The sequence below is a fragment of the Sorex fumeus genome, unplaced genomic scaffold (assembly GCF_029834395.1).
Source record: "Sorex fumeus unplaced genomic scaffold, SorFum_2.1 ptg000101l, whole genome shotgun sequence".
Lineage (NCBI taxonomy): Eukaryota > Metazoa > Chordata > Mammalia > Eulipotyphla > Soricidae > Sorex > Sorex fumeus.
In genome coordinates, this window is record NW_026606158.1 from 186,302 (window position 1) to 258,390 (window position 72,089).

General features: G+C 40.0%; 1 protein-coding gene across 2 annotated transcripts; it reads right to left on the minus strand.

Annotated features, from left to right (window-relative positions):
- Positions 1-3,812: 3,812 nt before the first annotated feature.
- On the minus strand, positions 3,813-48,187 carry CD163 (CD163 molecule). Of its 2 annotated transcripts, XM_056134725.1 has the most exons (18): positions 48,080-48,187; positions 46,918-47,004; positions 43,005-43,325; positions 40,232-40,552; positions 37,060-37,380; positions 35,675-35,995; positions 18,729-19,043; positions 18,312-18,626; positions 18,117-18,206; positions 17,721-18,035; positions 14,985-15,305; positions 12,071-12,133; positions 11,825-11,881; positions 11,477-11,512; positions 11,166-11,273; positions 10,208-10,303; positions 7,610-7,663; positions 3,813-4,325 (listed from the first exon to the last, which is right to left on the minus strand). In XM_056134725.1, the coding sequence occupies exons 1-17, from the start codon at positions 48,108-48,110 to the stop codon at positions 7,641-7,643; spliced, it is 3,141 nt and encodes a 1,046-aa protein (XP_055990700.1). In that variant the 5' UTR covers positions 48,111-48,187; the 3' UTR covers positions 3,813-4,325; positions 7,610-7,640. The 2 variants fall into 2 exon arrangements, with proteins under 2 accessions (XP_055990700.1, XP_055990699.1); XM_056134724.1 differs by having other exon boundaries at positions 11,825-12,133.
- Between the last annotated feature and the right edge of the window lie 23,902 nt (positions 48,188-72,089).

Genomic DNA, 72,089 nt, shown 5'->3' on the forward strand with positions numbered 1-72,089 from the left:
TTTTTCCTTTTCGGCTGGAGCGATAGCACAGTGGTAGGGCGCTGACTTGCCCACATCCAGCCCGGCCAAGCCGAGTTTGGTTCCTCCGCCCCTCTCGGAGAGCCCGGTAAGCTACCGAGAGTATCTTGCCTGCACGGCAGAGCCTGGCAAGCTACCCGTGACGTATTGAATATGCCAAACACAGTAACAACAAGTCTCAAAATGGAGACGGTACTGGGCCCGCTTGAGCAAATCGATGAACGACAGGAGGACAGTGTTTTTATTTTTGGGTCACACCTGGCAATGCACAAGGGTTACTCCTGGCTCATGCACTCAGGAATTACTCCTGGCGGTGCTCAGGGAACCATATGTGATGCTGGGAATTGAACCCAGATTGGTCACGTGCAAGGAAAACACCCTACCGCTGTGGCTTGTTTTACTCCTCCCATTTGCCTCCGTTTCCTTCCCTATTTATTTATTTATATGCATTTGTGTGTCATATATACTTATATAAAACCCTTTATATTAAAATTTATTTATTTTATGAAGTAGTTCACAATATTTGGTTACATTTAATATTTGAACACCAATCCCACCATCATTACACCTTTTCACTCCCATATTTCGGATGTTTCCATCCTGAAAATCCCAACCCTTGCCCCAAAGCAGAAACTAAATAATTTATTTTGTATTGTTTGTTATGAAAAAAACCACTGAAAACCACTGAAAATTCTCCAAAAAAGTTTCCTTAGAGGAAAGAGTGTGAAGATTTTTGTATTTCACTCAGGGGCCATTAAACCCTTCTATAAGAGATCACTAACATGTTGTTAAAGGTTGAGCCTTGTGTGCATATATATATATATTTATATTTATTTATTTATACTGTAAAAAATTTCCCTCTAAGATTGGTTGCCTCCTACTTTAAACCCCATTAAATGTGGTATGGTACTCTTGTAGTATGAGTTGTTGTGCTGCCGCATTTGCGGCCTCATGGTCCAGAAATTCATTCTGGATGAGGCTTGATCTGAGCATGTGGGTCTCACCTGGCCCCCTCGGGGGCTCCCCAAATGAGACAGCCTGGCGTGGGGTCCCACGCATGATACCCCCCCCCCTCTCTCTCTCTTTTGTTGGTGTTGTTAGTAAGTGTTCTTTTTTTTAAAAAAAAATTGAATCACCATGAGATACACAGTTACAAAGTTGTTCAAAATTTCAACAGCCATCTCTTCACCAGTGTACATTTCCCACCACCAATGTCCCCAGTTTCCTTCCCACCCCCACCATGCCCCCTACCTGCCTCTGTGTCAAGCACTTTTCTTCTCTCTCTGTCTCTGTCTCTCTCTTTCCTTTTGGAAATTATGGCTTGCAATACAGATACTGAAAGGTTATCATGGATATCCCTTTATCTACTTTCAGCACTCAGTTCCTGTCCAGAGTGATTATTTCCAACTATTATTGTCATACTGGTCCCTTCTCTATCCTAACTGCCCTTTGCCTCCCCATCTCCCCTGACACACACACACACACACACACACACACACACACACACACTCTTGTGGCAAGCTTCCAACCATTTACCAATCCTCCTGGCCCTATATTTCTTGGCCTTGGATATTAGTCTTGTACTATTTTTTCAATACTCCACAAATGAATGCAGTCGTTCTCTATCTGATTCATTTCATTCAGCATGATACTCTTCATGTCCATCCATTTAGAAGCAAATTTCATGACTTCATTTTTCCTAACAGTTGCATAGTATTTCATTGTGTAGATGTACCATAATCTCTTTATCCATTTGTCTGTGCCTGGTCACTTGGGTTGAGAGAACTTAGTTTTAAAAAAATGTTTCTGTATCAGGTTTTGTTTTACATGAATATATGTGTGTTGTGGTGCCAGGGATCAAACCCAGGACCTCATATATATGAAGTATGTGCTATACCACAGAGCCACATCCCTGGCTCTTGGCAGCTTTTCATTTCATGATAGGTGAGTCATTCTCACACATTCCACCCTTCTCCAAAGAGAGTGGAGTTGGTATCCAGTTTCTCATATCTGGAGAAAGACAAAGTTTATATGTGTTCTTTGGTTTTTGAAAATTTAAATTTGTTTTGAAGTTAGCTTGTCACTAAAAATATCAAAGGAAGGGGAGCTGGAGCGATAGTACAGCATGTAGGGTATTTGCCTTGCATGTGGCCGGCCCGGGTTCAATCCCCAGCATCCCATATGGTTCCCCGAGCACTACCAGGAGTAATTCCTGAGTGCAGAGCCAGGAGCAACCCCTGACCATCACGGGGTGTGATCCAAAAAGAAAAAAAAAATCAAAGGAAGGGCCTGAGAGATACTACCATGGACAGATGCTTGCCTTGCATGTGGTTGATCTGGGTATGATCCCAGGCATCACTTATGGTCTCCCCAGAGTAAGGCCATGAGTTTCCCTGAGCACAGAGCCAGAAGCAAACCCCAAGCACCACTGGGTGTGGCCCCCAAGACATAACAGAAAAAGCAAGAACAAAAAGTAAAGCCCTTGGAAAATTAGACTTTGTTACTTAATTTTTGTTTTTAGACCACTGTTTGAAACATTTCTACAACATAACTAAAGTGAAACCCTTGGAAAATTTAATTTTATTATTTATTATTCATGTTTTAGGCTACACCCGCTCTGCTCAGGGCTTACACCACACGTGGTGCAGGGGATCAGATGGGATCGGCCTTGTAGTGCAACACAAGCTCCTTAACCTCTGTACTCTCTCCTGGCCTGAAAATCAGTTTTGAATGTTAATCATAATGTGGCCCCCTAGCGCCGTGTAATCCCATCAGCGGCCAAGACTCAGAGACTATAAAAACCAGATCCCGGAAGAGAAGAGTGCAGTCTTCTGCCCCCGCGCCTGACTGTCCTCGCTCGCGGGGGCAGAAGACTGCACTCTTCTCTTTCAGCAGGGGAGGGGAGCGGGTTGAGCTTTCCTCCCCGCCCCGACCAGGGCTCCGGCAGCCAAAGACCTCCAGGACCAGCCACCACCATGCTGAGACCACTCTCCGCACACATGAAGGTACTGGCAGAGGGACAGAGTCACGTGGGTTCCGGGGCCGAGATCTCCAAGCCTATTCGGATTTGGGCCGAGCATCCTCCACCCAGATCCTCCAAATTCCAGTAGGCGGGGGTCACATCCACCAACTGACCCCCTGGCACCGTGTAATCCCATCAGCGGCCAAGACTCAGAGACTATAAAATCCAGATCCCGGAAGAGAAGAGTGCAGTCTTCTGCCCCTGCACCTGACTGTCCTCGCTCGCCGGGACCCCTTGGAGCGGCATTCGCGGCCGCGCGACATCTTATTATGACATCTTATTATCTTATTCCTACTTTGGACAAACTGGCAGGCTACCAATGTAGCCTGCCCACACGCAGAGTCTGGCAAACTCCCCGTGGCGTACCCAATATGCCAAATACCAGTAACAATGATGGGTCTCATTCTCCTAAAGAGCCTTGAATATAATCTCAGGGCTAGGATGAAGGAGACGTTACTGGGGCCTGCTCGAGGCAATCGACGAATAACAGGATGATTTGTGATTGTGATTGTGAATCATAATGTGAACAAAAGCAAAGTTGGTCACCAAATGAGTCTGGAATATATCACTTTAAATGAAAACTTGGGAGAAAACCAGAAAGATCTTTCCTGCTTATAATGATTGTTCTGTGTTCTAACTAGCTTTGTTGCAGCCCAGGGGACAATCCCCCCTAAAATCTGTGGGTTCTTTTGAGACTGGACAAACAAACAAATTAACATTAGATATAATAGTAGGAGAAAAACTCAACCTTTAATTATATATATATGTATATAGTGAATATACAAGGTGGCAAATTCTAAAGTAAAATGGGATTTTATAAGCTACCGATCTAAAGAATTTTCTTGCACTCATTTTGAATTTCTGTAGGTTAGCTTCATTTTATTAATCAGTCTAATCTGTTTGGTATAAAAAAGTCCTGACAAACATGTTTATGGGCCAGTTGGAAATAAGAAGAAAACTATTATTTAGATCAAAGTAGAAAATAATATTCCGTACAAACGAAAAGGCATTATATATTTAAGACCTCCCCTCCCCCCAAAAAAGTCATAACGCCAACAAAAAGTTAAGAATAATTCAAACAAGCTATATACTTTTTTTTTACTTAATATCCCTGGAGAATCTTATACAACTTTTAGTGGTCATGTTCCCTACTTAAATTTTTATAAATTCAGCAGCAGTCTTTGGTATCCGAGGAGACTCAGAGTGTAACCCTTTGATCATCTTCAGAGAATGAGGTGGATTCTTCCTCCATTCTTGCCTGGTCTTTATCAAGGCATTGCCGAGGCTGAATTAAAATAATAGAAATTATTTTTCATTTTCATAGACACAAGCACAGAAGTATTAGATTACGATACATAATATATACATTGCAACATATTAAAAAGCATTCAATTGTCCTGGAGCGATAGCACAGCGGTAGGGCGTTTGCCTTGCCCGCAGCCAGCCTGGTGGAGCCGGGTTCGATTCCTCCGCCCCTCTTGGAGAGTCTGGCAAGCTACGAGAGTATCTCGCCCTCACGGAAAAGCCTGGCAAGCTACCCGTGATATATTCAATATGCCAAACACAGTAACAACAAGTCTCAAAAAAAATGGAGACGTAACTGGGCCCGCTCGAGCAAATCGATGAACGACAGGAGGACAGTGTTTGTTTTTGACAGTGTCAATTGTCCTAAAGAGAAAGCTTAAATGCAATGATCTTGAAACTTCAGTGTAGAAGAATTATTTCTCTATATAAGCTACAGTAGTAGCACTGTAGGACTATTGTCCTGTCCCATTGTTCATCGATTTGCTCAAGTGGGCACCAGTTACGTCTCCATTGTGAGACTTGTTGCTACTATTTTTGGCATATCGAACACATCACGGAGAGCCTGCCAGGCTCTGCTGTGCTGGCAGAATACTCTCAATAGCTTGCCGGGCTCTCTGAGTGGGATGGAGGAATCGAACCAGGGTCGGCCGCATGCAAGGCAAACGCCCTACTAGCTGTGCTATCGCTCCAGCCCAAGCTACAGTGATAAATTCAGAAATGCCATTTTTTGAAAACACTCTCATATCATCTGAAACAGGTTTTGGCTGTAATTACTCTTTAAGGAAAAAGTAGTTTAATCATTAATTATCAGAACAATATTCATGTGTGAGATTATATCATCATCAATAGACTGAGCTTTTAGTGCAGTTGGAATTTTTTATGCTTTTTATTACACATACTTGTAAAATTTTAGATATACGCATTATATTTATTGAGATACAATAGGTAAGCACATAAATGAAAGGCTATTACTGCATTTTCAGAGAGAATTTTTTTTTTTTTAGTTAATCACATATTTTCCTCAGACATTAGCCTACTGATTTATTGTCACTTTGTTTCCTACTTTTTGTCATTTCTGACAATGTTGGAAAAGAAATCCATGTATCATCTTTATTTTTTTTTAATTTTTATTTATTTTTTGCTTTTTGGGTCACACCCCACGATGCTCAGGGGTTACTCCTGGCTCATGCACTCAGGAATTACTCCTGGTGGTGCTTGGGAGACCACATGGGGTGTTGGGAATCGAACCTGTGTCGGCCATGTTGGCTGCGTGCAAGGCAAACACCCTACCCACTGTGCTATCGCTCTAGCCCCCCATGTATCATCTTTAAATCCACATATACACATGCTTATCATTTTTAAATCCACTTATACACATGCACGTACTAATGACTTCTGTGGTTAAAAAAGGAGTTAATAGTTGGATCAAAGGATCTGTAACTCCTTCCACACCTTTCATTTCCAACATCAATGTATGAAATTACATATTTCTCTGTATTCCCACCATTCCTAAATATTGATGCCGCTTTTAATTTATGTTGGCCCTGGTTTTCACATGTTATTAGATTTTAGCATTTTTTCAATAATTGTCATTTTCAATTACTTTTGGGTAAAATATCTTTTCATAACTTTGGCTAATTATCTATTACATCATCTCTTGATCTTAAAAATCAATTTATATATTCTGCATACAAATTATCTATGGATTGGAGTGATAGCACATCGGGTAGAGCATTTGCCTTGCACGTGGCTGACCTGGGTTCGTTCCCTCCATCCCTCTAGGAGAGCCTAGCAAGCTACCAAGAGTATCCCGCCAACATGGCAGAGCCTGGCAAGCTCCCTGTGGAGTATTGGATATGCAAAAAACATTACCAACAAGTCTCACAACGGAGACGTTACTGGTGCTGACTCAAGCAAATCATTGAACAATGGGAGGACAGTGCTACAGTGCTACAAATTATCTATATAATTTATAGGCACATAATATCTTCTCTCCTGTTGCATAGAGCTTATAAATGCTCCATATTTATGGATATATACCCTTTTTCTGGTAAGAATCGTGATCACGATCATCCTGTTGTTCGTCGATTTTCTCGAGCAGGCACCAGTAATGTCTCCTTCTTCCTAGCCCTGAGATTTTAAAAGAGCCATTTCAATGCTCTTTCAGGATTAGAGAATGAGACCCATCATTGTTACTGGTATTTGGCATATTGAGTACGGCACAGGAAGTCTGCCAGACTCTGCCGTGCGGGCAGGATACTTTTGGTAGCCTGCCAGGTTCTCCAAAGGAAAAATAAGATAATAAGATGTCGCGCGGCCCCTAATGTGGCTGCGCGCTTCCGGGAGCAGGGTTTTATAGTCTCCGTGTCTTGGCGTTGATGGGACTAAGCAAGAATAGATATTATAATAAAACATTGAAGTTATTCTTATACATATTAACATTAGAAAAAGATTGCCCTATAGGTGAATGCTGATGGACAAGTACCAGTTACGCAGATGAAAAAGGGCTCTGAGGGAACCCCAGATGCTTTAGCAAATAAACATGTGCAGGGGCATCATAATACAGTTACATACTATTAATGGTTATAACGTTTGGGAGCTACACCCAACAGTGTTCAGGGCTTACTCCTGGCTCTGTGCTCAGGGACCACTCTGGGAACTAGATGGAGTGCAGGGGTATCGAACCCCTGGTGAAGAGCCAGCAAATCAGACTCCCTGCCCACTATCCTATCACTTTGACCCAAGTTATTGAGTTATATAACAAAATGTTATAAACTTTTGGCCTCAACGGTGCTACAAATTATCTATAGATATATAGGTATATATCTATAGGTATTTCAAATGTCTTATATAAATATTTCTGCAAAACATATGTTTGCTATAGATTGTTTCAAATTTTCTACTATCACCTTTTGAAAAGCACGTATTATGCCTATATGTCTTTTCTTTTTTTCTGGTATGATTCTTATACTATACCTAAAAGATTTATTTATCTACCCAGACTTTCCTTAACCCCCTGATTGGTGTTGTCATCCAAGAAATGAACAAGTCATAGTTATAAAAAATATTTAAATATTTTCAATTGAAATATATATATACACACATATACACAAACATACATATGCATATGAAAATGCATATATATGCATATATAAGTGCATATATCTTACATATATTATTCTTTATTTCTAATACATGTGAAGTTCTAAATTTTCTAAAAATGTACTTATTTTGAACAATGAAAAATTCAACTTCCTCACTCACCTCACTGGATCATAAATTTTCATTTTTGTATTCAGTGCACCTCAGCATAGTCCCCTTTTTTATCCAGAAACAGGAAGAGATTAAGAAACAAAAATTAGTTCAGCAGCATTAAAACCATGGGGGTTTGTAAAAAGAAGGAAATAATTGTTCGGAAATAAGTCAGAGTTCCCCCTCCAGGGTCTGAGATACTCTTTGAACAATGAAATATACTTTCTTCAATTAGGAAGACAAATTGCAAGTGTGATATTAATGACGTGGAAGATCTTTCCTATGTCTTAACTATGCTTTCCTGGCAGTTCTTGATAATGCCAAGTCTTTGGGATTAAAGAAATGAAAGAGGCTTGGAAGGAATGGAACATCAAGAAGGTACATAATCTTCATAGTACTTATCCTTGGGAAATTTCTAACAGTGAATTATGCTGCCTACAGGCAGAATTAGTACACTGGAGACAAATAGTGTGTGAGAAGAAAGAGCATTATTATTTATAATTGAAAACAAGGCCAGTACTGTAAAATGCTTAGGATGCCGTGAAGCTACAAAAAACTTTAAATTTGAGACTCCTTTTGGGAAATCTGGCCAACATTATGAAACAAAAGGGCAAACGCAGGAAGTAAGAAAGAAACAATGAAATAACCTGGGGATAGAGAGACAGTACAGGGGATTTGCACATGCCTCCTTGTGATCCATCCCAGTTCAATACCAGGCACCATATGGTCCCCTGAGCCCTGCCAGAGGACCTCTAAAGAGTCACTAAGCACTCACTAAGAATCACTAGGAGGGTTCCTGGGTCTCTTGAGCACCAATAGGGAAACTTCCCCCAAAATAAATAAGGTAAAGGTAAAGGTAAAGGTAAAGGCCCTCCCGTTGATCGTCGATTTGCTCGAGCGGGCCCAGTAACGTCTCCATTGGAAACTTTGTTGTTACTGTGTCTGGCATATCGAATACTCTCGGTAGCTTGCCGGGTTCTCCGAAAGTTTAATCTTAATGTATGTCTTAGAAGATTAATTTTTGTTTAATATGTTTTAGTATTTTTACTAAAACTAGATCAAAATCATAATGTTCTGCTACAGAATTATTTGTGTCTCTCACAAAGAGCAAACACAGGTCTCTTAACCAAAGGTGTCATCATTATTGCAATTTTGGTGTTCTCTATGGATAATTAGTTGCTGTCTTTCTTCCTTATGTGGATCAGAACTGTCACATTGTATATTTTATATTTCCCCAGCCTGATTCTAGCTAACAAATTCTTTAAAAAAAAATCCTATCAAATATTGTCTGGTTCAACCCCTTTGGAAAACAGTTTGGAGGATTCTCTTAAGCTGAAAATTAAGCTGCCAGATTGACCCACTTTGAAATTCCACTTTGGAGCATCTACTCATGGGACAGAAAGACATTAATTCAAAAGCACACCATTATTCATTGCAGCACTCAGCTAAAATTTGGAATCAACCCAGATGTGCAACACCAGATCAGTGAATCGTGAAGATGTGGTACGAATACACAACGGAGTACTATCAAGCAGTAAGGAACGATGACATCTGGCCACCATCCAGATTGCATGGTTTTTTCTCCCAGAAGGGAGCAACATGACACCCGCCATAGCCATGCTACTGGACTCTGTGCCAGGCTGTTTCACTCAGGGAGCCCGAGAGGGGGACGGGTGAGAGCTCTTCCCGCCCCAAGGGACCCAGCCCCGGCAGCCAAAAACCTTCAGAACCCAACCACCACCACACTCAAGGCCACTCCCCACACACTCAGGCCAGTCTCACCCATGAGTAAATGTATTCCTGGACCGAGAGGCAGCATTTGAGGCTGTGTGACACATCATAAGACAGTTTTCCATAACAAACAGTACAAAATATAATTTCCAGTTGTGCTTTGGGACAGGGCTTGGGGTTTGGGATGGAACATCCCAAATTTGGTGTAATGGTGGTGGGATTGGTGTTTGAAAATTAACGGTAATCAAATATCATGAACCACCAAATAAAAATTTATTTTAAATTTTTAAAATAAAAAATTAAAAGAAAAAGGAATGATGATACGCAATTTGCTACTACATGGATGAAACGGAAAGATATCATGTTAAATGAAGTGAGTCAGAAAAAGAAGCATAAACACAGGCTATCACTTATGAGTGGTATTTAGAGTAATTGAACGAGGAAATGAATGGTTTAAAGGGAGGGGGCATGCCTAGATTACCCTTGGCCCCAGAGTATAGGGAGGTGAAGAAAAGTCAATGATGGGGACACTGGGGAGGAGACATCTAAGAAGCACAGGGGTCAAGGGTCAATGTACACCAGTGGTGTTAAGGAATGATAGAGCTAACTGTCTAAACCACAATCAACAATATTGAAAGCATGAGCCCAGAACTTAAGTAAACAAACTTAAAAAGGTGCCTGTCGAGATGGCAGGCTGGGGTTGGGAGTGGGGGTGGGAGAGGGAACCAGGGAGCACTGGTGGGGGGAAGATGAACCTGGTGGTGGGATCGGTGATGGAACATTGTATGTCTAAAACCCAACTATGAGCAACTTTGTAAACCATGGTGCTTTTTACAAAATGAAATGAGGAAAAATTTGAAAAAATAAAATACCACTGACCTGAAGGAGTCAGCAGGTTCAGATCATCTTCCTTCAGACAAGAGTTCATTTCTCGGTATTGGATTTGGTGGACAGAATTCTCTCCTCTCGTGAAAACTGACAACAGAGATATTGGGTTAGGATGAAACCGGCACTTATGAACATTTCCCTACCTGCCTATTGGAGCAGAGATTTAATCTTTATCCATTCTATTGTCTAGATTGCATCCCATTCTAGGACCAAACTTTCTTCTAAAATGCTAAACACACACACACACACACACACACACAATGCACCCAACACAAGTTGAGTCTTCTCTAATACCATCATCACAATTAATACCAACCACACAATTCCTTTTCCTTCAGCAGTCTTTAATTCATTCGTGCTTTTCCTAAAAAAAAAAATCTCTGAAATCTATCTTTTTCTATTCTCACCACAAACCTTTTCTTTCACCTCAAATACTTCAAAAATGTTATTCTTGTCAATTATGTGGTACTCCCTCAACCACTCATAAGTTCAGTTGCCAAGGAAAAAACCTTTATAAAAGACAGCATGGTTATTTCACTCCCCTATAGAAAGCTCCTAAATGAGTATTAATCTCCTTGTCAGGGAACATGGAACTTCATAGTTCATTTCTTCCTGCTTCAGCAGACATTTCAGTAACTTCTCTCCTTGAAATAAACTTTCAGTTCCCCTCAAAACACAAATGCACCATCCTTTAGGCTTGTCTACATTTGTGCCTGTTTTAATTTCCCTGCAAAAATTTTTGGAGCCACACCCAACATTGCTCAAATGTGTTCAGGAGTCATCCTTACAACCAAAGACCCCTTTATCCTCTAAAATCAGTTCCCCTGAGAAACTGCTTCCATTTCTTCTAGGAGCAGTTTTTCTGATATTTATCTCTAAGATATTTTTACAATTCCACAGAAACTTCTCATCTCATAGAAAAATCAGAAAACTATTGTTTGATTCATACCAGTGAGTCTCTGTCTTTGTCTTCGCTTTAGAGCCCACAGGAGGAGTACTGTGAGGGACACCAAGAGAATAAATCCAAGGAATCCAACTGCAACAAGGGACCCGTGACCTAGGCACAAAGAATATCACAAAAGATGCTATTATCTTAGTTAAAAGATCTGGGTCCCTGTTAACTTTCTTTTTAGAAGCTCACATACAAAATCACCAAAATAAATTCAGATCCTCAGAACTTCTTTGACTTAATCTCTAAACTTGAGAAATTCAAAACATTGCTGACCATTGGACATAATGCTCAAAAACCCCATGACATACCTTTGGCACTTGGTGGTCCTTTATTCCCTGTTTTTTCTATAGGAAAAAAAAGAGAGACACCCTTTATTCTTAGAAAATTATATAGAACATATATCTCTATTTCCCATGAAAGTTTTTAGTACTAGCTTGCACTTTCTGCTTAAAATAAGAATCCCCTGGTTCTTATACATGGAGATAATATAAAAGTTATCAACTTTTTCTTGATGAAAACAACGTATAACCACGAAGCCTTGTTCAGACTGAAACATCATCAGGTCCCTGTGAGATTCATCTAGTCCTTAAACTCTTCTCTCTGTCCTCACATTGCTTCCAGAGATTCCAAACTTAATCCAGATTCTTAACACTCACCCAAGCACCGCACTGCAGCGTCTTCCTTGTGTCCACAGTCACTGTGTCCCCAGGTTCCTGGAGGACAATCCCACAAGGAAGACTCATTCCCTCTGCACTCCACTCCGCTGCGCCATATGGGGCCAGTTCCCTGACCAAAGGCCGCCTCTTTCAGGGCTTCCACAGCTGGGCCGCATCCCAGCTGTCTACACACCACATGAGCATCATTAATGTCCCAGGAGTCATCACAGACTGTCCCCCAGGAACCTCGATGCCAGAGCTCTACACGTCCAGAACATGTGCTGTTTCCTCCTTGAAGTCTGATCTTGCCTGAGAAAAGCAGATGCCTAAGTCATTTCTGAGAAGGAAAATACATCTAAGTAAGTCAACACAGGGGAGAACGGATATGTTGGTGGGATGCCAGACAATCCCTATATATATTTGTGGTGACCTAAAAAGAAGAGAAGGGAGTAAGGGGTAGGGCACAACTGAACAGTAAAGGATAAAATTGAACTTTCGGCGATGAACTTAATGTGGGTTCTATGCACATGTTGATTTTCAGTGATGTACAACTGAAACTTATGTAATGTTATAATGCAATATTACTGCACCAAGAAGAATTTTATTGAAGCAATGCATATGTATATACATATATTTACATGTACAATGGGCTTGAGCGATAGCACAGCGGGTAGGGCGTTTGCCTTGTGTGCAGCCAGCCCGGCTGAGCCGGGTTCAATTCCTCCGCCCCTCTTGGACAGCCCGGCAAGCTGCCGAGAGTATCTCGCCCGCACGGCAGTCTGGCAAGCTACCCGTAACGTATTCAATATGCCAAACACAGTAACAACAAGTCTCAAAATGGAGATGTTACTGGGCCTGCTAGAGCAAATTGATGAACAACAGGAGGACAGTGACAGTGACAGTGACATGTATAATATGTATATGGCATACCAATATATATTCATTTGGAAAACTACATCTATTTTTGTGGGGTGTTTAAGGCTTTGGGGATGCCACTCAGTGCTCTATTACTGGCTCTGTGCTTGGAAGTGACTTCTGGAGATGCTCAGGGGATCATATGTAGCACCAGGGATTTGAACCAGGGTTGGTGGGATGACAGGTAATCCCTATGCTGTCTTCTTGGCTCCAAAAACCAAAATCCATCTTTTTAAAAAGCTCATGTCCTTTTAGCCAACTTGGTCTATTTAATCTTAGACATAAGAACATTAGTGTGACTCATGAAACGTCAAGTGAATAAAGTTAATGTTTTATAATGCTATATTTTTTTCAATAGAAAAGAACTTGAGAGACTGCCAGGTAATTAGAAATCTTCTTCCAGTTTAAGAAGAAAGGGGAAAATCTTTAAGAGGAATCTTTCTGATTGCTTCTCTTTGTAAGCTACATACCAGGGTTTAATAATTGAAAGAAAATGAGGACCTAGGTAAGGCAGAGCATTCAATAGATTTGACCCACACAGTATATACTTCTCATTAGTTCAATGAGAAAGCAATTAAGTGAAACTTTCAAGACATGGGACATGTAATTTTTTTTTATGTAGGAGTACTGCTATTTATTCAGCCACGGATTAGCTGATCGAATTGTGCATGAACTCCACCTTACTTTTTTTTTTTCATTTGTTATAATTTTATTCATTGAATCACCGTGAGAGCAGTTACAAAGCTTTCGGGTCTAAGTCTTGGTCAGACAATGAAACACCCATACCTTCACCAGTGCCCATTCTCCACCCCAACAACCCCAGTATATCCCCATCCCACACCCTCCACCTACCTGTGGGGCAGATGATTTCCACATTACTCTCTCTCTACTTTGATCACATTCAATATTTTGACACCAGACCCACCATTATTATTTGAGATTTTACCCCAACACTCAGATCTGCTGAAAAGGCAACAGATCTGCTGAAAAGGCAATCTGTTTTCTATTGCTGGTTTTAAATAAAATATGATGTCACGTGGCTGCAGTAGTGGCCACACAATTTTGAAATTCTGAAATTTTAACACTTAAATCTGGAGGGATTTCTGCCAAAAATTGCTGGGTTCCAAGATTTGCTCCTGAGTCTCTGGGATCCTGGTCATTAAGCAGATTGATCAGGAGCCAGAAAGGTCATTTGTGGGCGATGACTTGGGATCTTGTTAGGGTGGGGAGGATAGGACCGTCTCCAACCCCATCCCGTGAGGCCCAAAATGTCTCGTCACTGTGGACCCAAACCTGACTGTCCAGTGGCCTCTGGAGGATGGCGGCCACCAAGCCACCAAGGGGGAGCAGGCAGAGGGACAGCACTCTTTCCCCCCCCCCCCCCCCGGGGTAACCCGGTGACAGTAACCTACTGCTGGGACCGGACCCGTTTCTGCCAAAAGCCGCTAGGTTTTGAGATTTGTTTCTGAATCTCTGGGATCATGGCCGCTAAGCAGATTGATCAGGAGCCAGAGAGGTCATTCGTGGGCGATGGCTTGGGGTCTCGTTGGGACAGGGAGGACAGGACCGGCTCCACCCCCATCCCGTGAGGCCCAAAATGTCTTGTCACTGCAGGCCCAAACCTGACTGTCCAGTGGCCTCTGGAGGATGGTGGTTATGGGGTCGCCAGGGGAACAGGCCAAGGCACAAAACCTATTCCCACCTGGGTTGGCCCAGCACCGGTAACCTACTGCAGGGACTGGACGCATTTCTGCCAAAAGCCGCTGGGTTTTGAAATTTGTTTCTGAGTCTCTGGGACCATGGCCATTAAGCAGTTCGATCAGGAACCAGAGAGGCCATGCCTCCAATTATATAGCTGAGCCTGAGGTGGTTTGTGGGTGTGTTTCCCACATACCTAACTTTGGGCTGTTTACTTTCTTGATAAACTTTGCCCCAAGTTTTTGGGGTCTGGCCAAAGGCACAGCAGCAATTTTGGGGTATCTGGAAGTCTGAAGGTGCCATCAGGCTGCTGATGCACTCGCCTCACAGGTACAGATTGACCTGCTGGTGGCACCATACCCCCGGGACATGTGATATTTTGGAGAAAAAGTATGATCTTTGAATACCAAAAGGATAAATGAATTAAAGCCCATGGTACCATCCAGGTATAATAGGTACCGGAAGTTACTGATTCTTACTTAATTTGATAGGAAGATGCAAGTGGAAGTGTGGATTGAAAGTTTCACGTAGATCCAAGGGTACTCACTTTTACATGTGATCCAGGTCTCCTCTGCGGGCGTAGCTGGTCTCTGCTTCCATGGAGATGAGGGACACTGCCATAATGTGTTGGGTCCTTTTGGACACTGAACATTATCCACCCACATCTGTCTGGGCATTATATTGTCTGAAGACGCAGGACTGATGGTCCCACTGTCCCCACAGCCCAGCTGTTGGCAGGCCACCTCCACAGTGGTTGCAGATATGCCACTTTTGCCAATGCTGCCCCAAACTCCATTGTAAAAAACTTCCAGACGGCCGGAACAGGTGTCTCTGCTGGATTCACTGACCACTCTTAGGGACAGGAACTCTAGGGTAGAATTGCAGAAGTTAATAGTTTCATGTTTTCGAAGATTCGAAGGATGTATTTCCTCTACTCTGACATGAGAATGGTTTTGAAGATAGGTACAACATGTCAATTTGACTAAATTTTAAAAAATATCTTCTGGATCTTTAGTAGATCATAGTAAAATATGGAACACATCCTGTAAATATATTCTGAGTTTTGTATTCTAGGACCTCTTTCAAATGCCATAATTGATTCTTAATGGAAACATTCTTGAATTTTTCTCCCTTAATTACTGTAAATGGATCCTTATTAATTTTATTTACAGTTGCCCCATTAGTTAAAATTTAGTGAGACGTCTGTAGCACTGTCCTCCCGTTGTTCATCGATTTGCTCTAGCAGGCACCAGTAACGTCTCACAACAAATTGTGAGACTTGTTGTTACTGTTTTTGGCGTATTGAATACGTCATGGTTAGCTTGCGAGGCTTTGCCGTGTGGACAAGATACTCTTGGTAGCTTGCAGGACTCTCTGAGAGGGGTGGAGGTATCGAACCTGGGTCTGCTGCGTGCAAGGTTCTACCCACTGTGCTATCGCTCCAGCCTCTGTGCTATCACTCCAGCCTCTGTACTATTGCTCCAGCCCAGTGAGATGTCTATGTACTAAAATCAGAGTTTTGTGGAGTACCTCACCTCCTTAAGTTGGAATATTACCATTCCTAGCACTGAACAACTCTATTGTTCATAACCTCAACTAGATGTATGTCTTTAAAAGTCAGTGGTTAATGGTATCATGCAAGCTGGAACTAGAGTACATGGTTGCTTGTGGGATATCTGGGTTTGGTCCCTAGCCTGGCATGATCACCTGGGAACCACCAGGTGTGCCCCTCCCTCACAATTCAATGGGATCAAAATTACTTTTATAATGTAGATATTTTTTTACTTCCAAGGTAACTGAGTAATGTACTCTTTTCTCCCAATATATTATAGCCAACTACAGTTTTCTACTTCACAAAAAATTTAAAGCTTTCCATATAGACAAATAGTGGACTCATGAAAATTTTTGTTCTTATATCAACAAATCTCATTCATATGTCATGAAAAGTTATTTGGACATGATAATTATCTATGCTCTGCAGAATCTTATTCTTACTAAGTGTGTCACACTTAGTAAGAATAAGATAATCACTGGTCTGATAAAAGGGACACAAAGAAATTGTGTCCTTTTAATTTATTCATCAATATATTATTTTAAAAAAAATTTTTGGGTCACACTTGGCGATCCTCAGGAGTTCAGGGATTACTCCTGGCTCTGCACTCAGTAATCACACCTGGCGGTGCTCGGGGGACCACATGGGATGCTGAGAATCAAACCCGAGTCGGTCACGTGCAAGGCAAATGCCCTACCTGCTGTGCTATCACTCCAGCCCCTCGTCAATATATTAATCAATATACTGATTAATCCCCTAACATCCAGAATTACACATTTGTAAAAGAATTTTTTATTATTAGGCTTGTTGTCATTTCCATGATATGTAAGCTTATTTCTAAATCTTTTTGTTTTTTTCTGACATTATACTAACTTGCAAATGAGGTAGCACTGATTTGTCAAATCTACACTTCTGGAATCTTTTCTTATTTTTAATTTTTAAAATTTTTTTTGGGGTGTTGGGCCATATCCGGCAATGCTCAGGGGTTACTCTTGGCTCTGCACTCAAAAATTACTCCTGGTGGTGCTTAGGTGACCTACGGGATGCTGGGGACTGAGTTCGGGTTGGCCACATGCAAGCCAGATGGAATGCCCTACCTGCTTGCTGTAGTACCGCTCCAACCCCCTAAAGCCTTTTTTTATACTTTTTTTTTTTTGCATAATGGTTAGGGCATATGCCAGAGCAAGGCAGACATGGTTTGACTCCTTGTTCTCTGCTGACCAACCTGAGACTTCATATTTTTTCTATTTATTTTTTGTGGTTTTCCCAGCAGTGCCCAGGGGCCAGGTGACCACTCCTGGTAGTACTTGGTCACTTGGACCTATGGTAGCACTGTAGCACTGTTGTCCTATTGTTTAGCAATTTGCTCGAGCAGGCACCAGTAACGTCTCCATTGTGAGACTTGTAGCTACTGTTTTTGGCATATCGAATACACCATAGGTAGCTTGCCAGGCTCTGCCATGCGGGTGGGATACTCTTGGTAGCTTGCTAGGCTCCCTGAGAAGGATGGAGGAATCGAACCCGGGTAAGCTATGTGCAAAGAAAACGCCCTACCCACTGTGCTATTGCTTCAGTCCTAGACCCATGGTACACTTCTGAATGGTGCATGGTACACTTCTGAACTGCAATCAGTTCCCTCTTGCTTTTCAGTGGATTCTCCCAGGTAAACATCCCTCATTACATCAGTTCTTTCTCATGTGACCGTGGCCATAAGTTCTATGCAGGACATACCTGAACAAATAACTCCTGCATCCTCCTTATGCCTGCAGTTGTGCCTTCCCCAGCCGTGTGAATGGCACTGCCAAATGTGAGACTCTTTTCCATTACAGTTGATCTCATCCAGCCAAATGGGGCCTGTTCCTTCCCCAAAATGAGCAGAACCTGTGGCATTGATGGCCACGCCACAGCCTAGCTGTCTGCACACCACATGAGCATCACTCAGGTCCCAGCTGTCATCGCAGATGGTTCCCCAGAGACCCTCATGGTAGACCTCTATTCTCCCGGCACAGCGACTGCTTTCATTCACCAGGCGGAGTTGGCCACTCCCTTGAAGAGGAAACAGACGTTTACTAAAACACATTCCAAACGGTTTGACATCCTTCCCCTAGCTCCGTCCCGGATTCTCACCTACGCAGGCAACGGATCTCTCTTCTGTCACGGGAGAGCTTGTTGGGAGTGAAGTTGAATTGCAGGGGGGCAATGTGTCACTCTTATTTCCTGCAAAGAGACCCCACACCACACCTCTCAGTCCTCCAAGGCACAGAAGATGAGAAGGAGGAAGGGAGAAGATGGAGAGTGAAGGAGCCCAGCGGAGCTGATTACCTGAGCAAATCACCGAGGACACTTGCCCGGATGAGCAGAGCGGTGCGCCCAGAGCTACGACCGGACAGTCCCCCAGGGACTGCTCAATGCCAGTGCAGTGGAACATGTGACTCCAGAACGGACCTTGGCTTTTCCCAAAATGCAACCCTCCTGGGATGGAAAGGGCAACCCCACACTTAAGCTGCTGGCACAGAACGTGGGCGTCTTCCATGTCCCAGTGAGAACTGCAGATGGGTCTCCATGTCCCCAGCGTCTTGAGTTCCACTTGTCCCTCGCATGGGGATTTGCCACTCACCAAGCGGACTTCAGTATATCCTGGAGAGAGACAAGGCTTTTTAAAAAAAAAAGGTATGTGATGACCAAGCCCTCGCCTGTTGACAGTACAGGAATATATGATTCACGTTCCCTGGATCTCACTTGAGCAGACCACTCCAACGTCCCTGCTGTGGCTACAGGTTCCATCTGGGCGAGGTGCTACGGGGCAGAGCGAAAGATGGGACTCGTCACCCACACACTGGAATTCTTCAGACCAGATCCGTCCGTTTCCTTCTCCGAAGTGAGCTCCCCCAAGAATAGAGATGGCCGTGCCACACTGCAGTTCCCTGCACAGCACGTTGGCAGCTTCCAGAGAGAAGTCGGAATCACACACTGTGCCCCATTCATCTCCGTGTTTCACTTCAACACGACCAGAGCAGGGAATGTCACCTTCAACCAGTCTGGCTTCCCTGTGGGCTAAGAAAAAGAAAAACATTTCAGTGGGGGAAAGAATAGCATTGCAGTGAAGGGGGGATAACAAGATTCCCCAGGTTTTCCTGGAAGGTGAGAAAGAGGAAGGAAGTCAACTCTCATGGATGGTCATGTGACCTCTTATGCTATTCATAACTGTAGCACTGTAGCACTGTCCTCCGGTTGTTCATTGATTTGCTAAAGCAGGCCCAGTAAAGTCTCCATTGTGAGACTTGTTACTGTGTTTGGCATATTGAATACATCACGGGTAGCTTGCCAGGCTTTGTTGTGCGGGCGAGATACTCTCGGTAGCTTGCCGGACTCTCCGAGAGGGGCAGAGGAATCGAACCTGGCTTGGCTGGCCGGCCGTGCGCAAGGCAAACGCCCTACCACTGTGCTATCGCTCCAGCCCACTATTCATAACAAGCGATGCAAAAGAGAGTATGGGGGAGATTGTCTGCCATAGAGGCAGGGGGAGGCGTAGGATGTTGGGAGGGATACTGGGGTTCTTGGTGGTGGAAGATGTGCACTGGTGGAAGGTTGGGTGATCGATCATTGTATTTCTGAAACTCAAACGAGAAAGCTTTGTAACTATCTCATGGTCATTAAAAAATAATAAAAAATAATAGCATTGTAACACTGTCCTCCCGTTGTTCATTGATTTGCTTGAGCAGGCACCAGTAACGTCTCCATTGTAAGACCTGTTGTTACTGTTTTTGGCATATCGAATACACCTCAGGGATCTTGCCAGGCTCTGCTGGGCAGGCGGGATACTCTTGGTAGCTTGCCGGGCTCTCTGAGAGGGATGGAGGACTCGAACCTGGGTCAGCCACGTGCAAGGCAAATGCTCTACCCACTGTGCTATCGTTCCAGCCCCTAATAAAAGAAATAATAAGATAAAATTAACATTCTGAATAAAAAAAAGGAATGTGGAGATCATGCCCAATTCAATCAGCTTAATCAATGGCTGAATAAATTGCAGTACTCCTACATTAAAAGAAAAAAAAGAAAAAGTCTAGGAGGTGAGTGATTTTCAGCACACATTGCAGCATGTGTTTTGAGCCAGAGTTGGGCATAATAAATGCTGGATCTCCTCATTCCTATTGGGACTCATTGATCTGAGAGAATTCTGCAACTCAGTCTCATGGGACCCACTATTTGGGAGACGTGATAACTTTACTTTCAGTCTTCTGGCATTATTGACAATGTTAGAGACCTGGGTGATGTTCGTCTGCTTTCTGTTGTTGTAGACCTGCACTTTATTGATCACTACAATCTGGAATCTGCTCCACCCTTTCTAAGAGTTTGTCGTTTTCCAATATGCTTTGTTTTCAAAATGCTCAGATGCCTTTCTCCGGTTTTTTTTTTTTTTGGGTTTTGGGTCACACCCAGCGATGCTCAGGGCTAACTCCTGGCTCTGCACTCAGGAATCACTCCTGGCGGTGCTCGGGGGACCATATGGGATGCTGGGAATCGAACTGGGTCAGCCGCAAGCAAGGCAAACACCCTACCTGCTGTACCATCGCTCCAGCCCAAGCCTTCCTTCTTTTGCAAGCTATTAAACTGAACATAGGTTGGGGCTGGAGAGATAGCACAGAGGATAGGGGATTTGCCTTGCACGCGGCCGACCCGGGTTCGATTCCCAGCATCTCATATGGTCCCCTGAGCACCACCAGGAGTTACTCCTGAGTGCAGAGCCAGGAGTAACCCCTGTGTATCGCCAGGTATGACCCAAAAAGGAAAAAAAAACTGGACAAAGGGAATGTCTCCTTGTCCTTCCCCTGCCTCCTTTCTTTTCTGCTGGTAGGTGTGTGGTTGTTCTCTCAGAATATTTGTTGTATTCCCTGACCTATGGTTTTAGACTCAACATCTTTATCTTTTCAATGAACACCTTCCCTAACCACAAAAGAATATTTTGGTTTCTTTTTCCCTCCTCTTTTCTATTCATAAGCAAATCTCCTTGGACATCTGGAATCTAGGGTGTTAAAAACAGAATGAGTTATTGTACAGACTAATCCTCTGTATTCTTTGTTCAGTGAACGTTCAGTGAATATCGAGAACAAGTTAGACTCACTTGAAATCAAATCACTTCTTTATCTCACTATAAATACTGGTGATGAGAATGACAAGAGTGAATGAACAGAAAGTAGACTATAGACTAAACATGATTGTCACCCATTGCCTCTTTTGCAAACCAAAATACCCAATAAGAGAGAGAGAACAAAAGGGAATGCCCTGCCACAGAGGCAGGGTGGGATAGGGGGGATGGGGGGGTGGGAGGGATACATGGTGGTGGGAAATGGGCACTGGTGGAGGGATGGATATTTGATCATTGTATAATTGAAACCCAAGCACAAAAATGTGTAAGTCTGCAACTGTACCTCATGATGTCTCACTATTAAATTATTTTTAATTAAAAAAATAAAGAAGCCTATTAAAAAATAAACGTATATATAGAGCATTTTACTGAGTAGCAAACATGATTTCACCTTAACAATCATATTTAGAAATTATTATTAATAACATTCCAATGGGCTGGAGCGATAGCACAGCGGGTAGGGCGTTCGCCTTACAAGCGGCCAACATGGCCGACCCGAGTTCGATTCCTCTGCCCCTCTCGGAGAGCCTGGCAAGCTACCGAGAGTATTCGATATGCCAGACACAGTAACAACAAAGTCTCCAATGGAGACGTTACTGGGCCCGCTCGAGCAAACATTCCAATTTTACAGACAAGGAAATGGAAACTTTAGAAAGTGTAATAAGTTTCTAAGAGCATACACGAAGTTAGTGAAGGACTAGGATTTGAAGTCAGATATTATATTCCAGTAGGACCCTGATCCTTCCAATACTCTTCACAAGTAAAAAACTAGCCATAACTATCAACCTTCTGGCACATTTCTTCTCCATATTTATTTCTACTGCTGTAATGTATCATATATATTGCAGAGATCTTCATAATAGCTTTCTAAGTGATATCCTTAGTTCTAGTTCCTCTTACCAATGAAGATGTACCATGTTAAATTGTTATATTGCTAAATTTCAAACACTTTCATTTAATTTCATTGTCAAGATTGAGCACCTACAATGTTTTAGGGATTAGAATGGATTAAAACAGGGTTGGAGTGATAGTACAGCAGGTAGGGCATTTGCCTTCATGAGGCCGACCCAGGTTCGATCCTCAGCATCCCATATGGTCCCCTGAGCATCGCCAAGAGTAATAATTTCTGAGTGCAAAACCAGGAGTAACCCCTGTGCATTGCCGGGTGTGTTGCCCCCCCCCCCAAAAGAATGAATTGAAACGTCTTCCAGTCTATCAAAGAATATAGATGTTAACAGTACAACCAACAATATTCACAATCATAATAGATAGGTATTAATTACTCCATGTGTAATTCATGAGTCAGTATTATTATCAATATTTTAATTTTAAGGACATTGCTCTCCATAGAGCTTTGGGAAATACCCCAGTACCACCCATCTATTAAAATTAAGAGGGAATGTTAGACACTAATTTCTTAGCATGTTCTGAAACACTTTAGGAGTTACTTTAAGAGCCTTAATGTCTTAAAGTAACACTTTAGGTGTTACTTTATTTATTTATTTATTTATTTATTTTTTGCTTTTTTGGTCACACCCTGCGATGCCCAGGGGTTTCTCCTGGCTCTGCACTAAGGAATTACCCCTGGCAGTGCTCGGGGACCAGATGGGATGCTGGATATCGAACCCGGGTCAGCCGTGTCCAAGGCAAATGCCCTACCTGCTGTACTATAGCTCCAGCTTCTTAGGCATTGCTTTAAAAATCTTAATATCTATTGTTTTATCAGTCCTGGGCATACTGTGCTACTTTTTCATGATCTTGTACCATTTCAGAAAATTTTCTCTATTTATAATATATTCCCCAAAGTTACGTACCTGGGGAAAAGCTACTTTCTTTCATTTCTCTGTGGGGATTCTGAGTATTTTTTTAATTTTTAAAAATTTTTTATTAGTGAATCACCATGGGATACAGTTACAGACTTACAAACTTCCATGCTTGTGTTTTAGTCATACAATGGTCGAGTACCCATCTCTCCAACAGTGCCCATTTTCCACCACCAATGGTCCCAGCATCCCTCCCAACACCCCCGCCATGTCCCCTTCACCCACCCCACCTCATGGTAGGGTATTCCCTTTTGCTCCCTCTCTCCTTTTGGGTGTTGTGGTTTGCAATAGAGGTATTAGGTGGCCAACATGTTTGGTCTATAGTCTACTTTCAGCTTGCATCTCCCATCCGGAGTGGGCTCTCCTAGCATCCTTTACATGGTGGTCCCTTCTCTATCTGAGCTGCCAGGAAAAACTACTTTTATGACTCTTAAAGTTCTCACTAATTTCTCTCTCCCCTAAGAGGACACAGTTTAGTACACGATATGCATAGTTAAATAGTTATGAGCCCCAAAATAGAAATGTATATTAGACACAAAACTAACAAATGAAGAGGTCATTAACTATGTTTGGCGATATTTAGAAAAATATAGAAAGCAACATAAATCTGAACCAATGTTTGAAAAAGAGATGGTTGCCAAATACACAATGTGTGAAGCATCAGTTGAATAACACAATCATGTAATATCATGGTGTAATTATAAATAATTTAAGAAAGCTGGAAGTTAAGATGTAAAGAAAAGATACAGTAGAAGTAAAAGTGACGCCAGGGAGATAAGTTTTGGAGGAAGAGTGTTGGACCACACCAACAGTGCTCAGGGCTTACTCCTGATTTGGTGCTCAGGAAATAACAGTGTTGAAAGTGGGTATCCTTGTCTTTTAAAGAAGGGCTGTCACCCTCATCTCCCTGTTCTTCCAGGAGCCTGGCAGTCATGCCTAAGAACAGCCTCTGGCGCCATATCAGCTCATTAAAGGCCATGATCCAGAGATTCACAGATAAATCGTGGAAGACATCAACAAGCTGCAGAGATGCCTCTGGATCCCAAAGTCACCATCCAGTTAAAAACTAAACTCCAGCTGTATCGCCCTATTTAAAATTTTAGAATTCTTGGAGTGATATCTCATACTCTATGCCCCTGATATACTAAGAGTAGTGTACTACATTTCCACATTTGGTGGGTTGTAAACTAGAAGGCAACCGATTTTGATTAAAAAATGCATATATGCATATATAATATGTATACATTTTCATAGAAGGCTCACCTGTAACAGCATGTTAGTAATCTCTTATACAAGAGCTTTGAAATTTTCTTTTTTTCTTTTTGGGTCACACCTGGCAGTGACAGGGGTTACTCCCAGCTCTGCACTCAGGAGTTACTCCTGGTGGTGCTCAGGGTACCCTATGAGATGCTGGGAATTGAACCCGGGTCGGCCGCGTGCAAGGCAAATGCCCTACCCGCTGTGCTATCTCTTCAGTCCCAGCTTTTAAAAATTAAAAAAAAAATTTTTATTTTATAAGATAGTTCACAATATTCGATCATATCCAATATTCAAACACTAATCCCACCTCCATTACACCTTCCCACCATATTTGGGATGTTTCCATCCCAAGCCTCAATCCCTGTCCCAAAGCAAAAATGAGATAATATATTTTATTCAAGGGTTTAATGGCTCCAGGGTGAGATAAAACAATCTTCACACACTTTCTTGTAAGGAAACGTTTTGGAATCATTTTTGTCGATTATTCATAACAAGCAATACAAAAAAAATTATTTAGGTCCTATTTTGTAGGCAGGCTTTGGGGGAGGGTGGAAAAATTTGAAATATGGTGGCGGGAAGGTATAATGGTGGTGGGATTGTTGTTTGAGTATTGGATGTAATAAATTATTGTGAAAACTTTATAAAAATAAAATAAAATTTAAAAAATTAAAAATAGAAAGAAGGGCTGTAAGACTTTTATCATTGAATTATGAGGTTAGCTGGATTTTTGTTTGTTTGTAGACTTTGCTATAGTGAGGTAAGTTCCTTCTTTGTTTTGTTGAGGGTATTTATTATGAAGATAGGTTGAACTTGTCAGTAACTTTCTTTGCATCCATTGATATGGTCATGCTATTTTATCTTTATCTTTCACCCATCAGCATATCACATTAACTGATTTGCGTATAATGAATCATTCTATTCCTGGGATGAAATTACTTGATAATGGTTAATGATTATTTAAATATGGTCATAGATTTGATTCACTAAGAAATTTTTGAGGATATTTTCTTGTGTTCATCAAATATCCTGGTCTGTAATTTAGAAATAAATATATAAAAATAAATAAATGTTGCTGCTTCTGGTATCAGGGTAATATTATCCTGAGATGTATACAAAATAATTTTACTTTGAAGGTTGGTTGAGCTCACTTTTAGTAAACCTGTCTGGACTTCAGCTTTTGTTTTTGGTGACTTTTATTCCTGTTTCAACCTTCCTTCCTTCCTTCCTTCCTTCCTTCCTTCCTTCCTTCCTTCCTTCCTTCCTCCTTCCTCCTTCCTTCCTTCCTCCTTCCTTCCTTCCTTCCTTCCTCCCTCCCTCCCTCCCTCCCTCCCTCCCTCCCTCCCTCCTTCCTTCCTTCCTTCCTTCCTTCCTTCCTTCCTTCCTTCCTTCCTTCCTTCCTTCCTGTGCTCTGGGATTAATCCTGGCCCTGTGCTAGGGATCACTCCTGGCGAACTTGGGGGATGATATTGTATGCCAGGGATGAACCCAGGTTGACCAGTTGCAAGACAAGTGTCTTACCTGCTGTACTATCTCTCTGGCCCTTGTTTCAAGTTTCTTACTAGTAATTAGTCTGTTCCATTTTCCCAGTTCCCCTGATTCAGTTTTTGGAGAATGTATAATTTTAAAACTTCATCATCTCTGATGTATTCATAAAAATTTTATGTATTACCATGAACTTCCATAGTTCTGTTTTGCTTTGTTATATCATAGATTCTGATAGAAAAAAATAAATCAGTAGGGGGAATACAAAAAATAAAATAAGAGTATAAATTTATCTACTGTGGTGAAAACTTAAAATACTTGAAGATAGTCTTTTTAATGAATATTCTTAGTTTCCTTTGTCCTAAAATATTTGAGTTTGGGGCTAAGAAGAAACATGTTTTTATTTCAAATTTATTTAGAAACTCTATGCTACTTTATTTTGATTCTGCTAGTAACATACTACTCTAAACGCAAATTGACTTCCTTCTATCATTTATTCTGCTTATTATTAAAATATTGAGATTTTACAACTTTAAGATTTTTGTTTTCTTTTTGGGCTACACCTCGATGCGCAGGGGTTACTCCTGGCTCTGCACTCAGGAATTACCCCTGGCGGTGCTCAGGGCACCATTTGGGATGCTGGGAATCGAATTGTGTTCATCAAATATCCTGGAAGGAAGGAAGGAAGGAAGGAAGGAAGGAAGGAAGGAAGGAAGGAAGGAAGGTTGAAACAGGAATCGAATCTAGGTTGGCTGCATGCAAGGCAAATGCCCTACCCCTGTGCTATTGCTCCAGCCCCAACTTTAAGAATTTTTTTGATAACTCTATGATTGTAGTTTGCATAAAAGCCATAAAAAATTTCTGTGCCTATATGTATTTCCTTTGATAAATTAGGATTTCCCTTGGTATTTTCTTTTTATTTGTTTTTTTAAATTTTTAATTCAATTTTATATTTATAAAGTAATCACAATATTTGATTACATTTAATATTCCAGCACCAATCCCATCATCATTACACCTTCCCACCAGCATATTTTGGATGCTTATATCCTGAATCCTAACCCCTGCCCCAAAGCAGAACCAAAGTAGTTTATTTTGTATTGTTTGTTATGAATAAATTGAAAATGCTCCAAAAAACTTTCATTAGATGAATGTGAAGATTGTTGTATTTCACCCAGGGACCATTAAGCCCTTTTACAGGAGATTACTAATATGTTCTTGAGGGTTGAGCCTTGTGTGCATATATATATGTATATATATGTATATATATACATATACATATATGTGTGTGTGTGTCCCTCTAAGATTGGTTGCCTTCTACTTTAATCTCTTGATATATTCTTTACTCAGATAAGTAAATATCTCTATTCTCTATTTTTAATATTCTCTATTTTTAATTAGAAATAAAGAACACATATAATGAGCTTGTTTTATAATAATGTGGAAGGATATCTCGCCCGCAGGGCAGAGCCTGGCAAGCTCCCTGTGATGTGATATATTTATATTTATAATATAATAATCACTTAATCATTTAACTTCCCGTTAGTCGTCGATTTGCTTGAGCGGGCGCCAGTAACGTTTCCATTTGTCCCTGTCGTGTGCTAGTGTAGCCCAATGGCATCTGTTTGCCATATAATATTATATAATATAATATATAAATATATTTTAAATAATGTGGTACTGTAAGGAAGGCATTCTAGTAATAAAACCTAAAGCTTGTATCTCCTTAAGTAGAATAATAAGTAGAATTTGCTCGAGTAAAGTAAAGGCCCTCCCGTTGAACATCGATTTGCTCGAGCGGGCCCAGTAACATCTCCATTGGAGACTTTGTTGTTACTGTGTCTGGCATATCGAATACTCTCGGTAGCTTGCCGGTACTAAGGTATTATAGACAGAAAAACTAATGAGTATTATCATCCTTGCTAAAATATTTGAACAAAAGCCACCTGGAAAAGAAAACCATGTTCACCAAAACTGAAAAAAAAAATGAGAGCAGTTGGGAAAAGTACGAAAATCTTGGAAAAAATCAGAATGCAAGCTCATTACCAAAGATAGATAGTATAAAATTAGACTAGAAGTAGCAAGATTACAAGCTGAAACGGAAAGAAACAACAACCAATTTTGTAAGGAGATTCTACTCTTCTTGTAACTGTCAGATGTTATCAGTTGAGAGTTCTATAATTTGGAGCTTGCAGGATTGGAAAAAAAAATCAATCCTTGAAGATACCGTTAGCTTCAATATCATGGAGGGTTTTGCCAACTTTGTCTTCAATGTACCATGCCACTGGCCAAGCAAGTGAAAACAGAGATAGATAAATGGGACTATCTTAAACTAAGAAGCTTCTGCATCTCAAAAGAAATAGTGACCAAAATACAAAGACAGTCTACAGAATGGGAAAGGATATTCGCCGAATACACATCCGACAAGGGGTTGATATCAAGGATATACAAAGTACTGGTTGAACTCCACAAGAAGAAAACATCCAACCCCATCAAAAAATGGGGCGATGAAATGAACAGAAACTTTCTCAAAGAAGAAATCTGAATGGCAAAAAAGGCACATGAGAAAATGCTCTACATCATTAATCATCAGGGAGATGCAGATCAAAACCACAATGAAATATCATTTCACACCACAGAGACTGGCCCACATCCAAAAGAACAAAAGCAATCGGTGCTGGCATGGATGTGGCGAGAAAGGGACCCTCCTTCACTACTGATGGGAATGCCGACTGGTTCAGCCCTTCTGGAAAACAGTATAAACGATTCTCAAAAAATTAGAAATTGAGCTCCCATTTGACCCAGCAATACCACTCCTGGGAATATATCCCAGAGAGGCAAAAAAGTATAGTTGAAGTGACATCTGCACTTGTTTGTTCATTGCAGCACTCTTTACAATAGCCAGTATCTGGAAAAAACCTGAGTGCCAGAGAACAGATGACTGGTTCAAGAAACTTTGGTACATCTACGCAATGGAGTACTATGTAGCTGTTAGAAAAGATGAAGCCATGAAATTTACATACAAGTGGTACTACATGGAAAGTATCATGTTAATAAGCGAAATGACTCAGAAAGAGAGGGATAGACATAGAAAGATTGCATTCATCTGGGGAACATAAAGTAACAAAATAGGAGACTAATACCCAAGAACGGCCGAGATTAGTACCAGGAGTTTTGCTCCATGGCTTGGAGGCCAGCCACACATGCTAGGGGAAAAGGCAGCTCAGATAGAGAAGCGATCACCAAATAAAGGGTGTTGGGAGGATCCTCCCAGGATGGGAGAAGCATGCTGAAAGTGGACTATAGACCAAACATGATTGCCACTCAATGCCTCGTTTGCAAACCACAGCACCCAAAAGGAGAGAGAGAACAAAAGGGAATGCCCTGCCACAGAGGCAGGGTGGGATAGGGGAGATGGGGTGGTGGGAGGGATACTGGGACCCGTGGTGGTGGAAAGTGGGCACTGGTGGAGGGATGGTTGTTTGATCGTTGTATAATTGAAACCCAAGCACAAAAATTTGTAAGTCTACAACTGTACCTCATGATGTTTCACTAATAAAAATTCTTTCTAGATAAAAAAAATCAATCCTAAGTATCCTGTTCCCTTAATTGAGGAGGTGACAAAAACACAAGCTAAGAGAAAGTAAAGGGCTCCAGACCCTAGTTACTTTTACATGGCACTGAATAAAAACAAATACAGTGGAATCCCGCTCAACTTTCAGATTTTTATTTTGCTAAATTTGAAGGCAGCTGGCATCAGTCAATGAGTACTCAAACCTTTAAAAACATGGTAAGGATAGCTGATACCAATATCAGTGTTTATCACTGGATTTTAATCAAACATTCATTGAGACATTTGGGCTTTCAGGGGACCCTTGAAATTTGGTATTATCAAAAATACCCATGCTTAGGAAATATGTCTGGATTCTAATAGCCCATTTATTCTTTTGGTTTATAGGATTTAATACTAAGGAAAATCCAATCATGTTTTATTAATCCACTAATTATGTTGTTACTGTAATACCAATAATAACTCTTTTTTGCCTCAGTAGCCTAGCTGGTGATGGTATATGGAGTTAGACAAATAGGTCAGAATTCAAATCTGGTAGAATGTGAGATTTAAACTAACTATGCATATGCAAGAAAACTTCCTAGTTGGAGGAATAAACAGAAATCTTGGCAAATGTGGGATCTCTCTAAGTGACATAATAACATGTCAGAGGTTGAATATGTCTGACCCCTTCAATAAGAGTGGAGTTTGATGGGGCGGAGAGGTAGTACAGGAAGAGTAAGGTCCTTGCCTTTTATGCCATGGGCCCAGGTTCTAGCCTCAATATTATATTTGGTTCCCTGAGGACTGCAAGGAGTGACCCACGAGCACAGAGACTGAAGTAGCCTCTGAGTTATGCTGGGTGTCCCTCCATTCCTGCCAGTGAAAGGTAGAATTTGTAGAGAGCTTGATCAAGATGCTCTCAAAACAAGGGTCAGCACACATTAACATAAACACTTTATAGTATTCCTTATTCTTGCTTGTAGGATGACATTTCTTTGTCCTTTCTCCCTTGCCACAAGGAGCTTAGGTTTATCGGGTCACACCCATCCCAGTGCTCCCAGTCACTCCCATTCTTTTGTTTATTTGTAACTACTTCTCTATGCTCTCTTCTTGGTCTATAGGATTAATACTAAATCTAATCATGTTTTATTAATCCACTAATTATGTTGTTATTGTATTACCAATAATAACTCTTCTTGCCCCAGCTCTCTTCCCCAAAGAGTTAATCAGCTTATTCCCCTAATCAGTTTCTGTTAATTTGTGAGGTCAGATCTTTCTAGGACACTGAACTTGTATTATTAAGTTAATATTGCCTTTTTCCTCTCCTTATGTCTTTTGAATAGTTTACTTTAAAGCAATGTCCTTTAGTTAACTTTAAATAGTTTACTTTAAAGCAATGTATAGACACAAGAAGACAATACTATGCTTTTGTAATTTGGGATTTAATTGGCTTCGAATATTATTCATTCCCGGACATCTGCTTTCTCAACTTAAGCCTCAGTTGCCCTGATTTCCTCACGGTCATGATCATCCTATTGTTCATCGATTGCCTCAAGCAGGCACCAGTAACGTCTCCTTCGTCCTAGCCCTGAGATTTTAAAGTGCCATATTCAAGGCTCTTTCAGGGCTAGGAGAATGAGACCCATCATTGTTACTGGTATTTGGCATATTGGGTATGCCACGGGGAGTTTTTCAGACTCTGCCGTGTGGGCAGGTTACATTCGGTAGCCTGCCAGCTTGCCTCACTTCCTAGCGCCCCCAAAAGCAGGGTCCCAACCAGGGCAAGTGGTAAGCTATATGCTACCCTGGCATTGAGATGGGCCTGGCCAAAGCACCACAATTATTAACTATAAGTTAAGAGCTTGATCATGACAAATGTTGTCATGATCCAAAAGTAACAAGCCTAGGACCCTGCTAGGGATAGGAAAGACTAATCTTACCTGAGCACTGTAGTCTGAGATTGAGATGACCCCAGGAGAGCAATATTCTAAGCTTAATGCATATCTTACTGTGTCCATATAAAATGATTAATATTATGAACTCTTATATGTTTGTTGGGCAAGGAGAGGAGAAACACACCCATGGGATTCCGCCCTTGGGTGGGTGGTCCTGCTGAAAGAGAATCTGTCCTAGAAGCAGCATCTCCTGAGAAGATGCTTTAACCCTATTGATTGTGACCACACCTATGTGTAAGCCCAGCCCCTCAGGGTTTAGGTATTTAACTAGACTATAAGAGTGGGCTGGGAGGGGGGTGAAGATTGAGATCAAGATCCAGAGCCAGAGCCAGGAAAGAGGGGTTCCAGCCTGGGGCCTGGGAGGGAGAGAGAGAGAGAGAGAGAGAGAGAGAGAGAGAGAGAGAGAGAGAGAGAGAGAGAGAGAGAGACAGGAGTGAACAGGGATGAGAATGGAATAAACAGCATCTGATCAATCAACTGGCTTATCCGTCGTCTTCTCCACCATCTGTCCCATGGCCCGGGCCGCCCCAGCTGGCAGAGACGGGGAAGAGAACCTGGGTGGCCAGGGGAAGAGCTTTCAGGGCCACCTCCTGGCCGCCTTGGAGTTTTTTACACTTGCTTGGTTTTTGAACCACACCCAGCTGTGCTCAGGGCTTACTCCTGGGCTCTGCACTAAGGAATCACTCCTGGCAGTAATCAGGAGACTATATATTGTGCCAGGGATGGACTGGATATAAGGCAAGTGACCAGTCACTTTACTGTCTCATTCTGGCCTCTATTCTTGCTTGGGAGGAGTGAAAACTGTAGGACTCTGCACCACAAAGAGATGGAGGTGTTAGCTGCCCTGAAGGGAATGTCATGCATCTAATTAACTCTACAACAGCAACTCCATTGTCTAGGGTCAATGGGTGATGTTACTCTTGAAACAGTGTTCTAGAGTGGTACAATAGTGTAGATTACAAGAAGAATCCGCTGCTATTTGGAGACTATCCAGTGGGTGTAACTCCCACTAGAATATCAATGGGTGAAGTCCACCATGACCTTGGGTGATAAGTTCCTACTTGATTGTAAATTACAATAAAGGCATTGTAAGTAACATTTTGACAAAGTTAAATGTATGAATTATTTAATGAATTATGTACCAAATTTTAGGTAGAACCAAATTTTAAGACCTTTAAGAAAACAGTGCAAGACATTTCTTGATGGTCACAGAGCCTAAAAGTCTTTATCTATTTGACTTATTTTGTAAAAAGTATAGATATTTATTTAGCCACTCTTGTTTTGTTTTCTTTGTGATATAGTTGAATTTAATGCATGTACAATATAATTAAAAGGTCATTATACAAATATTTCTAAATGTAGAAGGAAATGGTGAGACACACAACTATGTTGACTCATGTCCTAACTCATGCAGAGTCCCTCAAAAGGTCGTATAGTAAAATATGCTTTCAGATGTAGTATAATCCAGAATGACAATAATGTGTAAGTATTATGAAAATATAACAATGCAGAATTGGACAAAGTTAATTAAAAATAGATTTAACTCTGTTTTCAGTCCCAGTGATGTACCTAAAACAAAAGAGTCTATAAAGTTTGATAAAAAGAAACTAGAAAATAATTGAAACAACTTTTTAAAATTAATATTAATTCAATGATTCATAAGAGAAACTATGTACTACAATGATGAAATTTCACTAAAGACAGCAATTCACAATGTCCATGCAGCAGTTATAAGTAGATCTCAATAATCTCAATAATCAATGCATCAATTATGTAATACAGCTACTGGTGTATTCTCTTCTGTGGTGTACACAAAAGAGAAGCCTATAACTTCAAATATTTCTATAGTTTTGCTCGAGCGGGCCCAGTAACGTCTCCATTGGAGATTTTGTTGTTACTGTGTTTGGCATATCGAATACGTCACGGGGAGCTTAAATAATAAAAATTTAGCATCCAGCTCAAAAAATTAAGAGAAAAAAGAAGCCAAACTTTAGGAAAATTCCAAGAAGAATAAATTTAATGAGTTAGCAAGAATAATATTAATCTTGAAAGTTCAAATGTGGGGTTTAAAAAATGTGTTACTAGCTAATTTTACCATGTAAAAGAAATAAAAAGTATTTTTTCATTCATTCATCATCCTGTTATTCGTCGATTGCCTCGAGCAGGCCCCAGTAACATCTCTTTCATCCTAGCCCTGAGATTATATTCAGGGCTATTTAGGAGAATGAGACCCATCATTGTTACTGGTATTTGGCATATTTGGTATGCCACGGGGAGTTTGCCAGACTCTGCCCTGTGGGCAGGCTACATTCGATAGCCTGCAAGTTTGTCCAAAGTAGGAATGAGACAATAAGATGTCATTAAAAAAGTTTTTTTATACAAAAAAGTATAAATGTATGAAATAACTGATAACACTGTTATAAATTCTAAGCTTCGGAAATCACTTTAAATATTGTTATGAAACTATGGTCAAGATGCTTTGCTAAGGCTGGCGGAATACTTATCTTGCACATGGTCCCTGGTACCCTGTTTTGTCCTCTGAGCCCTGCCAGAAGTGGCTCCTGAGTGCAGAGCTATGAGTAAGCCCTGATTATCAGTGGGCATGGGCCCCAAAATAACAAATACAAAAACTGACGATACCAGTTTATGTAAGATGACACCTTTCGGACAACGAACTAAGGTAAAACCTACATACAGATTGGTTTGCATATTTTAATATTCACATAAAACATGTCTTTAAAGAATATATAAATACTTCAACCACACAAATTGTCTGTGGGGAGTAGAATTGGATAGCTGGAAACAGTAATTGGTGGAAGAATTTATACTTCTTATTTTATTTTACTTCTTATTTTATTTTATTATATTATTTTATCAACTCCCACACCCTCTATACTTTTATATTTTAAAAATTAACACTATGTGTTTATATTGCCCAATCAAGAAATATCTCAGAAAGTATCTATCACAATTCAAATGTATATCTTTAAAAACTTTTTGTCCCATGCATAATTTCCCCATAACTGAAGGCAGATGCAAGTTAGACATCAGGAAATGCACAACTAGGTTAGAATGAAAGTGTCCACTCTGTGACCAGCTCTCTACATGCTTGGTGGTTTTGCTCTTGCATTGTTTTTTGCTTGTCCATCTTTTCATCATACTAGTCACAATAAGTCATTTAATATGTAACCTTTGAGTTGTTGAAAAGTTCTTGTTTTTAGTAGAAACTTTCTGCAAGCCTACTCAGCTCAGAGCTCACTTTTGTGTGTGTTTTTTTTCCTTTTTAGGTTACACCAGGAGATGCACAGAGGTTACTCTTGGCTCATGCACTCAGGAATTACTCCCGGCGGTGCTCGGAGTTGCTGGGAATTGAACCCAGTTCAGCCATGTGCAAGGCAAACACCCTACCCACTGTGCTATTGCTCCAGCCCCACTTTTGTGTGTGTGTTTTTTAAAGTGGTTTTAGTGAAATATAAAAACATTTTCAGTAAACTTTTTTTTCATAACAAGATAGTATGGTCCTAAGGTTCGGTCATGACAATTTATCATTATCATTTTATTATTTTTATTATTTTGCCATTTTTGTCAGGGGCGACTCCTGGAAAACTGTTCAGGATTCTTTCCTGAAAGTGTTCAGAGAACCATATGATGTTCTGGGATTCAAACTGGACTCCCATGTACAGAGCATGTGGTCCAGTCCTTTGAATTATCTACTCAGTTCCAGCATTGCTAATTTTCAAATAATTTGGTGACATTCTTGTGAAAAGATTTTTAAGTTCTACCTTAAAAAATTATTTCCGAGGCTCAAGTGACAGCACAGCGGGTAGGGCGTTTGCCTTGCACACGGCCAACCTGGGTTTGATTCCCAGCATCACATAGGGTCCCCTGAGCACTGCCAGGAGTAATTCCTGAGTGCAGAGCTAGGAACAACCTCTGTGCATCTCTGGGTGTGACCCAAAAAGAAAAAAATTATTTTCTCCTTAATATTTAAGTTCCATAGATTCAAAAATTACTCAGACATTTAAGTGAACAGATAAAAACAAATATCCGTGTCCAAGGCATGAAACAAATTATAGATGTAGTTGAGGATCTCATAATGGAATAGGTGTTTTTAGGTCTCTTGAGAAAAATCTGATCAGCCCTCAGGTTACCTTAACCCTCAATTTTTCTCCTTAGTCTCAAATATATTATTAGAAATTAATGCTTTTAAAATGAGATGAATTCTAAAAGCTACCCGTGGCATATTCAATATGCCAAAAACAGTAACAATAACGGGTCTCATTCCCCTGACCCTGAAAGAGCCTCTAATACGGCAGCATTAGGAAGGATGAGTAAGGAGAGGCTGCTAAAACCTCAGGTCTGGGACGAATGAAGACATTGCTGGCACCAGCTTGAGCAAATTAATGAACAACAGGACGACAGTGATACAGTGAGAATTCATCTTCTTAATCCTTTGAAAGTCTTACCTGAGCAGGTAACTTGGGCATCTTTATAGTGATCACAGGGAAGTCCACCCCATTGCCAGTCCTTGCAGTTCCAAAGAGAAGTTTCATTGCCCTCACAGGTGCTAAGAAACATCCAAATGTTCATTGCCTGGATTTTGGAATAAACTTGATAGGATGTTTTGAGTGCAGATCCACATCGCAGCTGCCTGCAAAGCACATCAGCGTGTCTCAGTTCCCAGGTTTTGTCACACACTCTCCCTAACAGTTTCTGAATTTCCACCTCCACTGTCCCAGCACAGCGGCTGCCTCCACCTATCAGTCTCAGTTCCACATCTGATCCATCTGCAAAAGAAACATAAACTTAAGCCATAGAGACATACAGAGCTTGGCTCCTAAAGAATAATTAAAAAAAAAAAGAAAGTTTAGGGGTCCTCCCAAGTGGGTGGGGGTGGCAGTTCCAGAAATATTTGGTCAGCCTATTCAGATGAGTTTATTCAGATGAGTTAATGCTAGGGTCAGAGGATGCAGTCACTTGCTCAGGTCCTTTGGTAGCAGAGACCACCAGGGTCTTCTGGTAGTGTTGGGGATGATCCAAGACACATCATCCAGTGCTCAAGGGCCATGAGGTTTGAGGGAACTCACCCAGCTTCTAGGAATGTAAAGCATGTGCCCTTGTTCCCTTATGCTATCTCCTCAGTTCCCCAAATGTTATTGGTTTTGTTCTTTTTGAGTCTCCCAAGCTCCTGGGGACCCTTCCCACTGGGATTTATCCAACTGGGGTTCAATGAAAGGATGCAGACTTGCTCTGGGCACAGTCAGCTGTGCTCACCAGAGAACTCTAGGGTTACCCTTGCATTACTTGGGGAACCACGTGGTGCTGGGTATCAAATAGGGGGTCAGCTTCTTGCAAGACATGTGCCTTAACCTTTGTACTATATTTTCATTTCCCCAAATGCTATATTTATTTTATTTATCTAACTCCTTTCTAGATCCTGAGATCTAGAAATAATGATTTTCTCATCTCTTGTTTCTTTTTTTTCCCCCAACCATGAATCTGATGATTAGTAGAATTGTTGTTTCAATTGAATAAAAGTTGTTAATTTCTGAAAAATATGAGCAAGTCAGATATGAAGACAGTCATAACATTTTACTTTTTGAATACTAGGTGGATTTAAAATGCAAAGAGGGTTTCCTGACAAGTTAGAGTAACTATTCCAGACAACCGGGTAAGGAAGCCCTCTAACCTAGCCAAAGAATACTTTCAAGATTTCTCACAACTGTAAAAGAATTCCTAACAAGGACATTTCTGGATATTCCAGATTTTCATATCTGACACCTTTTGATGTTCCTGAGATACCCAAGTCTTGCCTTCTTTGTTTTTCCCCCCCCCTTTTGTTTCAACTTACCAGAGCATGTCACACCAGCATCTTCATGGTGTTGGCAGTAATGCTTTCCCCATTCATGGTGTCCACACATCCAGAGCTTAGACTCATGTCCTTGACAGGAAACATTGTCAAGCCAAATATTTCCTGTTCCCTCACTGGCGTTTACTCGGCCAGTGGCAGTGAGGGCAGTTGGACATCCCAGATGCTTACACGTCACAGCAGCATCAGTACCATCCCAGCGGTCATCACACACTGTCCCCCATTCTCCTTGGAATTTTACTTCTAATCTTCCGGAACAACTGTTGACACCATCCACCAGTCTCAGATCCAGATCTGCTCCTTCTGTAAGGAAGACACAAACCAAATCAGTGATAAAGAAGCGACTTGAGTATGGGAACTCCAAATACTGTTCTTGAGCTGAGTAAGGACGAAGGGACTAGGGAGAGACAGAGAAAACAAGGGTATACATACTGTCAGTGAAAATCACTGAGATGGAATAGATCAGGCAAGAAGAGAGCATACACTATAGTAAGAGTTTTGCTTGTTTTTGTTGGGATTGTTGATTTTTTTCTTGTTATGTATGTATTTATATTTGGGTCAATGGTGACCACCTGTCCCAGTCAGCCTAAAATCCCAACTTCCCTTTGGACTTTTTGCCTGTGTTACTAATCTGATTGGTCTTACATGCCTGTTACCTTTGGGAGGGCTTAGTTTAAAAGGAAGTATAGAGAGACACCTTACCATTAACAATTGAAACTTCTTCCAACCAATATTTCTTCAAAGAAGAGAACTTAATTTTACAATGTATTCTTGGTTTTATTAAATGCAATAAGTACAATGTTTTTTTAAAAAAACCAATATTCCTCAAAGAAGAGACCTTGATTTTACAATATATTCTGCAATAAATACACTGCTTTTTTTTTTTTGCTTTTTGGGTCACACCCAGTATTACTCCTGGCTCATGGACTCAGGAATTACTCCTGGCAGTGCTCGGGGGACTATATGGGATGCTGGGAATCGAACCTGGGTCGGCCACGTGCAAGGCAAATGCCCTACCCGCTGTACTATCGTTTTAGCCCCTACACTGCTTTTTATCTCAGGTAATTTTACTTCTTGCTGAAATACTCAGGATTGATAAGACCTACTGAAAAGCATCATTCTCATTCAGGAGCTTGAAAGATTTTGATAGAAGGGAGTGGAGCTATATACTGAGTTCCTTGTACATTGCACTTTCTTCAGTTAAGGAAATTCTTTTTGATTTTATGTCTGAATTCTATAATTCATATCAAAAAGGTCACATTGTTCAATATAAAAAAATCCATCTCAATGTTATCAGAATTGTGATTACATTGGTTAAGCGAAGGAATCCAGTTTGGTATGAAACCTGCTGGGTTTCTTGTGTCAATATAGTCTCTTTTTAAATTAGTTTAAGTTGAGTTTCATTCAGAGAGAGAAGAGAGTAAGGGTTTGAGTGAGAGAGAAAAAGAGCAAGAGACAGAGACTGAATGAGAGAGAAAAAGGGAGAGAGAGAGAGAGACACGTGTGTGTCTGTACTTGTAAAATATTTTATACTCTTTTCTTAAATGTTCTCTGAGATTCAAACCATATTAGTCTTACTACAAACTAAAAACTCAAATGAAAAGAAGGAGATGGCATTCCTGTACACACAAAGCCATCATACTTCTGATGAGTACATGAAAGATTAACACGGTGGCTGCAAAATAAGGTTTTCCTAAGAAACCCAAATGTTATTTTATAAATCGCTGACCTCTGTGAATTTGGACAAAAAGGTATGTTAGTTTAGCTAACAGGAAACTTACGTAGGTCTAGGATGAAAAGGATATGGAAGAAGTGATTTGTTTTTTAAAACTACGTGGCTCTAAGAAAGAACAAAATCATGCATTTTGCAGCAACGTGGCTGGAAGGAATAGAAGTAGAAATATCTCACTCATAAGTGGAACTTACAGACATATAGGAAGTTAACAAAGAGCCAAAGGAAAAAGAATGGAAGAGATGATCAATGAAAAAGTTGGAGGGTGACCTTGAGGTCCTGGGGGGGGGCGTATATTGGTAATGGGTGTGATGTTAAAATTTTGTGCATGAGAAACCACCAATAACAGTATTGTAAATCACAGAACTTCAATCAATAAAAATAAATAAAAAAGAAAAGTAAAAAGAAGTTATTTTTTTCTTTCTTTCTCCTCTTTTCCTTCCTTCCTTCCTTCCTTCCTTCCTTCCTTCCTTCCTTCCTTCCTTCCTTCCTTCCTCTCTTTCTCTTTCTTTCTTTCTTTCTTTCTTTCTTTCTTTCTTTCTTTCTTTCTTTCTTTCTTTCTGGTTGCATCCTCCTTTATTTTATTTTTTGCTTTTTGGGTCACACCCGGCATTGCACAGGGGTTTCTCCTGGCTCATGCACTCAGGAATTACTCCTGGTGGTGCCAGGGCAACCATATGGGATGCTGGGAATCAAACCCGGGTTGGCCGTGTGCAAGGCAAACGCCCTACCCACTGTGCTATTTCTCCAGCCCCTCTTTCTTTCTTTCTTTCTTTCTTTCTTTCTTTCTTTCTTTCTTTCTTTCTTTCTTTCTTTCTTTCTTTTTCTTGCTTGCTTGCTTGCTTGCTCGTTCTCTCTCTTTCTTTCTTTCTTTCTTTCTTTCTTTCTTTCTTTCTTTCTTTCTTTCTTTTTCTCTCTTTCTTTCTCTCTCTCTCTTTCTTTTGAATTGGACTATTTGTTAAATATCTCCTTTTATCTTTGTTTTGGATTTCACTTATACAAGATCCTCTTTCACTCTAATCTCTTTATCCTAATTTCCATAATGGGATATCCTCATTTCAGTACTAGAACAAGAATTAGGTTATAATCAAGTGACAAAGATGACTTTATCCTGTTTTTAAGAGTTCAGGCTTTGAGGCCTCTTATCCTTCCCCACTATTTTGCCCTGCGTGCAGCCAGCCCGGCCGAGCCAGGTTCGATTCCTCCGCCCCTCTCAGAGAGCCCGGCAAGCTACCAAGAGTATCTCACCAAACGGCAAAGCTTGGCGAGCTCCCCGTGATGTATTGGATATGCCAAACACAGTAACAACAAGTCTCACAATGGAGACGTTACTGGGCCTGCTCGAGTAAATCGATGAACAATGGGAGGACAGTGTTTGGACAGTCTTCTAAAAGAAGAGAGTACGTCCAGATCAATTCTTACTTAAACAGACTACTCCAACATCCTCAGAATGACGGCAGTTATGCTTCCCCCATCCTTGGTGGTTGCATTTCCAGAGAGCTGACTCATTTCCAATGCACTCAAGGTCATCAAACCAGATTGGTCCGGAACCTTCTCCAAAATGAGCTGAACCTGAGTAACTGATGGCAGATCCACAATCGAGTTGTTTACAAACCACAGAAGCATGTTGTATGGTGAAACTGTCATCACACACGGTTCCCCACTTTTCTTGGAATTTGACCTCTATTCTTCCCGTACATTGGTTGCCTCCATTCGTCAGTCTTATCTCCACATCGGATCCGTCTAGATACAACAGAGCAAAGACCAGAATCTTGATATTCATTCAGCATTTATTTATTTATTAAAAGTTTTTTGGGTCACACCCAGCAATGCTCAGGGGTTCCTCCTGGCTCTGCACTCAGAAATTACTCTTAACGGTGCTTGCGGGACCATATGGGATGCTGGGGATAGAACCTGGCAAACCCGGCGTTTGTGCAAGGCAAGCGCCCTACCCCCTGTACTATCACTCCAGACCCTAATTTATTTTTTCAATTTAATTTTATTTTTATATGGTTGTTCACAATAATTTATTACATTCGATATTCCAACACCAATTCCATCACCATTACTTCATACCCATCACCATTATTTTGTATTTTCCCAACCACCACCAAGTCTGCCCCAGCAGTAGGCCCTTAATTTATTTTGTATTGCTTGTTATGAATAATTCTCTAAAAGTGATCCAATGAAGTTTCTTTAGAAGAAAGTATGTGAAGATTGTTGTCTCTCACCCTGGAGTCATTGGATCCTTGTACAAGAGATTACTAATAAATGTGTTGTTACAGTTTGAGTCTTGTGTGCTAATACTATTTTTTAATTGAGATTGGTTGCATCCTATTCAATGTGTGCTACTCCTGGTATATCAGTGGTAGAGAGTATGAGATGTCACAGGCTGCATTTGATGCCACCCTATCCAGGAATTCTAAAATTTTAAATAAGTCAAGAATTTTTGTATTCATTTAACAGTGATTTTTTTCCTTATCAAACAAGAGTCCTTGTGATCCTTGGGTTTGATACTGGACTTGATACCTCAATCTCTAAAATGAAGTGTCATATTGAATGCTTTCCATTTTTACACAGATTGGTGTCTGAATCTTTTTAAACCAAGGCATCATGACTTTTTAAATCTACTTTTTATCTAGTAGAAAATTTGTTTTCTATTTGACATTGTTTCCTTATAATTTGAAGACAGAGTAAGTACTCCCTCTTGTTGGGGAATAGATAGATTTGACTCAAATAAATTTATTTAAAAAGCTTGACACGGCCACAACCCCAGAAGCACAAGGACTTAATGCAGAACCCAGCAGCTTGGAGCAGAAAAGTGAACGGACTATACGTTAATCCAGGCCATTATGTCTGCCCAGAGGGGAAAGGGTGTTGCTCCCTTCTGCCCTCCTCCCTCTGGAAAGAAAGATGGCGGCCGCATGGGAGCCTTGTGGACAGCAGGTATGAGCCGGGGGGTGCGGGGGAGACAAAAACCTCATGGGAAGGGGGGCGCTCTGGTCCGTCCTTCACGCCCTACCAAGGTCACCAGTTGCCCCCCACGAGTGGCTCTCCGGCACGGCCACGGCCCCAGAAGCACAAGGACTTAATGCAGAACCCAGCAGCTTGGAGCAGAAAAGTGAACGGACTATGCGTTAATCCAGGCCATCATGTCTGCCCGCAGGGGAAAGGGTGTTGCCCCATTCGCCCTCTCCTCTCTGGAAAGAAGATGGCGGCCACATGGGTGCCTTGTGGAGAGCAGGTGTGAGCCGGGGGTGTGGGGGCGACTAAAACCTCATGGGAAGGGGGGCGTTCCGGTCCTTCCTTCACGCCCTACCGAGGCCACCAGTTGCCCCCCACGAGTGGCTCTCCAGCACGGCCATGACTCCAGAGCACAGAAACCAATCTCTTAATTATCTGACTCTCAGTAGAAATACTTCCAGGGTTAATTAGCAAAATAGCGGAAGTCCAAAACCAACATTTAATTCTTGAACCCAGCTGTAGAAAGTGAATCACTTCACAATGCTTTCTCGGCATGTCTGATTTGGGGGGAGGGGGTAAACTCTAAATAATAGTGGTACATCTTTTATTGCAACAATGAGTCTAATCAAAGCAGATAGAGTGTCAACTAGAATTCATCTGCCTCGTAGGCATTGGGAGGGGTGGGGGTGGGGTTTTATTGGGGTTCTTCGTGGTAAAAAATAAGTAATGGTAAAGGGAAAGGTGTTTGATATTTGTATGACTGAGACCTAAACCTGAAAGCTTTGTAACTTTTCCCACAGTGATTCAATAAATAAATAAATAAATTATAAAAATTTAAAAAAAAAGCTTGAAAAAAAATAAAATTGGTCCTGACAATAAAGTATGGCAAATGACAGATGAATAAAATGTGAAATCTTTATTTTAATATTTCTTTAATAGAAGTAGTTCAGAGTATAACTAGTTATCTAAAGATGAATTAGAAATTATGAAATAGAAAACGGTGAAAATGAAAATGTATGCATAACAGCCTGCAAGGGCACTGCAATAACTTGGAGTATCTCCCAAATTATTAAAAATCAAGAAAAACTGTTCAAAATAGTCATGTGGGGCTGGGACTATCTAACCCCTTTACATTCTCCCCCGCCCCTCTTTTCTGTTTTTAATTTATCTGCATATTCCCCCCCGCCAACAGCATAGTTCATGTGGCCACTTTGACATAGTTAAGTTTTACCTGAGCAGGTTATTCCAGCATCCTGTTGGTGAGAGCATGTATGTTTTCCCCATCCATCATGTTTGCAGTCCCAGAGAGCTGACTCATTTCCCCGACAGAAAACATGATCCATCCAGATGGGTCCAGAGGCTAGAGTGGAATTATTCCAACCAGTGGCTTGGATCTCAGTTGGACATCCCAACTGCCTACAAATCACGGAGGCCTCTTCCTTGCCCCAGTCATTATTGCACACCGTTCCCCATTGCTCCTCAAATTTCACCTCTACTCGTCCAGAACAGTTGTTTTCTCCAGACACCAGCCTCAGCTCCATGCCTGCTTCTCCTGAAATAATGGGTAAAGGTAGCAACTGATTAAGATCCAGAGAGCAAGTATGGAATTGATGTTCTTTAAATTGCTTATCTTTTTTTGACGTTTGAGGTCATATCTGGTGATGCTCAGGGGTTACTACTGTCTCTGCAATCAGAAATTACTCTTGAAGGTGCTTGGAGGACTACATGGGATGTGGAGATTGAACCTGGCTGTGTGCAAGGTAAATGCCTTACCTGCTGTACTATCGCTCTAGTTCCAAATTATTTATCTTCTAAAGACAGATTTTAGAAATATTACTGGCCCATCCAGAGTATGATGTTTCATAGGAAATTCAAACATAAATAACTAATCATAGACAAAAAATAATGACTTAAGAAACGAACTTTATGATATCCTTATCTTCCTTATCTAATTGTTGATATTCTTTGTACTGTTAACTTATATTCTATCCATAGAGTTTAATATTGGGGCTGGAGTGGTAGTACAGTGGGTAGGGCATTTGCCTGATATCAGCTTACCTGGATGCAATCCTCTGTATCCTATGAGGTCCCCTGAGCACCACCAGGAGTAATTCCTGAGTGCAGGATTAGGAGTAACCCTTGACCATTGCCGAGTGTGGCCCCCAAATAAAAACCATAGAGTTTTCTATAGCACAGCGGGTAGGGCGCTCGCCTTACAAGCGGCCAACATGGCCGACCCGAGTTCGATTCCTCCGCCCCTCTCGGAGAGCCCGGCAAGCTACCGAGAGTATTGGATATGCCAGACACAGTAACAACAAAGTCTCCAATGGAGACGTTACTGGGCCCGCTCGAGCAAATCGACGATCAACGGGAGGGCCTTTACCTATAAATATTAAAAAATGGAAAAGTATGAGATACTGTTTCTCTAAAATCCTACACAAAAAATGGAGGAGATGAACAGACGCTTCATGAAGATTACAAATGGATAGCTACTAAGTATACAAAAAAGTGGTCATTATCAATTATAATCAGGGAAATCTGAATCAAAATGACACGAGATATTATCTCCTACCAGTAAAAATATGCATCAAGAACACAGGAAACAACCAGTGCTGACTGAGATTGGTGAAAAAGGAAACTTCACTCACTGTTGATGGGAATGTTTTCTGAGTCAGCCTTTATGGAAAACAGTGTGGAAATTTTTGCAGAAACTAAGAATAGAAATCCCATATGACACATCCATTTCACTTCTTGGCACCTAGTCCTCCACCCCAAACTTAAAGAAATATGCACGCCTATGTTTATTGCCGCCCCTAGTACAATAACCAGGATATGGAAACAACCCAAATGTTCAATGGTAGAGAAATGGTTAAAGAAGTTGTGGTACATCTATACAATGGAATATTATACAGACATAAGAAAAAAACATGCAGTTTGATGCAACTTAATTTATCATTTTAAGCAAAATAAGTTGGAGGGCAAATATTAAATGATCGAACTAATATCTGGTATAGAGAGTACCAAGATAAGGGATGGAAGGTATTAAATTATGGTTAACCCATCACTCTGGATTATAAAAACAAGGATACAAAGGAAGGAGAAGTGGGAAAAGAAAATGAGGTGAATTGAAGATTACGTTAATAAGTGTCAAAGTCTTGGATATTTTGGTGGTTTAGAGGTGACATAACTACGTACTCATGGAAACCAGAAATTAACATTAGTTTAAGAACTTCACCCAAACTATAACAAGTGAAATTTTAAAAATGAGTTTTCTAAGGAGGTAGGTTGCTCAGAGAGAAAGAACTTTGAGCCTTTGGTATGTTGAGACTGTTGATGGTTTGGATTTGGAGTATTGAATGTCCAAAATTCTGTTATTAAAAGTTTTATTAATCTTAACCAAAAAATTAGAAATTAAATCATACATAAGTTTAATTGAAAGAATAATGATGATAAGGATTAAGAATTAACTTAATGAATTTAATACGTAGCACTGTCCTCCCATTGTTCATCGATTTGCTTGAGCGGGCACCAGTAACATCTCTATTGTGAGACTTGTTGTTACTGTTTTTGGCATATCAAATATGCCATGGGGAGCTTTCCAGGCTCTGGCATGCAGGCAGGGTACTCTCGGTAGCTTGTCAGGCTCCCCGAGAGGGACGGATGAATTGAACACGATAGGGCAAGGCAATGCCCTATCCGCTGTGCTATTGCTGCAGCCCAATTTAATATGCATACCACATATTAAATTTAATATATATGCCACACATATACCTGAAATATCCTGAGGTTTAAAAAAGCTGTTTGAAATCTGACTGAAACTTATTTACTTAAGTAGAAATTGATATGGAGATATTTTTCTTCTACTGTGATCTTATGTCACTTAAGAATGTCTCAGCTACCATCTTGTCATTCTTTCAACTAAATTAGTGTGATCCCAATAATACACATCTCACTTTACTCAGGATATTTTAAGATAAAATTTGATATTTAAACTTATTGAGTTTCTAAAATGCACTTTTATCCAAACAGTTCTAAGATTTATACTCCTCTCTAGTCTCTATTTTTTAGACACTATTTCCAATCTTTTTTTTCTTTTGGGGTCACACCTGATGATGCACAGGGGTTACTCCTGGCTCTGCACTCAGGAATTACTCCTGGCGGTGCTCAGGGGACCATATGGGATGCTTGGACTCCAACCGGGTTGGCCACGTGTAAGGCAAACACCCTACCGGCTGTGCTATCGCTCCAGCTCCCAAAATTTCTAATATTAAAAGGCATTTTTACCTGCGAGAGTTTATTTTTTGGAACATTTATCCAATGGAGACGTTACGGGGGTCCGCTCTAGCAAATCGATGAACAATGGGAGGACTGTGATTTATGCTATTATTACCTATCATGTTACATGACAAAATTTTATTTTGCGCTTTAAAAAGTTGATCCTATAAAAAGGAAACTCCCCAAATAAAAATAATCTGATTCTTCGAATGCACAGAATGCGTTTTTAGATGGTAGTTAGTCTTTTTGTTTGTTTTGGCATCACAACAAGTGTTTTTCAGGGCTTATTCCTGGGCTCCATACTCTTGGTGGAGCTTGGAAAGTCATATAGGTTGCCAAAGACTTAACAAGACAAGCACCTGATCTGCTTTGCTATTTCTCTGGCCTCAGATGTTACGTAGTCCTAAGGAGAAGGATTTGTGTGTGTGTAGAGGCGGTTAGGGGTTGTGGGGGAGGGGAACATCTGTCACTGCTTTGGTGCTATTCACGGCTCTGCAATTCTCAGACTGTACTGAGAACTGAGCTCTGGTCTCCCACATACAAAGGATGCATTCAAGCTTTTTTTTTTTTTTTTTTAACTCAAACTTTTAAGTTGTCTTCTGGTCTAGATTATTTGCTTTCACTTCTTCTTACCAAACTTGGCAAAGACTGCAAGTTTTTTTTTTTTTCTTTTTTTTGCTTTTTGAGTCACGCCAGGCGTTGCACAGAGGTTGCTCCTGGCTTCTGCACTCAGAAATTACTCCTGGCGGCCCTTGGGGGACCATATAGGATGCTGGGAATTGAACCTGGGTCGGCCACGTGCAAGGTAAACACCGTACCCGCTGTCCTATCACTCCAGCCCCTGCAAGTACATTTGACCAAGGACTCACCGAGAGTAGTAGTGATCCAGCAGGCAGTGAGAACAGAGACCGCAGCAATTGCGATGGGACTCAGAAGAACCAACTGTCTTCTAAAGTCTGGGGGAAAAAATCAAAAGGGAAAAGGTATCATCCTTTCAAAGAGAACTTGTGAAGGCAGGTTAAACTAAAGCAGAAGATCCTTCTAAATGGCAAGCCCAAGGTATCAATGAAAATGGCTTTGAAAACATATATTAACAGGCAACCATGGAGTTAGGAATTAGAATGAAGTTGGGAATGTGAAAAGGATTGCAAGAGCAAGCCTTAAAATCTATAAAATTGAAAAGGCATCAATCAAATGATAAGTGAGCACATCTCCATTCCACCTTGTTAATCAGCCTTCTCTGACGGAGTATCTGTCTCTAACACATTCACTATAGTTTCACCAGTACTTGGTACAGAGCAACAGTAACTTAACAACACAGTGATGGGATAAAGCAACAATATTTATATTTAAATAACCAAATATTGACTCTTACCTCCATAAACACCCTTGAAAGCTATTATCATCTTCTCATTTCTTGCCTATCTTAGTCTAATCCATTTTTTCCCTATTGGAGTCTTGTGGCTCCTGTGACCCCCAGTGAAATGGGGCTATTTCAAGGGAGCCACCAGTGAAATGGGGAGGAGGCATTAACACCAGACTAGGGGACAGCTTGCAGAATAAGAGGACCAGACAAAGGAAATAAGGTTGGCAGGGGATCATGGCAGAAAAAAGGTTGAGAAACATTGCTTTAACCTAACACTAAAAGTTTAAATGAGTTCAACATGCCCATAGAAATTATGAAGTAGATTTAAATTCTCAGTTAAAAAATTTCTCTAGCTAATCAACTTCCAGGCAAAATTCATTCCTATCTGTTCATTCCTGAAAACTACTATCTTCTCAACACAGTTCATTTCAGTTCCTTACTTAATTCCATCTCAGTGGCTTTACAAAAATCATGGCAACTCTAATCTTAATCTCATATTTGATATTTTGAATACATGATAGATAAAAGGTACTGCTATCTAAGCTTAATACCCCCTTTCACCACTTACTCTTCTAATTTCATTGACCATAAAATTGGGTTCATTGACTGTCAATATGATGCTTTAGTCCATAAGAGAGTAAATGTTGAATAAATTAAAAGTTTACCAGAAATTCTATAGTTGTCCTGTAACACCATTTCGAGTTCTTCCACTCCAAAGTTTTAGATTCCTTAATGATCTTGCATTTCCCTCTAGAAATGTCCTCTTGAAGAAAATGACCACTATGAATTCTAAAAATCATTTTACTTCCACAAAAAGAAAGAGAAAGGCTAGATAGTGAAGGTGGAGTCAAGCAAAACGGGAAGTTATTAAAAGAGCCTGGTTCCCTTACATACTCATGTTTTCTTCTACATGGGATGTGAATTAACCAGACAAGACTGAGAGCCATGCTCTACAGATTTTCATGTTTACGGAGATAATATTGGATAGTAATATACTATGGTTGTTAAGTACAACATTTAAATACCTATACTTTGTTTCTGATGAATGTATTAAAAATAAAAATTAGCAATAGTTTTATAGATTATTCTAAAATAAAGGAAAAAGGTAAAAGTTAAATATTTTACCATTGCAACTATTTAAAATACAATTGACATAAATGTCTAATTTATGTTGGTTGACTATAAGCAATACTTGCTTTTCTTTTTTTGTAATGGGATGGAGAGTAGCAATAAAATTTGCCATGACTATTATAACATCTAAATAATTAAATGAAAGGGGCTGGAGAGATAGCACAGTGGGTAGGGCGTTTGCCTTGCACGCGGCCGACCCGGGTTCGATTCCCAGCATCCCATATGGTCCCCTGAGCACCTCCAGGAGTAACTCCTGAGTGCAGAGCCAGGAGTAACCCCTGTGCATTGCCGGGTGTGACCCAAAAAGCAAAAAAAAAAAAATGATTAAATGAAAGCAAATGAGACATAATTTTAGCCATAAATAACACAAATTCACAAATTCAAGTAAGAGGAAGTGATATGACAACAATAATCATCATGGGTTTGAACCCACAGGGTGAAAAAAGAGAAAAAAGTAAAAGAAGTGGCCCTATCAATTAGGAGAAAGGAAGGAACAGAAAATCCCTTCCTGTAAAGAGACGCTTAAATTGTGTTGTGAAATATGGGAAAGGCTTTGTCAAGTGGAAAAAAATCAAGGAATACAATTTTGCACAAAATCATACAAAGACACAGAAATTTGATCATTATGGCAAAAATAGTTAGGCATAAGAGATAAGTTGGAATTGGGAAATTAAAAATGCTTTTCCAGGGCCAGAGAGACGGTACAAGGATTAAGTCACTTGCCTTTCATGCTGCTGACTCTGGTTCAATCCCTGACACCACATAAGTCCCCCAAATACTGCCATGCCAGGAGTGACCCCCTGAGCACAGAGCCAAGAATAAGCCTAAAGTATCACTGTGGCCCCCAAACCAAAAATAACCAATCAAAAGTTAAAACAACAACAACAACAACAAAAAAACCCCTAACCCAACCCAAGCAAACAAAAACAAATAAAGCATTTCCAATCTTCTAGGAAGATGGTCTTTAGACTTCATTCAATATAGAACACTAGTTTCTTGGACATGCTGATTCTTCTACACACATTCTTTTTCTGTGTTGAGGAACTAGATCTCTCTTGAGGAACTAGTGCGTGGGTAGGGTGCTTGCATTGCATGTAGCTTACCTGGGTTCTGATCGCAGAACATAAAATTCTCTAAAGCACTGCCAGGAGTGATCTCTTAACAACACAGCCAGAAATAAGCCCTATGCACTGCAGAGTGTGACCCTCCAAACAAAAACAATCAATTTCCCCCAAACAATCTGCCACTTTTATGCCCTGCCTCTTAAGTAGAAAGTTAAGTTTATGTAAATACATATAATGTTTTACTTGAGATATGGCCCCATTCAATGACCTGTACATGAATACTTGTGCCAATTTTATTTGTAATAGATAAAAATTAAAAACAAACCAAATGTACTTTCAATTGTATGCTATGACAGCAAGAAAACTTATACTTTGTGACTCCATTTGTAGAGAATTCTGCAAACTAAAAACCAACCTGTGGTGATTGGAAGCAGTAGTTGCTTAGGAATAGATCTGGAGGGATGGGAAAGAGGAATTACAAGAGTGGAACAATTGTGATGAAACGTTTGTAGGCAACTGATATGTTTACTACCTTGTGTTGACAGTTTCACAATAATATACAGGCATGCATTCATATTTTAAAAATGAACACTTTAGGCTTAAAAGTATGCACAGGCATGTTCATTTTACTTTAATAAAGCTGTTTTAAAAGCCTACTTTGGGTGGAGAATGAGGGTAAGGTAGACACCTAACATCCATCTCACCTCCCAGGTTTGTAGCAGTGTACTATAAAGAGTAACATTCAATAAAAAGCAGACTTGGTGGAAACTGAACATGAAAAAGAAAGGAGTATATCTGAAGTTAGAAGAGAATATGGAAGAAAATATGTGACATTTTTATATTTATTTTTATGGAGACCCCAGCAAGCTACCGAGAGTATCCCTTCTGCATGGGTAGAGCCTGGCAAGCTCACCGTGGTGTATTAGATATGCCAAAAACAGTAACGATAACAGGTCTCATTCCCCTGACCCAGAAAGAGCCTCCAATTGTTGGGAAAGACGAGTAAGGAGAGGCTGCTAAAATCTCAGGCTGGGAGGAATAAAAACATTACTGGCGCTCGCTCGAGTAAATCGATGAACAACAGGATGACAGTGATACAGTGACAGTGATTTTTATGGGTATAATAAATGGAAGAGGAGGAGGCATGTGATAAAAGGTAATACACTGGAATGATTTTTTGGATTTTGAAACATAATGTGGGCATGTTAGTTGTCATTATGATCATATTTCTATTGTATTTCTTCTCAAAAGGAAGACATACTCAGTATTTTTTATAATGAAATTGTTTTCTTATTGATATATTAAAAATTCCTACCTAAAATTCAGTATATTATTAAATTCAATAGAAAATTCAACGATATTCTTATGCAAACTAGGGAACAGTTCTTTGCCTTTTTCTCACCATTATATATGGGGCAAGACACACCCAGAAGTACTTAGGGATTATTCCTGGATCAGTGCTTAGGGCTTAATCTTGGTGATGTTTAGAGGACTATATACAGTGCTATATACAGATCATTGAATAGTCTGTATACAGTGCTATATACAGACTATATACAGATCATTGAAATTGGTTTGGCTATCTGGAGGGGAAATAAATGCATTAATCCCTCTACTATCTCTCTGTCTGCTTTTCCTTAAGTCTTCCACTAACCTTGTAGAGAATATTGCTCTTCTTGCTTTTTTGTTTTTTGTTTTGAGCCTCACTAGGCAATGCTTAGCGATTACACCTTGCTCTGCAGTCAGAAATTACTCCTGATTGAGCATGGGGGACCATTGGAATTCCCAGACCAATATGGACCAATTTGGCCAATTGAACCTAAGTCAACCACATGCAAAGCATGTGCCCTACCTGTTGTACTATCTCTCTAGCCACTGCCTTGCCAATATTGCTATTCTTATCCTAATTTACATATGATATAGTCTCTGTAATGTTGAGAAGATCAAGTTCAAATTTTTTTCTTTAGTCTCAAGCAATCACTAAAAACCAGTTGCTTCACACATCAGAAAAAAAAATACAAGAACAACCAGTGCTGGCGCAGATGTTGGGAGAAAGGGACTCTCTTTCATTGTTGGTGTGAATGCCGATTGGTCAAGCCTTTTTTGAAAACAATATGGGCATTCTTTCAAAGCCTGAAAATTGAGCTTTCATATGACCCAGCAATACCATCTCTAGAAATATATTCTGGGGGTGCAAAAAAACCACAGTAGAAATAACATTTGCACCTATATGTTCATTGCAGCACTGTTCACAATAGCCAGAATCTGGAAATAATCTGAGTGCCTGAGAACAGATGACTGGTTAAAGAAACTTTGGTACATCTGCACAATGGAATACTATGCAGCTGTTAGGAAAGATGAAGTCGTGAAATTTGCTTATAAGTGGATGGCTATGGAGAGTATCATGCTAAGTGAAATGAGTCAGAAAGAAAGGGGCAGACAAAGAATGACTGCACTCATTTATGGAATATAAAATAACATATTCTGAGACTGACACCCAAGAACAGTAGACACAAGGGCCAGGAAGATTGCCCCATAGTTGGAAACCTACTTCATGAACTGGGGGAGAAGCTGGAATAGAGAAGGGATCACTAAGTCAATGATGGTTTGCTCGGGATGGAAATGTGTGCTGAAAGTAGATAAAGGACCAAACATGGTGGCCTCTTTGTATCTGTATTGCAAACCATAATACCCCAAAGTAGGAAGGAAGAGGAAAACTGTCTGCCATAGAGACAAGGGGAGGAGAAAGATGGGGGGGGGTGATACTGGGGATATTGGTGGTGGAAAATGTACACTGGTGAAAGAATAGGTGTTTGATCATTGATTGACTGAAACTCAGACATGAAAGCTTTGTAACTGTGTCTCATGGTGATTCATGGAAAAAAAAAACAGTTGCTTCAATATTCAGTAACATTTACCTCCCTCTTAATATTCTAGTATAATGAGTATATATTCAAGTTGCACATTTGAAAACACATCAGTTTCATTGAATCATAATGCCTGTTTTTTGCATATAGTTTGTGGTAACTGTTTATTCACCATTATTTATTGCATCATATTCTGATTTTCCTCCCCATTTCCAGTCACTGACTTCTGTTTTGTTCTGTCTGTGATAGTCTTTGTCATATACCAATTCCAGTAGTTGTTTTCACGTGACTTCCTTATGTTTCTCTTAGCATCTTGATTACCTTCTAAAATCAATGATTACTTCAAAATGGAGCACCTTTTGGGCCAGTCATCATATATATGGGACAAAAGCAAGATACTCTCTTCATACTGCTTTATTAACTTCCAGAGACAGGCTAACTTTCTATTTTCCCCATCAATTGCTATGGTTGCACACCTAATGTCACAATTTCAGGGCTCACAACTGTCCAGATCACTCCCTTATTGAGTATAAATCACTTTTCTCTAGCGAGTAGGTTTCCCTACACATTTATGATCCCCTGAAAACTGTAACTTGCTTGGACTTCCACTTGATATTTAAGCTAGTGAAACGCAAATGTACTCTATGTACACACTTTTTTGGTTATTTTTGTTTGTTTTGGGGCCACACCTGATGCTGCCCAGGGATTACTCCTGGCTATACTTTCAGGGATCACTCCTGGCAGTGCTCAGGGACCATATGCAGTTATGGGGTTTGAAACTGGGGTGGCCACATGAAAAGCAAGTACACTATCTCTCCAGTCACTTCAGAAGTTCTTGAATGCATGTTATGGACAATACCAAAGATCTTCCTCTTTGTTCTCAATCTTCTCTAGCTCTTTCTCTAAATCTCTTATCAGATAGGTAAATCTGGAGTCTGATATTCTTTCTGGTAGGTTAGTTCTCATGTTATCACTTGATAGTTTTAATATTTGATATTTGAGTTTTTCAGCATATATTTAAACCTCTTGATTTTCTCTTTTAAGTGTTCCTATTGAGAAATCAGTTTATAGTGATGATTGACTTTTTCTATCAACCCAATGGAACTCAATACAGTATAGCATCTGCTCTATAGTTTATATTTTTTGCATTTAATAAATACATTCATAAATGTCTAATCATATCAAATACTCTAAGAGTTTCTTAGGATATATTAGGAGTTAATTCATTCCAGTTTTTCTTCCATTGAACACAGAGACTAGTAGCAATGATCGAAATAAACATAAGCAAATATATTATTCTATGTAATATTGAAATTAAGAATAGCAAGTAGACTTAATCTCTTGCAACCAACTTTAGAAAACTTGTTATCCAGGAGGGTGCATCTTCAGTTGATCTCTGAAGAATGAGTTAACTACGCTGAGAGAGTAAAAGATTGTCTAGGCAGAAGAATAAATGTATTTGGGGGCTGGAGCAATAGCACAGCGGGTAGAGCGTTTGCCTTGCATGTGGCTGACCCAGATTAGATTCTCAGCATCCCATATAGTCCCCTAGCACCACCAGGTGTAATTCCTGAGTGCATGAGCCAGGAGTAACCCTTGTGCATTACTGGCTGTGACCCAAAAAGAAAAACAAAAGGAATAAATGTGTTTGAAATCTCCAAAGAATGATTTTCTTACACAAGCCTTTATTTGAATCTTGTTCTAGGATTATATCTGATTATATCATGAAAACATTTTTATTTAATGAATGAATGTATCCATTCATTCTATATCTTAAGTTAATGCAACTTAGTGTATGCAAGAAACAGTGATAAATGCAGGGTATAAAATAAATATTATTTATTATTTATAATAATGTATTTTAAAGTTTAGAAAAGTGGTGTTTTTGGTCTGTAGACCAGTGAAAACCACTGGTTTAACCAACTACGATGTCATAGGATTTATATTTAATCATAAAAATGCATTGAAGAAGGAGAATCTGTTAACTGTGCATTGATATTCTACTTGGAGATTCAAAATAGCTACTTTAATATGGTTATGATCCTTAAAAATAGTTATATGAATGAAAAGAGAAAAGTGAATAAAAAATAGAGGGGCACATGAGATATTACAGTGGATAAAGTGTTTGTCTTTCAAGCAGCTGACCTGGATTCATATCTTGTACTGCCTGGATCCCTGCAAAGAGTGATCCTTGAGCCCAGAGTTCAGACAATATTTCAAGGGGTAGCACTGTAGCACTGTCCTCCCGTTGTTCATCGATTTGCTAGAGCGGGAACCAGTAACATCTCCATTGTGGGACTTGTTGTTACTGTTTCTGGCATATCGAATATGCCACGGGGAGCTTACCAGGCTCTGCCGTGGGGTGGAATACTCTCAGTAGCTTGCCGGGCTCTCCGAGAGGGATGAAGGAATCGAACTCTGGTCGGCTGCGTGCAAGGCAAACACCCTACCTGTTGTGCAACCGCTCCAGCCCAGGTGGCAAGTAACCAAGTTTAATTTCAAAACTGGTATCTTGCCCATTAAGCCTCTAAGAGCTAATTCTGTTTGTCAAATCTGATTTTGAGAGTTATTGCTCAGTCTATTTTGTACTCCAAATGAGTCTGCACTCTGGAAAACTCTAGCAAATTGCTTCACTAATCAAGGTAAGCAGAATTATGTTAGCTGTCAAGTTTTATTCCAAATTAAAAAATGTATGTTTTCTTCATAATTGCTAATTAAGAAAACTGTATTCTTGTCAGTCAAGTGTTTACTTGGCATGATTCCCCTAAGTTTCTTCTAGTTTATAACAAAGCAAGCAGCGAGCAGAGCTGGAATGATAAGGGACCAACTTCAAAGGCAGTATCTTCTGTGATTATAACCTTCTTATAACCTCTTTGCAGCCAGTTTTCTTTTGGGAAAAAAAAAGACAAGCTAACACACACACACTTTGGTACACACACACAAACACACAGACACACACACACACTTTGGTCCTTGACTTTTTTTTTTTTGCTTTTTGAGTCACACTTGGCGATGCCCAGGGGTTACTCCTGGCTCTGCACTCAGGGATCACCCCTGGCGGTGCTCAGGGGATCATATGGGATGCTGGGAATCGAACCTGGGTCAGCCGCGTGCAAGGCAAACGCCCTACCCGCTGTGCTATTGCTCCAGCCCTGGTTCCTGACTTTAAGACTCTGATATTTCTCACTTCTTTACCAAGACAGGTGAAAAAAAATCACATAAGTGGGGGGAAAGAAGGGCACGGCACAAACACATAAATGGGGAAGCTATCTGGTAAAATAATAGAGTCACAGGAAGGAAAGGAGGTAAGAGGGGACCAAACTCAGAATAAATGTTGAGAAGAGGGACCCTGCTATAGCTGAAGGGGAAAATGCCTGTCTTGAAAGAGTGAAGCCATGAGTTTGATCCCTGCACAAGTGCTGAGTGTGACCCAGTGGTACTGCCATCCCTGGTGCCAAAACAAAGTAAACTCTCTGATGCCCCATAGCCCAGTATGTAAGTACTGTAGTCAAACGTGTGACTACATGCAAAAGGTGAAATCATGCAACAGGTGAAATCATGCAACAGCAATAAGAACAAAGGAAGGGATATAATGGTTAGAAATAGAAAATCAAAGATGCAAAGAAGACGAAGGTTTGTGAAAATCAAATCAATCTTGTCTATTAACAGTTGTAGATGCCCTGTTATTTACTCAGGTGGTATATTGTACACTTTCAGGGATGTCTCCTCACTTAATCATACGAGCTTTGTGTTACGAAAACCCTCATCTTGCAGAGAAATATTCTGACTTAAATAAGGAGAGTGGCTTACCCCAAATTGTATAATACATTAAAGAACAAGAATCAAAATTTGAATTTTGAATTCATGTCCTTTTTTCCTTTCTAGTTGAATACCTACACCTCAAATTAGTAAACAGATTTCAATCTTTTATTAAAGCATCCAAGACATTCTTAAAGCAAGGGAAAGCATTTTCATAATTCAATGCTGAATGAGACAATGTTGAATGAGACAGAATCCCAGGGATCTGAAACTTAGTTGAAAGAAAGTAAGAGGATTGAATGTCTTAATTCAAAGCAAAACTGAAATCCTTAGAAAAATAACAGCACAAATGCACAAAAAATTCCTTGGTGAGACTTTGAAATATTTAGATTTTCTTTGCTGTTAATGCTCCAAGCATAGAGATGTTGCCATTTGTGGTTAAACATAATCTCTCTTGCCCTCTCTAGGAAAAGAAAAGAATAAAAATTTATTCATTCTACTGAACTTCAAAAAATGGCATGTGAGTTCTGTCTTCATCCTTGTAAAATTGCTTTGTCAGCATAAAAATGATTGTTTTCATAACTATTTTTTAAAGGAGTTTAATGTTCTTCCCTTTTTTAAGCAGCTGTTTGCCGAATCTGCAAACATTGTACGCTGTTATTGCGGAATCCCTCAGCATTTTATATGCACAACAAGAATTGGGTACAAAATGTACACCGAGCAAACTTTCCTCACGTGTTTACCATTAAGGTCTTGACTCTAAAATATTGAAGAATTTATTCAATTTATTCACGGGGTAGATCCTAATGAAACAACTGAACAAGTAAACAAATGTGCCGGTATAAATATGTAGTTGTTTATTGGGAGGGGGGGAAGTGAGGTGGGAGAGAGCTATTCTAAAGGTGAAAAACTGATGAGGATGGATCTCAGGGGGTTAAATATGTAGTTATTTTTAGAGTTGTGCATAATTTGGAACGTTCACTCAGTGGAATGCTATGTCGCTTTTCGAAATAACATCACTCTTTGTTCTGACTTGAAAAATACATGCCATTAAAATTGAAAAAAATTAGGCATGGTTGTTCCCAAGCCCTCCTCAGTGAGGGCAGGGAAACAAGCCGTTTGAGGACTTCCACAAAGGCTCCAAAACATCCCCAGCCTCTGGGGTGAGGTATGTGTGTGTGTGTGTGTGTGTGTGTGTGTGTGTGTGTGTGTGTGTGTATTGGGGGTGACTGGGAGGAGTTGAGGTCTCTAGCCCAATGGGTGCATGAGCCTGATGATCTCTCAGCTTTCCAGCTACAGTTCATAGTGGAGGGAGGAAGGGGTCAGTTAAACACTGATTGGCTGGTTCAAATCCCACCAGCAGAAGGGATTGCTTGCTCACCTCAGTCCTGACTTGCAGATCCCCCAAATCGCTCTTGTTCTCATCTCTCTTGTTCTCTCTCTCTCTCTTTCTCTCTCTCTCTCACACACACACACATACAAACACAGAGGAAGAAAGAGAGAGAGGAGGGAGAGAGGTAGAGAGTAAAGAGAGAGAAGAGAAAGAGGAGAGAGAGAGGGAGGGAGAGGGCGAGAGAGGGCAAGAGAGATAAGAGAGCTGGAGCAAGAGCAGTTGCTCTTAACTCCTCCCCGTGCTTCCAGTATAGCCCAGCCCAACACAACCTGATTGAGCCTAGCATTGCCCCCACCCCATTCTCCTCTTCTCAGGACTGAGAAGCCTGCAGCCTGCATCCCTCCCTTTTTTCCTTCCTTCCTTCCTTTTTTCCTTCCTTCCTTCCTTCCTTCCTTCCTTCCTTCCTTCCTTCCTTCCTTCCTTCCTTCCTTCCTTCCTCTCTTTCTCTCTTTCTCTCTTTCTTTCTTTCTTTCTTTCTTTCTTTCTTTCTTTCTTTCTTTCTTTCTTTCTTTCTTATTTTTATTAGTGAAACACCATGAGGTACAATTGTAGATTTACAAATTTTTGTGCTTGGGTTTCAATTATACAATGATCAAGTACCTATCCCTCCACCAGTGCCCATTTTCCACCACCACAGATCCTAGTATTCCTCCCACCCGCCATCCCCACCCCCATTCCACCCCACCCATGTGGCAGGGCATTCCCTTTTGTTCTCTCTCTCCTTTTGGGTGCTGTGGTTTGCAAAAGAGGCATTGTGGCAATCATGTTTGGTCTATAGTCCACTTTCTGCATGCTTCTCCCATCCTGGGAGGATCCTCCCAACACTCTTTATTTGTTACTCCCTTCTCTATCTGAGCTGCCTTTTCCCCTAGCATGTGAGGCTGGCCTCCAAGCAATGGAGTAAAATTCCTGGTACTTATCTTGGCTATTATTGGGTGTTAGTCTCCTATTTTGTTACTTTATGTTCCCCAGATGAAGGCAATCTTTCTATGTCTATCCCTCTCTTTCTGACTCATTTCGTTTAGCATGATACTTTCCATGTAGTACCAATTGTATGTAAATTTCATGACTTCATCTTTTCTAACAGCTACATAGTACTCTGTTGTGTAGATGTACCAAAGTTTCTTGAACCAGTCATCTGTTCTTGGGCACTCAGGTTTTTTCCAGATTCTGGCTATTGTAAAGAGTGCTGCAATGAACAAACAAGTGCAGATGTCATTTCGACTATACTTTTTTGCCTCTCTGGGATATATTCCCAGGAGTGATTTTGCTGGGTCAAATGGGAGCTCAATTTATAATTTTTTGAGAATCGTTCATACAAAAGGGCTGAACCAGTCGGCTTTCCCACTAGCAGTGAAGGAGGGTCCCTTTCTCACCACATCCGCGCCAACACTGGTTGCTTTTGTTCTATTGGATGTGGGCCAGTCTTTGTGGTGTGATATGATATTTCATTGTGGTTTTGATCTGCATCTCCCTGATGATTAATGATGTAGAGCATTTTCTCATGTGCGTTTTTGCCATTCAGATTTCTTCTTTGAGAAAGTTTTTGTTCATTTTGTCGCCCCATTTTTTGATGGTGTTGGATGTTTTCTTCTTGTGAAGTTCAACCAGTACTTTGTATATCCTTGATATCAACCCCTTTTCAGATGGGTATCGGGCGAATATCCTTTCCCATTCTGTAAACTGTCTTTGTATTTTGGTCACTGTTTCTTTTGAGGTGCAGAAGCTTCTTAGTTTAAGATAGTCCCATTTATCTATCTCTGTTTTCACTTGCTTGGCCAGTGGCATGACATTTTTGAAGATACCATTAGCTTCAATGTCATGGAGGGTTTTGCCAACTTTGTCTTCAGTGTACCTTATGGAATCCGGTCTGATGTTGAGGTCTTTAATCCATTTTGATCTTAACCTTTGTACATGGTGTTAGGCAGAGATCTGAGCCCAGTTTTTTGCATGTAGCTGTCCAGTTTTGCCAGCACAATTTGTTAAAGAGGCTTTCCTTACTCCACTTCACATTTCTTGCTCTGTTATCAAAGATTAGATGATCATATGTTTGAGGGGAGATGTCAGTATATTCAACCCTGTTCCATTGGTCTGCAGCTCTGCCTTTGTTCCAGTACCATGCTGTTTTTAATTATTACTGCTTTGTAGTAGAGTTTAAAGTTAGGAAGGTTGATTCCTCCCATTTCCTTTTTCTCCAGAATTGCTTTAGCTAAACCACAGGCCAATATCCCTGATGAACATAGACACAAAGATCCTCAACAAACTATTAGCAATTAGAATCCAACGACTCATCAAAAAGATCATACACTATGACCAAGTAGGATTCATCCCAGGGATGCAAGGATGGTTTAACAGTCAAAATCGATCAACATAATTCATCATATCAACAAACGAAAAGATAAAAAGCACATGATCATATCAATAGATGCAGAGAAAGCATTTGACAAAATCCAGTACCCGTTTATGATGAAAATCTTTGCCAAAATGGGTACAGAGGGGACTTTCCTCAATATAGTTAAAGCCATCTACCACAAGCCTACAGCAGGCAGCATCTTTAATGGGGAAAAACTGAGAGCCTTCCCTCTAAGATCAGGGACGAAACAAGGATGCCCACTCTTTCCACAGCTGTTCAATATTGCAGGGGGCCCCGGTAACCACTCTCCGGCCCGCGGAGGTGGCCCGAGGATTGATCCAATGGTGCAAGGAGGGACCAACCGAATGAACACGAGACACAAGAGACAGAGTACAGTTTAGAAACAGAGAGAAAAAGGGACAGGCTTTATTGAGGGATACAGGCTGTTTATATAGGGTCCGGACAGCTCAGTCAGGAGCAGAGGCAATATAACCATATACGATAAGGTCAGCAACAAGAGCTTTACCTAACATTCAAGGTAGACATTTGCACATCAAAGGGTCTTGTGGCAGTAGGTACATCCTGAGCTTTACATTTGTATATCAAAGGGTCTTAGGGAGTAGATGCATCCTGTAGGTTACTATAGATAAGGCCAGATAAGCTGTCAGCCTGATGTGTGGCTATAGATCAGGTATCTGCTGAGATCAGGAAGTCCTGGGAGACTGTCACCAATGTCTGTCCCAAGCAGTTCCTAACATGGGAACCATGGCCAGGGTCTATGAGAGGGCTCTTGGCTTCCCACACAATATAGTACTGGAAGTATACTTGCAATAGCGATTAGGCAAGAAAAAGATATTAAGATCATTCAGGTAGGAAAGGAAGAAATCAAGCTCTCACTATTCACAGATGATATGATACCATACATAGAGAACCCTATAACCTCTACCAAGAAACTCCTAGAAACAATAGACTTGTATAGTAAAGTTGCAGGCTATTAAATCAATACCCAAAAGCCCATGGCTTTCCTATACGCAAACAGTGAGAGAGAAGAAAGTGACATGAACAAAACAATCCCGTTCACAATTGTGTCCCAGAAAATCAAGTACCTAGGAATCAGCTTAACTAAGGAAGTAAAGGACCTGTGCAAAGAAAACTACAGGAAATAAAAGAGGACACAAAAAAATCGAAAGATATCCCTTGCTCATGGATTGGGAGAATTAACATTGTCAAAATGGCAATACTTCCCAAAGCATTGTACAAATTCAATGCGATCCCTATAACGATACCCATGATATTCTTCAAAGAAATGGAGCAAACACTCTTGAAATTCATAAGCCTGTATCCTTGACCCAAATCCTTAACTCCCTGCTGCAACCCCAACTCAGATTAATCTGATGTATTTTTCTTTCCTTCCCTGTCCTTCTCATTTCTATAATGGAGGGTCAAGGGTGATCTAGGTATTCTCCCCTTTGATAATGTACATTCCTTTGTCCTGTTATTCTATATAACACAGATAACTGAGATTATCCTGTTTTCCCTTCTTCTGAGTTCCTTCACTTAAATTATATAATACAGCTTCATCCAGGGTACAGTAGATTGCATGATTTTATCATTCCTGGAGGCTGCATAGCATTCACTTGTGTATATATACACCTCACCTTAAATACCTGCTCATCTGCTGTTCATCAACTTAGGTTAATTCCATAGCCATCTATTGTGCTATGTGCTGCCATTAAAAATGGTGTGCATATGTTCTTTTTAAACGAATGTTTTTGTGTCCTGGAGGAAGATTTCAAGAAGTGGGACTGCTGAGTCACATGGAAGCTCCGAGAAACCACCGTACTGTTTTCTTCAGAAGTTGAGCCAGACAACATTCCCGCCAGCAGTGGATGAGAGTTCCTTTCTCATCACATTGTCAACAACCCAGGTTGTTCCCATTTTTTTTTTTGCTTTGTGCCATTCTGACTGGTAAGATGATATCTCACTGTTATCTTGATTGACATGATAATAAGTGATGATAAGCACTTTTTCATGCTCCTATTGGCCATCTACATGTCTCTTTTAGAGAAGTGTCTTCATTTCCTCTTCCCATTTTTGAATAGGGGTTTTGGATTTTTAATGATCTTTGTTAGTAATTTACATGCCTTGATATTAACCCCTTATCTGATGTGATGAGGGCAAATATTTTCTTCCGATCAGCAGGAGATCTTTTGGGTTTAGCTCCTCTCTCTTTTGCCATGAAGAAACTATAAAATTGATGTTGTCCAAGTTATTTATTTCTATGTTGACTTTGCCAATGAAATAATATTATTGAAAATATTTTTGAGGTTCACATTTTGCAGCGTTCTACCTATCTTTTCCTCAGTATATTTTATGGATTCTATTTGTATCTTAAAGTCTTTGATCCACGTTGAGTAAACTTTTGTGTTAGGTGTGAGATTTGAATTCAGCTTAATTTTTTTTACATTTGTTTATAGTTTTACTAACACTGTTGATGAGACCATCTTTATTCCACTTAATTTACCCAACTGATTTATCTAAAATTAGTATGTAATTCGTGATTTGTCTTTGGACACTCTAACCTATTGGCCAGATAGTCTATCCTTTTGATCATTATAGCTTATTTGTGTCTATAGGTAAGGAGATACTTCCAATGTGTTATTTCTAAGTATGGTCTTGGCTGTTTGGGGTTTTTTATACTTTTATTTAAGCTTCACTTTTCTAAGTCTCTGAAGACTATCATCAGAATTTGGGTTCGGGTTTCTTGTAATCATGTAATAATTTATGTCAAATGACCATATTGATTCTTCCAATAGCAAACACAGAATAATTTTCATTCCTGAAGCCTTCTTTTATATCTTTCTTAAGTAACTTATAGTTTTTATGATATAGATCTCTCACAAATATTTCGTTGGTTCCTAGATCCTTGATATTTTTGGAAACTGTTTTGAATGGAGTAGACTCATTGCTTTCTCTTCTAGTTCATTATTTGCATGTATGATTATGACAGTTTTAGTATGTTGACTTTGTTGCCAGGTGCTTGATTGTTTTCAAGGTACTTTTAGTGGACTCTTTAGCGCCTTATGTGTATATTATCATGTCATCTGCAAATAGTAGTAATTTGGATTCCTTTAATTTTCTTTTCTTGCCTGATTGCTGTTACTAGGACTTCTAATACTATATTCCTTCTACTAGTTTTGGGATTCATTTGCTGTTTCTTTTCCGGGTGTTTGATATGTGGTTTTAGATTGTAGATTTGAGCGTTTCCTTATTTCTTAATGTAGGCATGTATTTTTATGTATTTCTCCCTTAGTACAGCTTTTGTTGTTTCCCATAGATTTTGATAGTTTTTTTCTTCATCCATCTTAATTCAAGGAATATTTTAATCTCTTCCCTGATTTTCTCTTTGATCCAGTTCTTATTTTGGCGGGGAGCACACCTGGTGATGATCCTAGCTCTGCACTCAGAAATTACTCCTGGTGGTGTGCTTAGGGGGACCAACCTGGAATGTTGGGGATCGAACCTGGTTTGGCCGCAAGCAAGTCAAGTGCTGTACCAGCTGTACTATCGCTCCAGCCACTGGTCCAGTTGTTATTTAGCAGTGTTTTTTTTTTTTTTCAGCTTCCAGGTGTTTCCCATCTTCGTTTAATGGTTAGTTTCTATCTTTATGGCATTGTGGTCTAAGAGGATGCTTGGTATAATTTCCACATTTTAAAATTTCTACATGTTTGAGTTATTCTCTAGTACTTGTGACCTCTCTTGGAGAATGTTCCATGTACACTGGAAAAGAATGTTTATTCAAATTTTTGAGAATGAAAGACACTGTATATGTCAATTCACCACAGTTCTTCTAGCTCTTCATTTGGGCTTCTGTTTATTATGTTTTGTTGGGGAGCACACCTGGCAATACTCCGGGGTTGGTTCTGACTTTGCACTCAGGAGCTACTCCTGGCGGTGCTCAGATAACATATGGAATGCAGGGTTGGCCTGAACACAAAGCCAGGAAAAAGTCCTGAGAACTGTTGGGTGTCTCCCTAAAACAAACCAAAAAATTAAATATGTGAAAAATAAAAGTTTTGCCAAGTGTCACCCAATGAGTAACACTCTTTCTAAGAATCTATCAGCATTTTATTTTATGTTAGTTGACTAAATACACCCTACCAGAGTTTACTATTATTAAATGGAGAAATAGATAGTAGGTAGATATAGCTAAGTATGTATATGTACATGTTTTATGGGTTTTTTTTTTGGGTTTTTGGGTCACACCCAGCGATGCTCAGGGGTTACTCCAGGATTTACTCCTGGCGGTGCTCAGGGAACCATATGGGATGCCGGGGATTGAACCTGGGTCGGACACATGCAAGACAAACACCCTACCTGCTGTACTATCGCTCTGACACCTATATATGCATATGTTTTATAAAGTAGAAAAAGATAACTGTGATGAGAAGAGTCTGAAAGGGAGAAATTTTAACAAAGAATATAAGAAATTGAAGATCTGGGTAATGATTTTCTTTAGGGTATTTTTGCAACACCACCTCTGAAACCATCACCAAAGATACAAGTACTCAATTATTAAATCAATTAAACTAGATTTTATAGAGTTCTATTTTGGGTTTTGGCATTTTCAAAATATTAACTGTAGAAAATTTGGAACAATGCAATTTCCCCCACCCACTGATAATCAAAACATTGAGGTTTGTTACAGTAATTAATATATATATATATATCAGCAAGTGAGGCTGTAGAATATTTCAATTTCTGCATATATTGACAAAATAAAAAATATATTTGTGATTTACCCTGGATTAGTAGACATGTACTTGGCACATATATTGCCCAAATTAAAAGTGCATAGAATAATGGTTTGAAATACTTAGTGTGAATTGATTACAACAATGTGTTTAGTTAGTATCTATCACCTTGTATAGTAACAGTAGAAAGCAAACATAAAAATGCTTCTTTGTTATGGGCTAAATCTTGGGTTTTATTTCATTTCTTCTTTGTTTGTAGCATCAGGGGACAAACTCAAGGTGTCACACATTTAAGCCAAGTACTCAGCCACTGAGCTACATCTCTGGTCATGCTTACTCTCAGTAAATTTTACATATATGACGTAAAAATGTTGGGTTTAAAACCTTCAGGAGGTTATAGGTAGCAATGAGAATGGAGGAAGAGACATGTGGTGCCATTACTTGGCATATAGTTAACAATTATATAAAGGTAGTGGCTTATTATTATAATGTTAAGAATATTGCTGACTCAAAAAATGAATGGATAAAGTTTTGGCATATATACATAGTGGACTACTATGCAACCACAAGAAAGGATGAAATCACGCAGTTTGCAGTAACTTGGGTGAAGCTGGAGGGTGTGACATTAAATAAAGTAAGTCAGAGGAAAACGGTCATGCTGAATGTTTTCAGGTACTGGGTAAGAGCAGGGAATGGAAAGTATCAATATGTGAAAACTCTCGATCCTGGATTACAGAAATCAGATTGCCAAGGAAGGTGGGAATGGTGGGGGAGAAAGAGGAGACAGATTGTTTATAACATAGTAGGGGCATTGGTGAGGGGTCTTGGATACTTTGGTGGTGTAGAGGTGAGGTAACTGAAACTCAGCATTATAAATAAACATGTGTCCCAAACTGCAATGATTAAGTTAAAAATTGAGTTTGATAAGTAGGCAGGGTGGGGAGTGGGAGGGAACTTTGAGATATTGGTGGAGGGACACTGGCAGTGGTGGTAGATTCAGAATTCGAACTTTATATGCCTGGGACTGTTATTGATCATTATAAATTCAAGTACCCAAATAAAAATATTTTTAAAAGAAGGGGCTGGAGCGACAGCACAGCTGGTAGGGTGTTCGCCTTGCACACGGTCGCCCCGGGTTCTATTTCCAGCATTCCATAGAGTCCTCTGAGCATAGCCAAGTGTAATTCCTGAGCGCAGAGTCAGGAGTAACCCTGTACATTGCTGGGTATGACCAAGAAAGGAAAAAAAAAGAATATTGTTGATACTCCAATTTGAAACTATAAATACTAAATAAATTTTTGTGACATTTTCATTATTATATTATTATTTTGAGGTGTGAAGGAGCAAAGTCAGATCTACCATCAAATGAAGCATGTGCCTCTCTGGTGACCTACAGCCTTGGTTCCCTGAATAGCTTTTTAAAAATAATTTTATTCAGGCGTTACAGTTTGAACATAGTGAATCGTGATCTTAAATATTTTCTAGAATATTCAAGGCAAAATAGTCCTTCGTGAATAAAGATTTGTTATATTTTGAAATATATTATTAGATAAATTATATCACACACTGGTCTTGATAATTTAAAAAATATAGATTATGTAAAGTGAAAAAGAAATAATGAATATTTGGAGGACATAAACCTAATCAGAATTTATTCAAAAGGTGACAGATAAAGTATTAGTGATAGAATTAGACTGGGGTCCTTTAAACTGACTTTCTGCTGCACTTTGTGGAGAATGACCATTTTGATCTAATTATCTTTTGCCAGGACTCTCTTGGCTTCAAATTTTCAATGAGATTTTCACCCTTTCTGTAAAGTTGCCTCATATCTTTTTTCACCCCTCCCCCAAATCTCAGAGTGCTTGTATTCTGACTCCTTTATGCTATTGATCTTAATTAATTTTATTTATTACATTATTTCTTTATTTTCTTTATTACATTATTTCCTCTAAATTGTATAGCGTATTGAACATAGATATAAACTATGTTTTTGCAAACTCATCACCAAAGTTGAGCTCATAAGTGTGGATATTAGTATTATATGCTTGTTGCATATAAATAGTTACATTCAGTTTTTTCACTAAAAATGGCTTTAATTTCATAAAAATATCCTGATTTTTTTCCCACCACAGTTTTTGTCTTCTGCTTTGTTCTCCTTATGTTTCACTATTATCTTGATTAACCCTTCAACTCCATTAGTGACTGAAGGTCCAGCTTTCTGAACCAGTAATCATATTTATGGAACAGAATCAAAATACCATCTTTGCACTCTGCCTACCAGTCAGAGACATGATAGCTTTCTCTTTGACATAGCTGTCATTTGATAGCTGTCTCATAGACATGGCTCCAACAATTGCCATGGCTAAGTCACCAACATAATCATATCTGAATTACTTTATCATTGAGAGATGGTAACAGATTAGGACGTTGAAATAAAAATATTCTTATGCCCTTGGAAGGTCTACTCAGTCAACTCCTAAGTTATGTGCAAGGACAGAGTTTATTGGTTTCATAATGTTTTAGAAAATGTACACTTAGACACAAAAAACTACTCCAAATTATTCCAGAATGAAGACACATGTGACTAATTAAGAAAGATATTGGAAAGCAGAACAGGGAGGAAAGCAAGGGAAGATAGAAGAAAATGTGTGTCAGCAGGCCGACCACACAAGCCCATTTGGACTCAGCAAAACTAAGCATGAGAGGAAATGCTGAGTTTATTATTCAGGAGAATCTGTGGTTGAATCTTTTACCTCTGCTATGTTCTCCTTCCTTCCCCAGTCCTTCTTCCTTGGCTACTGTTTCTAGGGCTAGCAAGGGAAGGAGAAAGCATGAAGAGGAAGTCAATTTGGAAGGAATGAGGAAACGGAGTCAATATGAGGGCTATGACCTTTTCGGAAACAAGGGCAAAAAGTAAAAAGCTGCAACTCTAAATCACAAAAATCAAAATGAAGATATTTGTGCGTTCAGGGCTGGTCATGTGGGTTTTGTCTTTCGTTTAGAGGATTATTAATTCTGCGTGTTCACCTTTGCTTTTATAAGTCTACATTGTGAAATGACTATTTGGTTGATATACCTTGAATATTGATTATCTTTACATTGATATGCGGCATAGAATAGGGTTGACAGCAAGGATAACAAGAGGTGTGTGTGGGACATAGGGCCAGATGAATAGCTCCATGCATTATAAATCCTGAAGACACAATGGAACTTTATCATTTATATGTAGTCTAAAAATAAAATTTAATAAAAGCTTCTTTATAGAAAGAGTTTATTTCCATTTTTCTCCTTCCATTTGTTAGTGTCACAGATGTTTTCCTCGTGATGACTCAGGGTTGCACACAGGCTGGACTATGGCGATCATACATTTGGTTGTGGAAATCAGAGGGTACCACACATCAGTACTTGATCTCAGTGTTTGTCCAAGGTGGTGGCATTTCTTTTGTCATAGCGCTCATACCAGTGATCACCGGGGGTTGCAATTCCTGACAAAAGTGTTGACACATCCTCTGGTTTGGGTGCTGACTGGGCTCTGTGACCCTTCATGGTGGTGCTTACAAACACCTGACTGTGGTTTTGCCAGAAACTCATCATGGGGCTAAGATTCACAAACAACTGCGCTTCCATTATTGCTTTCAGTATACTAAAGACACTGGGGATTGTACTCATTGCCTTACACTTACAAGGCAGGCATTCAAAACCTCTGAATTTTTCCTTCAGGAGCTTAAAATAAAAATGTATTAAAGTCTACTTTCAGCATGCTTGCAAACCACAACACCCTAAAGGAGAGAGAAAACAAAAGGGAATACCCTGCCACAGTGGCAGGGTGGGATGGAGGGATAGGGGGTAGGAGGGATATTGGGACCCGTGGTGGTGAAAAATGGGCACTGGTGGAGGGATGGGTGTTTGATCATTGTACAATTGAAACCCAAGCACAAAAATTTGTAAATCTACAATTGTACCTCATGGTGTTTCACTAACAAAAATTAAAAAAAATGTAAATGATGGAGGTATGGGTACTAGATCACTGTATAACTGAAACCCAAGCACAAAAATTTGTAAGTCTACAACTGTGCCTCATGGTGTTTCACTAATAAAGATTTTTAAAAAATGTATTAAATAAGGAAGCCCAACAAGATTCGAGGTTCTTTCTCAACAATTGTTCTTTCAATTGTCTATTTTATTTAAAATATGAAAAATTGGCCCCAATTGAATTTGAGCACAATAAATTTTTGGCACAGAAATGTGGCTTTTTAAAAAGAATATAATGATTTTATGATACCCTAATCACATGCTTAGACTTTCTGTTAGGTAAGTTTTTTTATATAAAAAAGTTTATAAGTTTCTTGTATGTTTTTAATGAAGCATTATTACTATTTTCCAGTAACAGTGGTTCTTAGAAATTATGTCCAGATCAGTGGCATGGGGGTCACTCCTGGAGGTGCCCAATGGTCCATTGAGCCCTGGCATTAAACCCCAACCGCTCTGTTAGGTAAGTTTTTACCAACATGCTTTGTAGTCTAAATACGTTGGATCTGTGTGTGCATCTATCACTTCCTTGATTCCATAGTGAAAGTCACATGTCCTTTTTTTTCTTTTTGAGTCACACGTGGTGATGCACAGGGGTTACTCCTGGCTGATCTACTCAGGAATTAATCCTGGTGGTGCTCAGGGGACCATATGGAATGCTGGGAATTGAACCTGGGTCAGTCTCGTGCAAGGAAAATGTCCTACCCTCTGTGATATTGCTCCAGCCCCCACATGTCCTTATTTAACAGCCCCTGCTGCTTTAAAACTGTCCTCTCTCCATTGTTTTCTTTCTTCTCTTAGAAAAAAATACTTCTAGAGAAACTTTGATCTATAATACTGCTAATGAGAGTTTCATGCCTGCACTCTCCAACACCACAACCACCACCACAATATTAAATTTCATCCATCAAGGTTTCTAAAGCTTCTCCAATTCAACCCAGCACTCTAACCCCCATAAGTTCAGTTCTGTGGACCAATTCTCCATTTCTGTTGCCACTGGCCATTTGTCGTTCGCTCTCTGTGTATCTTTAAATCCACAAATGAGAGAAATAATTGTGTATCTATCTCTTCCCTTCTGACTCATTTTACTCAGCGTGATACCCTCTAGTTCCAACTATGTAGCAGTAAATTGCATGGTTTTGTTCTTTTTATAGCTGTATAATACTTCATTATATATATATATATATATATATATATATATATATATATATGAAAACTTCTTGTTCCATTTATCCATAGTTGGGTATTTGGGTTTTTTTAATATCTTGAATATTGTAGTTAGTGCTGTAATGAACATAAGTGTGCATTGTCCTTTTGAATTAACATAATTTGAGTGTTTTTTTGGGGGGCCGCAGAGTAGATTTAGTAAGTGGTATCATGGGTCATATGGGAGTTCTGGTTTTACTTGTCTGAGAAATCTTCATATTGTTTTCCATAGACATTGAACCAGTCAACAATCCTACCAAAAACAAATGAAGGACCCTTTTTAACCACATCCCCATCAACACTGGTCATTTCTAGACTTTGATATATGCTAGTCTCACTGGTGTGAAATGCAATCTCACTTTTATTTTTATTTTATTCAATCATCGTGAGTACAGTTACAAGCTTTCATGTTTGAATTAAAATCACACAATCATCAAACACCCATCCCTCCACCTGTGCACTTTCCTCACCACCAATATCCCCAGTATACCCCCTCTTTCCAACCCTGCCCCTGACTCATGGCAGACAATTTCCCCCATGCTCTCTTTCTACTTTGGGGCATTATGGTTTGCAAAACAGATACTGAGAGGTTATTGTGTTTGGTCCTTTATCTACTTTCAGTACACATCTCCCATCCCGACCCATTCTTCCAACCCTAATTTTCTTAGTGATCCCTTCTCTATTCCAGCTGCCTTCTCCCCCAGCTCATGGGGTAGGCTTCCAATTATGGAGCAATCTTCCTGCCCCTTGTGTCTACTGTCCTTGGGTGTTCGTCTCTTGTTATTTTATACTCCACAAATTAGTTCAGTACTTCTATTTCTGTCCCTCTCTTTCTGACTTATTTCACTTAGCATGATATTCTCCATGTCTATCCACTTATAAGCAAATTTCATGACTTCATCTCTCCTAACTGCTGCATAGTATTCCATTGTATAGATGTACCAAATTTTCTTTAACCAGAAAGAACCAGACCAGTGTCTGTTCTAGGGCACTCAGCTTGTTTCCAGATTTTGGCTATTGTGAACAGTGCTTCAATAAACATATAGGTACAGATGTCATTTCTACTGTGCTTTTTTGCACCCTTGGGATATATTCTCAGAAGTAGTATTGCGGGATCACATGGAAGCTCAATTTCTAGTTTTTGAAGAAATGTCCATATTGTTTTCCAGAAAGTCTAGATCAGTCGGCATTCCCACCAACAGTAAAAGAGCATTCCTTTTTCCCCACATCCCCTACAGCACTGGTTGCTTTTGTTTTTTTGAATGTGCGCCAGTCTCTGTGGTGTGAGATGATATCTCATTGTTGTTTTTATTTGCATTTCCCTAATCATAAATGATGATGAGAACTTTTTCATATGCTTATTAGTCATCTGTAATCTTCTTTGGGAGGAGAGACTCTTCATCTCCTCTTTTCATATTTGAATGGAGTTTTTGGACTTTTTATTGTTGAATTTTGTGAGTGCCTTATAGATGTTGGATAGCCCCTTTTCTTATATACTGATGCAAGTATTTTCTTCCATTTTGTAGGGTGTTGTTTTGTTTCAGCTTGAGTTTCCTTTTCTGTACTTTTTCATGTGATGTAATTCCATTTGTTTATTTTTGATTTTATTGTCTTTGCCTCTGTAGTCAGCTCACTGAAGAAAACTCCAATGTCAATTTCCTGGAGAGTTCTGCTTATATTTTCTCAAAGACATTTTTATAAATCCCTGTCTAGTCTTAAGATCTTTTTTCCCACTTTAAATTTAGTTTTGTGTGTGGTGTGAGATGGTTGCAATATATTTCTTTCTTTCTTTGCATGTGGTTATCCAGTTTTTCCCAGAACTGTTTGCTGAAGAGATTTTCTTTACTTCTCTTCCTGCACTTAGCTCCTCAATTCTGTTCCATTCGTCTGAAGGTCTGTCTTTATATAATACCACGTGGTTTTGATTACTAGGGCGTTTGCCTTACACGCAGCCAACATGGCTGACCCGAGTTCAATTCCTCCGCCCCTCTCGGAGAGCCCGGCAAGCTACCGAGAGTATCTTACCCGCGTGGCAGAGCCTGGCAAGCTCCCCATGATGTATTCGATATGCCAAACACAGTAACAAGTCTCACAATGTTACTGGGCCCCTCGAGCAAAT

Bases quoted from the DNA above. Each gene is read 5' to 3' on its own strand.
- CD163 (XM_056134724.1), bottom strand. From the start codon at position 48,110: ATGGTGTTACAGGACAACTATAGAATTTCTG. The intron at 37,381-40,231 runs GTAAGAATTGAT...TCTTCCTTACAG, and splicing joins TGTTGGAGTAGTCTGTTTAA to AAGGAGCAGATCTGGATCTG. The intron at 10,304-11,165 runs GTATGAATCAAA...CTCTGTTGTCAG, and splicing joins ACAAAGACAGAGACTCACTG to TTTTCACGAGAGGAGAGAAT.